At 34.0% G+C, this 70,030-nt stretch overlaps 1 protein-coding gene across 1 annotated transcript; it reads right to left on the bottom strand.

The window, feature by feature from the left end:
• Positions 1–9,401: 9,401 nt before the first annotated feature.
• Positions 9,402–46,302, bottom strand: LOC148938336 (ubiquitin carboxyl-terminal hydrolase 2-like). The gene is made up of 4 exons (XM_089107870.1): positions 46,221–46,302; positions 16,515–16,736; positions 12,254–12,552; positions 9,402–9,617 (listed from the first exon to the last, which is right to left on the bottom strand). The coding sequence occupies exons 1-4, from the start codon at positions 46,263–46,265 to the stop codon at positions 9,521–9,523; spliced, it is 663 nt and encodes a 220-aa protein (XP_088963996.1). The 5' UTR covers positions 46,266–46,302; the 3' UTR covers positions 9,402–9,520.
• Between the last annotated feature and the right edge of the window lie 23,728 nt (positions 46,303–70,030).

Raw genomic sequence — 70,030 nt, 5'->3', positions numbered from 1 at the left:
AGGGACTATCACAACCTTTCTCCCGGGTTCTAGAGGGAGGGGTTATGTTGATCCCCAAGTTTTTGTTATCTTATGGTTGGACTATTACAAAAAAACGGGCAAACAAAAAATTTGGATCGGATGCTTTTGATTAAAAGCGCGGGTGTGTTGTGGGGGGTGGGGGGGGGGGTAGATGCCCTCCGATCCCTTTTGACTCAAAAAAGGTAACTAGAATTTTCAACTTCCAATCAAATGAGCCACCTCTAAAGTTTATACAAGCTCCTCTTTCATAAATCCTTATATGCCCTTGGAGCATAACGTAAAAAAATTTCCCCGGAATCTGGGAGTTTGCGTCGACTCCGGAGTCTTTAGTATCTGATGTTTGAAGTAATTTTAACAAAATGGGTATCTAAAAATTTTTTTCGGTGGGATGTGGAGGAAAAAAGACGTGGGGTATTTTCTATGCTAGAAATTGGAAATAAAACAGAAAATATAGATTCATTGCATGTTATATGTATATAAAATATATACTATATCGAATTAATGAAGATGAAATCCATGATGTGTGCAAGAGTTTGGATCAGTATTAAGATACATGTTGTTGTCCTTAGGTTGTAAAAACAAAATATCGGACGATCGTGGCTCAAAATTGGGAAACGGGTTTATTCACCCACCAACCCCCTCCGCTAATTTGTCAAAATACACTGCTTGTATTTTCAGTGAAAATTTTCTTTCGCCATTTTCACTGAAAAAAAGCCCCCCCCTCCCCTTCAGAGACTGAAAAATTCCCTATGGACCCATCGCCCCTATATTGTCTTTGATTGACTCAGAAAAAGGCACTCTTTTTAGACTTAATGCTTGATGTTTTCTGTTATTAGGCCTTCTTCTTGATGAAAATCTTTTCTTGAGCATCAAACTAATCTAATCAAAATAAAAAATTGAGGGATCATGAAATTTCTAGACATATTTCCTGAGTCGATTATAAGAATTTTTTTTTATTGTTCAATTCATTGTTATTTCTCTTTGTGCCCCACCATATATAGGTGGTGGCGTAGCGTGTTTCGTACGTGAGTAGTTGGCGCCGTAGCCTCTGCCTATTCCCTATATTGATGGCGATGATGAAATGATTTGCATTATGTCAAAAAAGCTTCCGAGATCTGTAACTGGTATTGTTACTGGAGTGTTTTATTGCTCACCTAGTATAGTATCTTTCAAAAAAAACGTCTTCGCTAAAAAGTTGGATTTGTGTGTTGATTTTATTACTTTTAAGTACCCGAGTGTTGTAATTTGCAGTACTTGCGATAATAACGATATAAAAATTGAAAGGTCCCTTGGAAGTCTAGGATTCATAAAATATCGAAGGTTCCGACCACTTAAGGTTATACTAAAGTCAAAATAATGTTCACTACTTTGTCTGAATATTATACTGAACCTCAAGACCTACATCTCCTGGGTGTTAGCTACCACTAACTGAGAAAGTGAGCTCTACTTTCTTCATATAAAGTAAAATCTGTATTTGAGAAGGTTTATTACTGAACTCTTTCGGACAGTGGTCTCTTATAATTTGTAAATTGGATTGGGATGAGGTAGCAATTTTAGAGTCATCAGATGAAAAAGCTAAGCTTTTGAAAGATAAATTAAGAAACAAATATGAAGAATGCTTTCCTGGGAAAACTTGCAAGTGGTGCAACACAGATCGTCCTTACATAACTCAAGAAATTAAAGATTTGATTCAGTATAAAATTCAACTAAGGAAAGAAGGGAAAATAGGAAATGCTAATATGCTCCGCAACAAAGTACGTAAACTGACAAGAACAGCTGCGGCTGAGTATTACCACAAGAAATAGATAACCTTTGTGAATCAAAGCCTAGAAAATGGCATTAGTACATAGAACCAATTTGTGGAAAATCCTCTAGTGGTTTTGATTTGTGTTAAGATTCTGATGATGCGGCTGCTAACCAGTTAAATTGTCCGTTCGCAAAAATAATCCAATCTTGTCGCCTATTGATGTACATAAAAAGCACCAAGATTATCATGAAAGTCCACATAATGTAGTACCTTTACCTACTATTTATTAGTATCAAGTTATGAGTATAATAAAGAAGATTTAAATAACTAGTAAAAATCACAGATATAGTACGATTTAACTAATATAATAAGGTCCTTAAACATAGACTAATACCATAACACAAATTTTAAATTTATTTTCTTACTCTTCAGTTTAAAACAGTTCTGTACAACGGGGTAGGTTACTCCAATCAATAAAAACATATACTAACCTTAATGTCGATGGTGTGAGACAAATCACTTTCAACCCTTCTTCAGAAAAATGTACGAAAGTTTTTTAGAGAATTGGCTAAAAGCTGAAGTTGAAACCCTCCTTGCTCCTCATCAGTATGGTAATATCAACCTCCGATTATCTAGTCAGTCTTTCATATTTTATTTTTAAGCATGTTGATGAGCCTGGCAAATGGTTAAACTTAATATCAAATGATTTTAATAAAGGGTTTCGATTTGATTTATAATAAAATTTTAATGTATATTCTTTTTGTTGATTTGGAGTTTTTTTTCATATTTTTTTAATAAATTGGTTACAAATTTTAAATTATAATAATTATTTATTTTAACCTGAGCCAGTTTTTTTTTTTTTTTTGTTTTTCCTCAATGTAAAGTTTTTGGTACAATACTTTTTATATTTATTATAAATTATATTTATAATTATTGTGAATAACGCGTGAAATATGTTGATGACCTTACCCTTGGAGAGCTTTGTGTAGCAAATGAATGTAGCAAAGCTCAAATTTTAATTGAAAATGTGAAGACTAAAGCTTCCAGTTCAAATATGACAGTAAATCTTCTATTTTAACTAAGACATTTTTAAATTCTTCTGAAGCAAATTTTCTACCAACTATCTCTGATTCTCTTAAAGTTAGGACGATTAAACTCTTAGGAGTTATTATTACCAGTGATTTAAAATGGGAAGCAAACACATCTAGTCTAGCAAAAAGGGGTAATGCTGGGCTGCAAATGCTCAAGCTTATTTCGAAACATGGGGCCTTTCCAGATCACCACCTCCGAATATGTACATCTTTTACTCGCCCAATTCTGGAATATGCAGCTCCTGTATGGCATTTTGGACTGACGGCTGAGCAAAGCGCCAGGGTCGAAAGAGTTCAGAAAAGAGCTCTAATGATAGTATTGAATCAGGCAGAAACGTCAGGCAAAGAGCTGCTGACAAATTTTAAAATGAAAACTCTAAAAAAAAGAAGAGATACACTGTGAATGTAATTTGTAATAACATCTCTGATACACTCTGTCCACACCCCCCTTGTCAGCCCTCACTCCACAACAACACGACTCCCGCGCATGGTTGCAGGATCGCAGTATCTGCTGAGAACCTTCAGCCGGTGCTTATAAGTAATTTTGTAAAAATGTATAACGAAAATCAGGAGGATTGGTCAGTTTTTTTTCATGTATTTGCTTTTTAATGTGACTATACCAAAAAAATTTGGCAGTGCCATGAATATTTTGGTGAAAATAAAAATTAATCTCTATCTTATCTGAATCTCAAACCTTTTCTTATCTATTATATCGCTTGCTAAGGTTTGTTATAAAGCAGAGAAACTAAACCTGAAATTTTATATTTCTTTTAATAAGGTGTTGCTTTATTTGAAGTATTTATCTTATTTCATGTAAATCTTTCATTTTTTTTTTCAAATAAATATTAATGGTCAAGCAGTTTTCAGAAATATTCAATCTCTTGTATATGACCATTTATGCACAAAACCTTTTTAATTCTGGAAATATTCGAAGTTCTTTCTCTCCATCAGTACGATCAACTTCAATCCCGGGTGGCCTCTCATGCTACTTGGAACACTCTGACTAAAGGAGGCCCTAGACTGCCAATCATTTTGATCAAGCAGTTCAGTTGATCCAGTTACGTGTGCTTTAATCAACTTCACTCATCCATCTCGACCAGAGCAGTTCCATCAATCACCTTTCACTCGTGGTTTAAAATTACTCGCGGTTATAATAGTCTGTACATATAATCTTCCAGACCACTGTGTGATCACGGTATAACTCAAGTAATAAAAAGATAAACTATCGTTCCACATTTTTGCTTTCCGAGTTTTGTGGACACGATGTGGCTACCCGTTGCGGATGGCATGCGACTGACGCAATACTCCAGGATACTACGCAATACTACAGGTTTCTTAAGGATACTACAGGTATTGATACCAGATTTGGTAAATGGTATGAAAAAATAAAATTGCTATTTCAAGAGTGTTTGGAGTTTAAAGCGACAAAGCAAAGATATAAGTTGCCAATTAAACCTTGGATTACAAAAGGATTACTAGCCTCGATGGAAAAAAGGCGTATAGAATTTGCGTGACTCAAGGTTCAGCATCTAATAAAGAACATTATAAAGAATTTAATAGAAAGTTAAAAAGTCTTTTAAGAAAAGCAAAAATAGATTACTATTTAAGTATATCTAAAGATTATGAAGGAAGCCTGGCTAAAACTTGACAACGGATTAAGTCAGTAAAAAGCCCAAATAGTGAACCAATAACTCCTAGTAATTTCACGTGTGAGTCGGATAGTGGTGTAGCCAATAAATTGTGTACCCACTTTTTAGAAGTAGGGCTAAAAATATCGACTTATGTTGATTGAATAAATTTTTTTGGTAAATACAAGAATTTTCTTCCTTAACCATTTTATAAAAAATTTTATATAAAAAATGTTTTTTTTCTTTAAATGTTTTATATTTTAAAATTTATGAAAAAATCTACAGCGAGAATGGGCTGTATAATATTTCAAATACTTAAAAAAACTTACACAACGATATATAGAAAGCTGTTTTAACTTTTAAAGACATTTTTTGAGTTTGGAGTGTAACCTAACTGCTTGAAAAGTGATGTGGTTATTCCTCTGAATAAAGGAGGTGATAATTAAGATATGAATAACTACCGTCCGATATTTCTACTTACAGTGATTTCTCTTGTTTTTTAGTAATTTATTTATAGACGACTACTTTATTATTTTGAGAAAAGATGTTTTTTTAACACTAATCAATTTGTTTTTAGAAATCATATTTCTACATAGCTTGCGTGATGATTTTTTACAATATTTGTTAACAATTGCCTAGATTCAGGGTTAAAGTTGGGTTCAATTTTTCTATGTATTATGAATTATGTTTATTGTGTAGATGATAATATTTTTTTTTATAATCTTGAAAATACTGGACTCCGTTTTAAAATTCCGAAATTGATTGTTTCATTTATTGAAGGAAGAATTCAAAGAGTACGGCTGGGCCCTGTCATGTCAGAAGTTATCGTAGTAAAGTGAAGTGTGCCACAGTGGTCTGTGTTGGGTCCCCTTTTATTTCTTGCGTACATTAATGATCTAAATGGATGCCTCAAACAACTGTCAACTCCAAGGTACAATTATGGCCCGGTGCGAGCAATACTTCCAATTTTTGCTGATGATACCCAGTTTACAATGGCTGCGAAAACAGAATCGGATTTGAAAAATGGCATGAAACAAGGAACGGTGATAATCGAGAGGTGGATGCGAGTGAACAAACTGATTGTTAATTAGAAGAAAACAATGTTTATGTTATATGGCAGAAGTGCAAATTACTGTCCATGGATTGAAGAAATTGAGTTAGTAAATTGAAGTATGAAACGGACAATTATTTTAATGTCTCTGTGTTTATTTTTAGATGAAGGCCTAAGTTTTAATGATAATATTGAATTTATAAGTACTAAATTAGCGAAAGATTTTTGAACTCTGCGGAAACTGAAATATTTTTTCCCAAAAAGGTCATTAGAATGTTATATTTTTCTCTTACTCATCCATATTTGCTGTACTGTGTTACAATTTGGTCGTCGACGTTTACGAGCCATGTGTTTCCGCTCCGTGGGTTACAAAATAACGCTGTAAGAGTGTTGAACAATGGTGTGTCCCAGAATTCAGGAAGATGGAGGTATCAACAATTAAACAATTTACCACGTTTTTGTTTGGTTAAATTTTATGTAAATTTTTACATGAATAAATTTTTTTTCTAATTTTTTACCTGTATGTTTTTCGGAACTTTATAATAAAAGGGAACATAGTTATGAAACTAGAAATGTTGAAATAGTTAGAACACCGGTTCCAGTTACTACCAGATCGAAATTTTCTATCAGATATATTGGTCCTGAAGTCTGAAACAGGCTTCCGGCGGCAGTAAAAGGTAAGAAGAACTTTGAGAACTTTCGTGTTTCTTTGCGATGCATTTGTTTTAGCTAGTATTGTAGACATGGATTAAGTGATTGATCTTGAAGTGAATTTATGCTTGAGAGTGTTACAGAAGAAATTTATGTGTTTGTAGATAGAGGTGAGGGTCTGTAAATTAAATTAATAAAAATTAATCATAGAGTATGTGTGTGCTTTTCATTGATGTTCAATATAAAATTTTTGGATATATCTTTTTTTTGCGATGTGTTGTTTAGGGGGGGGGGCGGGGAGGACGAGCCAGAGTTTTAGTCCCCAGAGGACGTGTATTAGTGTCTAAGTAGTTGAAGTGTCCCTTTTTTGGGTCTTCCAAAACACGCTAATATTCGTCAGTACCTATTTTGATATTTTTATTATTATATTCAGATATTTTATTTTAGTAGAATAGTATATTTATATTTCTATGTTGTTTTTTTTTTGTGACACGTTGGTTAATAAAAAAAATTATTTAACAAAAATGGCATATTAAAACAATAAAATTCTTGCTTCATTAAAACTTTATATCAATAAGCATCAAACCTTGACTCAACAGTCATCCAGGTTCATATACGGTCAATCATGTTTGAGTCAATCGATTGACTGAAACTTCAGATCAAAATGATTGACCGTCTAGGGCCTCCTTAACTGCTAAAAATTGTCATGTCTTTACTGACTTCAAAGAAACGCAATTTTGCACATCTAACTTGGCCCAAGCTGGAAATTAATGTTTTGATTGGGATAATATTTTATCAATTGTATCTAAAAATGAAGAGAGTTTTAATTTGTTTTACTAGATTATTAAATGTGTATTGGGAACACATTATCAAACAAAAAAGGACGGCGCAAGAAACCCCCAAAGAAACCATGGGTACCCGCAGACCTTCAAAATTTGATGAATAATATAGACAAACTTTAAAAAAAAGGTAAATCATATATAACTTGGTAAAATTTTATTATATACTTTATATTCAAAATGATTTTATCACTACTTTGAACTTTTATTTTACAGTTTTTATATAAATAATAAATGTTATTTAAAAGATAAAATATATAGTAATTGTAGAAATTATATATTATTATGAAAAAACGAGAACTTTAATCAAGGATGTTTGAGGAAGCATCAGGATGTCCGGCAAAGACATGTGGCATGATTAAAGAAGTACTTCAGTAGCCAATGAAAATGATCCCACTTGAAATAGTAATCGAATAAAGTGAAATACCAAAAAGTACTGATGATGTCTTGGAGGTATTCAGAAACATTTTCGTAGCGGTAGGGAAGATGGTTACTCGAGGACTCTGCCCAATGTTTCATGATCCAATTATTTTTGACTACCTTGATCATTTTTCATGTGAGGTTTCAATGTATTTAGCACCTTTATAATTAATAGAAATGAAACAGGTCATTTACGAAATGAAAATTCATGCTTCTGGTAGTTATGTCATATATTTCAGAGTGATTAAAATTTATTCTCGCACTCATCCATAAGCTACTTTTGTCCCTAATTAATTCTGTATTAAAAGAAGGTTTCTTCCCGTCTTGTTTTAAAGTAGTTAGTGTGACTCAAGTTCGTAAGGATGGACCCAATCCGAATTTCGGCATGATTACGCAACAGAGCGAGCGGTTGCCTATCTAAGCAGCGTAGTCAATCAACCGCTGGGTGAAGGTTACAGGGTGTTAGCAATATTTTTAAATATAATAATTAAAAATTTCGACACAGTGGATCATGATCTAGTTAAATCTATAAAGTCTGAGTTTTATGGCGTAAGAGACCCTAGGTTTAATTTTCTGCGTGCATTCTTAGAAAGACGGTTACAGTATGTTCATATTGACTAACCGTTCGTCAAGGTTTCCTATTACATGTGAAGTTCTACAGGGCTCTGTTGTTCTACCGCTATTATTCTTAATTTTTGTAAATGAACTAAGTCTAACTATGTCTAATATCAAAAACCATTTCAGTGGATTATTCCATGATCCACAAGAACTGACAGTACCGTTGTTTGCTGATGACACGTAGCTTGTTTTCTTGCAAGAACTGAGAAAGGATTACTTGAATTAAGCAAACAATCGTTAGAGACAGTTTCAACTCGGATGCACGTAAATAAATTACAAGTTCATCTGGCTAAGAGTAATTTATTATATTCTCGAGAAGAGCGACATATTATCAACGGATTTCCCGGTTAAAATACAATTATGGCGAGATTGAAAGGAAGTCTTGTGTCAAGTATTTAGATATTACACTTGATGAAAATTTTTCATTTAGGAAACATGTTGGGAACGTGTCAGCAATTTTATCACGAAACATCATAATTTTTAGAAAACTCAAATACTTTGTCCCGCATCGGATTTTAAGGTTGTTGTATTCCTCTATAATACATCTGTACATTTTATATTGTTTTTTTTTTTTTGGTATGCTTAGGGACGTTTCCATCACTAGTGAATCCAATTCTACAAAATAATGCAGTCCTTTTACTCTGCAATAAATATCATAGTGGTTCTGTGAGATTGAAGGATGGAAGACATAAAATTTTACCAGCTGCTGGCTTACGGTATTTTTAAAACCAGTTATTTAAGTACAACAATAACAATCCACCTTTATGCTTCTCAGGCATGTTTCAGGCTAGATCTGATTCTCACAATTATAATACTCGAACAAGCAAGGCGCTCTTTGCTCCAATTGACATCACTACAATGTATATTATTTATCGAGGAATAAAATTATGTAATAACAACGATAAGACAATTAATGACATAAAAAGGTTTGAAGAATTTAGAAATAAAGTTAAGGAAAGAATATAATTTGTCATGTTCATTTTCATTTATATTTTATTTGTAAATTTATGGACTAGCAATGATATGATAATTAATAATATAAAATGGCTTGGAAAATTAGAAATAAATTCAAGTAAAAAATGCACTCTATTGAGTTCTAAGCTATTATTCTTCATTTTGTTTTCTTCTTCTTTTGTTTTTGAGGTGTGGGATGTTGTTTGAGTATATGGATTTTTGGATAGTTTTTTCTTTTCGTTTTTGGTCGTTATGATGACTCCAGTAGCAACTCAATAGGGAATTTGTGCTTATAACTAATGATATAATTTTTTTTTTATTCATGGCATGCCCTTAGGAAAACTTGCCTTTGCAAGTTCATTGACAGGCTAGAAGATTTAGTCAAATGACTTTATTTTTCATGCCTTACATATACGTGTATGTATTTTGTCAAGTTCTATTTTTATTAATAAAATTAACTTATGTACACAAATACAATTCTTTTCACAAGTTGAAATCTCTCAGGGTAATTTTGAGTAAAAAAGAATGTAGGCCTCTTCACTGATAACGTCATCTTCCTGAAGAAGGGACACTTTAGTGTCATCGTATTTATGCCACCTAAAAAGTAGATCGGCTTAGTCACATTCACGTAATCAAAAGAGAGATAAAAATACGGAAGAAACACAGGTGGGGACAAGTTGGCTCAGTTAATGCAATCTGCAAGCTTAAGGAGCCACAGGTGAGACTTACTACGTTAAATGAAGCATCACGAAACATGCATAGTGCAGTTCAGTAATATAAGGACCCTGGCTGCTTGTAATATATTTATACCTGGCGCCCAACAGTCTGACCATTCTTCAAAATTAATTAAAATCCTAAGACGGGTCAACAATGCACTTGATTTGTGCAATGTGGATATCCAAAAGTTCGGAAAAAAATTATTTCCAAAAATAACTTTTCAGGGGGTTGGACATTTCATTACTGAAGGTAAAAATCCTGATAAAATTTTAGACCAATCTGAGTGAAATAATCACAACCCTTGCAAGGCTCGTTGACGCCACAAAAAATGTTTAGTCCGTACTCACTTTCTCTAAAGTTATGGTCTTACACCACAATAATAATCATTTTTTAATATACATACACCGTGGTCTCCGTATAACAAATAAATGTACTTAAATTTAAATTCGGTGGTATTTAAAAAAAAAAAAATCTTTTTTAAACGGGCCGAAATTGTGAATATCCAAACGGTCATAAATTTTTAAAATATTTAATCAACTGAAGTTACCATTATGTTTCCGTGCACCTTCAAATGATATATAGATAGTATTGAAATAAGTAAAATACATTTATATATGTTACTTATTCATATATATATTTTAAATCAACTGTTTGATTTTCATCGAAAAAAAGTAAACAGTTTTCTAGTCTAGATTGAATCAGTCCTGTTTATAGCTGATGACAAGGCTGCACTAACATACCAGCATATAGTAGACCGTCATCCACTGGTATTATTTCCTCCCAAGGAGTATAAAAGACTTGACAATGACATCTGATGTCAAATAATATACATTCAATTGTGTAGTGTTTTTTCATAAAAGGATGCTAAGGGCGTCCTCTATGATAAGAATATACTGGGTGTAAAACATCCAAAAATAAGTAAATTACCTCGAAACTATAAAATATCAAAGAAACATGTAAAAATCAAAATTTCTTTCAATAAGACGACAGGGAAGGGGGAAGGGTATATCCTTAGGCCATTAACTCCTTGCGTACTTTCTTTACATAATGTATTTTATAAATTCAAGATTTTATTTATATTTTTTTTCAAAAATTAAATTAGGATTGAAAAAAAAGTAAAAAAAAAAAAAAAAAAACCATTTAGGATTAAAGATCTATAAAGTAAGAAGCGAGCCGGCTAAAAAGTAACCGAAACTAAAAAAAACCAAATTTTTATAATAAAAAAAATATAAAAATAATTGGATTTTTATTGTCATTTAAAATATGTTAGTTTCATCAATTTTAATCTTATCCGTCAAATTTTACGAGCTGAGAAAATTTGCCTGATTTTAGAAAAAGGGAGAAAAACCCCTTAAAAGTAGTAGAACCTTAATGAAAATCGTACCATCAGATTCAGCATATCAGAGAACCCGACTATCGAGGTTTCAGGCACCTCTCTGAAAAAAATTAGAATTTTTCATTTTTTTTTTGCCAGAATAACGATCAGGGATGCGTGTTTATTAGTTTTTTTCCCAGGGGTTATCGTATCGAACCATTCGTCCTAGAATATCGTGAGTTGGCTCATTCGAACGTAAATTAAAAATTCTAGCCGTCCGATCAAAATTCTGAGCCATATTGTTAAGCTTAGTAGACCGGCCAAATATCCATGCATGCATTGTGAGATATCCATACCCTCCCGGAGCCACTGGTTAAAGAGATTTCATTTACTAGATTTGCCCTTTGTTCAAATTCTGTTTCTTGGGAAGTATGCATATTTGTTTCGGGGGAGGGGGGATTATCTGCTGGCAGAATTTTCCACGGGGATGATTTTCCATGAGAAGAGAAGTTTTTAGGGGGGGGGTGTGAATTTTTCAGGGTAAATTTTACAATGGGGGAATTTTCCTGAATTCAGATTCAGAATTCTTATTATGTATTGCTATCTCAGTGCCGACTCAATTTTACACGTGGAGATGTTAAGGGTATTCGTCCAGGGTATTATTTCATTAGGGTTGAATTGTCTAGAGAATAAATCCTTGCGGAGGAGTGATTTTTCAGGGGAGGAATAGCCAGATTTTCTTGAATTATTAAGAAAAACGATCAGAAATTAAATAAAAACAGCAAGTTTTTTTTCAACTGAAAGTAAGGGGTAACATTAAAACTTAAAAAAAGCAGAAATTTTTGCGTATATGAGGGGCGTTACTCCTCCAAAACACCTCGCTCTTTACGCTAAAGTTTGAATTATTTCCCAAGTGTTAAAGGGCTACTCCTGAAATAATTTGTTAAATTAATTATAAAACGAAGCTTTTTTTTAAATTACAAAAAAACTATAACCTCAAGAGCTTGGTGTTTTGACGGCGTAACCCCCCCCCTTATCTCTTTAATAATTTATTTTCATTTTATGTATTTTTGTTTCTGCTTAATTTCAGTTGAAAAAACTTGTTTTTTATATTTAATTTTAATCAGAAAGAAAGAAATTTGGACAAAATAAAATATTAACACTGTTACTATTGACTTTGGATAACACAAATAAAACTTACACTTTGAGATCAGGATGATAAACTGAAGCGGTATAATGTCCAGACGTGAGAACAGTTCCAATATGATTTATACTTGCCACAAGTTTATATACAATCTTGCTTTTTTCGGGGTACTCTAAAGTTATGGGACATTCCACAAATGTTTCTCGCTTCGTCAAATTGCTGCAAAATCGACTAAGTTGGATAATCCAAATTTTGGAAGTCTCATTTAGATCTAGTTTCTTGATGGAATCATTTTTCTTGCACTTTGGGCAAATCCATTCATTTGGCTCAGCTTCCGTATAAAGAGATAGGCAATCCTGGAAGAATCGATTTTTACTTTAATACTAAAATATTGTAAATGCTGAAAGGGTAAATTGGCAATTATTCATTGCACACGACAACGTAGTTTTGCACAATTAGAACAAATTTAACCAGCTGATTTTAACAGCAAAATTGAAATACTCGTCATAAGAAGTAGTCTTTTGATTGGTATGTAAAAAAAAACACAAAAAAGACAAAATATGACATTTCATTAACGACACATGCCGCTTTACCTGTTAACATAAAACGCATCGTCCAAATTTTTGACTTAACTCAGAATATTCCATTCTGCGATTTAAAAAAATAATACACACACATATATATATATATATATATATATATATATATATATATATATATATATATATATATATATATATATATATATATATATATATATATATATATATATATATATATATATATATATATATATATATATATATATATATATATATATATATATATATATATATATATATATATATATATATATATATATATATATATATATATATATATATATATATATATATATATATATATATGTATATATATATATATATATATATAACATATATGAAAAATTGACTGACGCTCCAAGTTCCAGTGAACTAAAAGGTAAATTTGCTGCTTAGGGGTTGACAAAATATGGATGTTTTGCCGGCTTTGTAAAAGCAAGAAAAAAAATTCGATCTTAATAATTTTGATTTATTAATAGATAAATCACAAACTCAACTGACACTAAAAGATATTACTACTTGCAGCAATAATACTTAAATAATATGAAGAGATGTTCTGTAAAAGAAGGGGGAGATGCGACGTTTAAAAATAATTACGTTTATCAATAACGTAGACATTGATGTTGTGAACCACGTTTAACAATAACAATAACAATAAAAAAACAGTGTAATGTCAACAAGACATAATAAGACAAGGTATAACATGTCGTTAATGACACATGCCCCTTTACCTGTTAAAATAAACCCAAATCGTCCAAATTTTTCACTTAACTCTAAGATATTCCATATTGTAATTGAAAATATATATATATATAACATGTCTGAATATTTCACTGACGCTCCCAGTTCCAGTGATCTAAAGAGTATTTATGGCAACTCTCCTGGTTAGAGGTGCATAAGATGTGGATGTTTCGCACGTTTTGAAAAAGTAAAGGACAAGGATTTGTCATTACTTGAGATTATAATTTTTTCAATTTTAATTAGTTTTAATAATCAACAAATACATCACATACTTAGATAGTCCTATAAAAAGTCTTGCTACATGAAATATAATACTGAAATAATACTAAAACGTTTGGAAAACCAAGAAAAAAAAATATGTAATTTTTCGATATTAATAACTTTTTTTTGAGTTAAATAGACAAATCACAGACTCAACTGGCACTTAAAGATATTACTACTTAGTCATGACACTTAATAGTACTAAAGCATTCTATAAAAGAAGCGGGAGCTGCGACTCTTTAACGTTAACTAGATAAAAAAACGAGTGTATGTCAACAAGACAAGGTAAAACATATCGTTAACGACACATACCACTTTACCTGTTAACATAAACACAAATGATTCAAATTTTTCACTTTAACTCTAAGGTATTCCATATTGTAATTGAAACATATATATATATATATATATATATATATATATATATATATATATATATATATATATATATATATATATATATATATATATATATATATATATATATATATATATATATATATATATATATATATATATATATATATATATATATATATATATATATATATATATATATATATATATATATATATATATATATAGCATGACATAAAAATAGAAAACGATCAAAAATGGGGTGTCTAAAAGCCACACAAAAATACTGAAGAAACAAACAAAGCGAATATTTGATCGTTTTCTTTCTTTATGTTATGGCAGGCCAAAGTGGTTTAAGAAATAATCTTCACATATAACATGTATGAATATTTCAATGGCTCTCCCAGTTCCAATGATCTAAAGAGTATTTATAGAAAATCTCTTGGTTAGGGGTGAAAAAATATGGATGTTTTGCACGTTTTATAAAAATAAAAGACAAAATTTTTTAAATCATCGACGTAAATATTGTTTTTTATCTTATTTACTTTTGGAGCAAGGAAAAACTGCTAGTTTCTGATCTTAATGAATTTCTTGTTATTAAAAGAATAAATCACAAACTCAACTGGCACTAAAGGACATCACTACTTAAAGGTATGCATAGTAGTAAAATAATACTAAAACTTTTTGTAAAAGACGGAGGAGATTCTACTTTTTAATAGTATCTACTTTTTTAATCGACAATAAAAATCACATGCTTGAATAATAATAAAACACTTGGCAAAACTATGAAGAAACATAATGAGATAATTTTGTTTATTTACTTTTCAGACAAAGAAATCCAGACCTAAACAATACTAAAGACACTAAGTTACAAGTAACTTAGTACTAAAGAAAATAAGTTACATTAAACAGTTTTAAAGGATGTAATCACTTCTTTTCTTCAATTAGTGACAACTTTTCAGGGATGCTCAACTACCCTCAAGTACAGTTGCTTTTATTGTATATAGCTGACCGAGCCTTTCTACCATAGAAGTTCCCTTTCACTTCTAGAAGTGACTCACTCAAGACTAGTCACTTTCATTCTTAAATAATAATTTCAACATCTATAAATAAAATTTATCACAAAAAATTCAAAAACGACTTTTTTTCAATTTCGTCTTATAGTATTAATGATTGTCTAAAATTTGGATCAGACTTATTCGATTAGAGATTGTTAGTACTATTATAAAGTTTTAATGAACACAGTGGCCGAGGACCTAGCCATACTCTCAAATACAGCTGCACCCAGTAATCATTTGGGAATCTAACAGAAGTATTGATAGACATGTCCCTCAAAGTGGTGTACTGATCCAAAAATCATCTCTAAGGGATATAACACAAACAGACCCAAGATCAATAGCCCCAAGCTGAGTCTTCTTGAAAAGATGGAGAGTTGCCAGCGTCTTGACTCTGAACAAATGAGTCATCTATATAAGGCGAGAGGTACATTATTTAGTATGTGAATGGCCTAGCTTCTGATTTTGAATAATAAAAGTCCTGACTCAACACTAAAGTAATATAATTCGTAATTCAGTGGAAAAATGAATAGTCCTTATCCCAGAAACAAGCTTAGTTCTCCTCTATGCGAACAAGAGCAGAAGTCAAGCTACAAACTGAATTGGTTGAAAAATAGGGCAAGTCCTGACTGTGTGCGAAAACGAGTCAGTTCAAAGCTGTCGTATTGACACCATACAAATCGAATCAAGCACTGATTTTGTACAATAACAAATTGATAAAATAAATGTGCTAATTTCTGACCCAGGATAAACACGAGCAAAGTCTTGTCGTAAAAACAAGTTATGCGTCCGAAAGCTAGATTACGCTTCACAGAAGAGATACTATACAGAGATACTATACATAGGATACTGTATAGTCAAGGTTACTATATAGATAATCACTTTCACTTTTGTCTTGCCTCGGGTATTCATTTCCCTCAACATCCCTCTCCTCAAAGTATATTAGACAACATATAAAACTAGAAAAATCAAACAAAACTAAAAAGCAATTTATGCTACTAAATTTTCTAGCAGCCAAAATTTCTTTATGGCTCCCACTTTAAAATTTACGGTCCTATTATTTGCCAGCATAAGACAAAAGATATACAGAAGCAAATTAGTTAAAACCATATCAAAATTAGAAATTTTACTAGGTCGAGATGGCTGAACTAGAACGTTACTATTAAAAAATTGTTAAGAAATTTTACGTCTTAATTCTCTCCTAGAACAACATTCTATTAGAAATTTTTCATTTTATTGAGCCTTATAGAAATAATGACAATGCTTCTTGAATAAAATAATAATGTGGACTCTGGGACTTACCTGCAGGCTACATCGAGACACTTCGTTTGGTATTGGGACAATCAAATTTTGAAACATTTGAAATTGGTTGGAAGAGAAGGCACAGGATTTACATGTGAGGGTACACTTCTCTTGACCGTGGAAGATATCACTTATAATACTCCTCTCGTCATCAAAAAACACTATGTCAGAAGCTTCATTTGGGGTTTTGCCTTCATTTTCCTGTTCTTTGATTCGATTCACCTTGATAATAAAGAACGAACTGAGATACGGACAAACCAATTTTGGCATTATTTTTAGTTTTTTTTTCCAGACGTTATGTTAGTTGAACTTCAATGTCAATAATTATATTCTAGATTTAAAATTAATAATGATAGAGAACGTGATAGCCATATTTATAATAATAATATCTCAAGGAATATTCAATTTTTTTCTATATTAACGACTAATATTTAAACTAAATGTACATTTACTTAAAACAGAGCAAACCTCAGCAATGGTTTAAAAAAGTGAAAGAAATAGGGGGTCGGTCGTGCAAGAACCTTGATTTTCTTCTGGATGAACCACCTGAACAGACAGCAAATGAGCTTAATAAACATCTAGCTAGCATTGTGCAAACGTTCCCCCCTCTGTCGGAAAATCAGCTAATCCCTGAAACTCCAAAAGATAAAATCCCGGAAATTTCGCCGAAGCAAATAATAGAAAAAATACAGAAACTGAAAAAAAATAGTATTTGCCCCATTGATATCCCAATTGATCAAATAAAAGCATTCCCTGATAAACTATCAACAACTCCCTTAAGAATTTTTAATGATGATAGTATTTCCAAATGTTAACCCTCGAGCTGAAACCTGGGCTATATTACTCCAGTCCAAAACAAGGGAGGCGTGAACGATTTTACTGGGGTTCGACCAGTCACCGTGACCCCATCTTTTTTAAAAATGTACGAGGTTTTCTTACATAATTGGTTAACGTCGGGGATTTTTGAGCTTATTGACATGAAACAGTTTTGAAATCTAAAGCAGGCATTTATGTCGCACTATCTTGTTAGTCTTCTTGACACCATTCTTAAAAACCTGGGAAACCCTGATACTTGGTTTAATCTCTTATTAATTGATCTCCAGAAAGCGTTCGATCTAATTGACCAGAATCTCCTTGTAAATAAACTGCTGACGGACTTTCAAGTGAGTCCCTTTCTAGTTAAAATTGTTGCCACCTTTTTAACAAATCGTTCTCAAGTGCTTAAATGTATAATTGCTTATTCCGTCTCCATTCCTATCTTTTGCGGGGTCCCTCATGAAACCCTGACGGGTTCAATTTTATTCCCTATACTGATTACGAGCATAATGACTTACCACATAGAGTAATAGAAGCGTGTGGATGATCTGTCTGCACTTAAAGTTTGCCGACGAAGTATTAAAAGTTCAATTATGACATTACTTGACGATGTCACCCAGGAGTCTTCTTTGTCGAAGATGAAAGTTAATGCTAATATATCGTCAGTTATGACGGTTAATTTTTTTAAAATCACCCCCTTCTTTCACAAACCCCATTCCTCCCAAAATCTTTGTCACATGCATTAAACTACTTGGGCTGACAATAACTGCTGACTTGAACTGGGATGCCCATGTTCAAAATATCCTAAAACAAGCTTTCCCTTCGGTTTCCCTTCTAAAACATTTGTTAAAATGTTCTTGCACCCCTAAGGATCTTCTCCAACTTTATTGTTCTTTTATTCCGCCTATAATGGAGTTTGCTTGTCCAATGTGGCATTTTGGTCTTTCTTCAGAGCATATTTATAAGATTGAAAATGTCCCAAAACGAGCACTTAGAATCATAAATGGTGAAGGGAAGGTTCCATATCATTATCTTCTAGGTAAGTTCAAGCTCACCACGTTGGCCGAGAGAAGGAGCCTCCTATTCCTTCATTTCGGTACCAAGACCCAGTCTGTTCCTCGATTACGTTCCATCATCCCCGAACCTTATCTTCCTGCCAGCAACAGACCGTCCCGTATAAAATCCCAAAATGTCCCCAAAACTGACTCCCATCCCTGCTAAACATGAAAGATATCGGAAGAGTTTTGTTCCGAGTTTTGATGATTTATGCAATAGCCAGGAAAATTAGTCTTTAATTTTTATTGTTATCTATATATTTTTTTTTCTTTTTGACTTTTTAACTAAATTTTTGACTCAGCATATTTTTTTTATGTATTCTCATTAATTTTATTGTTCTCTATTTTGTTTTTATTTTTGACTTTTTAATTAAGTGTTGACCTTTTTTATACATTTTTTTTACAATGAATTATGTTTGACGTGAACGTTGCTTTCTTTTGATGATATACATATATATATATATATATATATATATATATATATATATATATATATATATATATATATATATATATATATATATATATATATATATATATATATATATATATATATATATATATATATATATATATATATATGTATATATATATATATACACATATATGTATATATATATATATATATATATATATATATAATATATATATATATATATATATATATATATATATATATATATATATATATATATATATATATATATATACATACATATATTTTGACGTAAAATTCAAATTTGGCAAACATGCTGTGAAAGAAATTTTTAAAAATTCTATTCCATTCCATTCCACATAGAACAAGATAAAATTCCTACACAATAGAAACAGTACTTGTACTTAAAGTTCCTTTTATCAGTAGTTATTTCTTCTGTTAACTAACCACTGTTCTCTTTCTTTAAAGGACTAAAAAAGGGGTTTAATTACATATTCAGTACATTTAATCTGCATTTAAATACTCTGTATTGCAATTGAACTACTGTGCTGTAAAACTTGACTAAAAGTTGACTAAAAAAAGACATTAATTAAAACTGATAATTTTTTAATAACTTTGACATAAATATAACGGGCAGAACTCTGTTCGTTCAGCGTCACTAGTCACCTTTTTTATCCTTATGTACTTATGTTTTGTATTTACTTAGGGATGGTCAGGTTTTACCCACTAATCTGTTTAATATTGATACACACAAGATTATTTTTCCATTTTTTGTAAAAACAAGGCACAGCGTTCCTCTTCTGCGCTCAAGAGTTTCCCGCTTGGCCTTTTTTAGAAGGAGTGAATATGGTACCATAGCTTCTTTAAAAATTATTCTTAGGGCCCTTTTTTGAATAGATTTAATTTTTTCTGATTCATCACGGTAGATGCCAGAATTCCAAACTGCTCAAGCATATTCAAGATGCGGGCGGACAAAGGAAGTATAGATCCTTAAAGAATGGGATGGGGGGACGTTAAATTTATTCAAGAGCTTAAGGAGAGACATGGACGCATTAGCTCTATGGAAAATATTTTTCACGTGGATATCCCACTTTAAATGTTAGGAAATTGTAACCCCAAGTAATTTAAAGGAAGACACGGAAATATCTGGGGGGATAGGGTTGAGGAAAAGGGGCGAGGTTTTACGGAAACAAATTGGCATTATCATAGATTTAGAGGGGTTTACTCTCATGTCTAACTCCGCAACGTCATCGCCGTATTACTGAGAATGCTCATAGGGTTACTTACTAAGTTTCGGTATTAGGTTTCAACAACCGTAAGGTCATCCACAAATTTCAATCTGTTGGGAAATTCCTTAGCGATGCTATTTATACAGACAGACAAAGGAGGTGGACCTTGGGGTACTCCATTGTGTACAGGGAGGTGGCTGGAATATTGACTCTGATATTTGACTACCTGTGATCTATCTGATAAAAAAAGTGGCAACCAATTTAACCAGGAAAGAATCAATGGTGAAATCAGTTACAAGTTTCTCAACTAAAATTTTGTGGTTAACAAGATCAAATGCTTTTTGAAGGTCAATGTAAATTAAATTTAGCCAGCAATTAGGTTTTTCGAGAAAAATTCCCAATTGAGTCAATGAGAAAAACAAGCTAATGGGAAGTAGAGGTGGATTTGATGTTCCCGAATTGTCTCAGGTCAGTAAGAGGTTGGATTTTCCCCTTTAGCCAATCTGCGAGGAATCCTACATATAGTTTAGAGAAAATAGGAGTGAGTGAAAAAGGATGAACACCTTCAAAACCAGGCTTTCCGTCTTTCTTTTTCAAGGGGGTTATGAAACCCTGTTTCCAAATTTGTGGATATTGGCCAGACTCAGTAATCATAGGCAGCGCAATAGCACTGCCTAAGTAAAGAACAAGGTTGGCACAATTTATTATTTTCTTCTTTTTTTTTCTTAGTCTTAGAGCAGGGCACTTCGTATCGAAGGAGGTGTCGTAGACACTTCGAAAAGGGCTCCTTTTATAAGAAATTGGAGTGGCTAGAGCCCTTTTTAATAGTCAAAAGTGATTGGAGGCCAAATAGCTCCCCCCACGCCCATCATTCCCCATAACACATCCAATCGAAATTTTGAGAAAGCCATTTTATTCAGCGTAGTTGATTTCCAGAGAGATAATATGTTTTTGAGGAGGTCACTCCCCAACATCCCTAAGGGTAAGGGTTTTAAGTTATACCTTGGGGGCATATAAGAACGATGTTGGCACAATGTGTTATTTATTATTTTTTTTCCTTTAGACCAGGGCACTTTTTATCAAAGAAGTTGTCGTAGAAATTTCTAAAAGGGCTCATTCAATTGGAAATTATAGTGGCTTGTGCCCTTTTTAATAGTCGAAAGTGTTTGAAAGGCAACTAACACCCCTTCCACGCCCACCATTTCTCGAAACACATCCAATCAAATTTTAAGATAGCCATTTTGTTCAGCATAGTTGATTTCCAGATAGAAATTATGTTTTTGAGGAGGACTCTCCCCCACAGCCCTCAGGGCAAGGGTTGTAAGTTATGCCCTGGGGGTATATAAGGTTTTTATAGAAAGCGTTGTCGTAGAAACTTCAAAAAGGGCTCATTCGATTGAAAATTCAAAGGGCTAGTGCCTTTTTTAATAGGCGAAAGTGATTGGAGGGCAACTAACCCCCCTCTCACGTCCACCTTTTCCTCAAACACATGCAATCAAAATTTTAAGATAGCCATTTTGTTGAACGTAGTTGAAAGTTCTGGAAATTAGGTCTTTTAGTATGACAACCCTCCCCCCTCCAACAGCCCTCCGGGCAAGGGTTGCAAGTTATGCCGTGGGGGCATATAAGGTTTTTATAGAACGCGTTGTCGTAGAAACTTCAAAAAGTGCTCATTTGATTGGAAATTGAAATGGCTGGTAGCCATTTTAATAGTCGAAAGTGATTGGAAGGCAACTAACACCCCTTCCATGCCCACCATTTCCCCAAAAACATCCAATCACAATTTCAAAATAGCCACTTTGTTCCACGCAGTTTAAAGTTCAGGAAATTATACCTTTGATTAGAACACTCCCCCACAGTCTTAAGGGCAAAGGTTATAAGTCATGCCCTGGGGGCATATAAGTTTTTATTTAAATCTTTGTTGTAGAAACTTGAAAGGGCTCATTTGATTGGAAATTCAAAGGGCTAGAGCGCTTTTTAAGTCTCAAAAGTGATTTGAGGGCAACTAACCTCCCTCTCACGCCCACCTTTTCCCCAAACACATCCACTCAAATTTTTGGATAGCCATTTTATTCAACATAGTTGAGTTTTGGAAATTAGGTCTTTAAGGATGACAACCCCTCCATCCCCTAAGCCCTTTGGGCAAGGGTCGTAAGTTATGCCGTGGAGGCATTTAAGGTTGTTTTTTTTTTTATAGAAAACGATGTTGTAAGAACTTCAAAAAGGGCTTATTCAATTGGAAACTGAAAGGGCTAGTGTCCTTTTAATAGTCAAAAGTGATTGAAGGGCAACTAACCCCCCTCTCACACCGAACATTTTCCCATACAAGTCCAATCAAAATGATGATATATCCATTTTGTTCAACGTAGTCGAAAGCTCCGGAAATTAGGTCTTTTAGGATGAAAACCCAAAAGAGCCTTAAGCGCAAAGGGTTGTAAGTTATGCCCTGGGGTCATATAAGGTTTATATAAATTGTTTTTGTAGAAACTTCAAAAAGGGCTCATTTGATTGGAATGAGAAATTGCGCTTTTTAATAGTCGAAAGTGAGTGGAGAGTAATTAACCCCCCTCTCACGCCCACCATTTCCCCAAACACATTCAATCAAAGTTTAGAGATAGCCATTTTGTTCAACGTGGTTGAAAGTTCTAGAAATTATTTATTAAAGTATGACAAACTCCCCAGAGCCCCCAGGGCAAAGTTTGTAAGTTACGTCCTGGGTGCAAATAAGGTTCTTATAAATAGAGTTGTCGTAAAAACTTCGAAAGGTGCTCATTCAATTAAAAATTGAGAGGGCTAGTGCCTTTTTTTAGCCATTTTGTTCAACGTTGCAGAAAGTTCTGGAATTTGGGTATTTTATGATGACAACTCCCCCCCCCCAGCCCTCAGGGCAAAGGTTGTAAGTTATACCCAGGGGGCATATAAGGTTTTTATTGAAAGCATTGTCGTAGAAACGTCAAAAGGGCTCATTCGATTGGAAATTGAAAGGGCTAGTGCCTTTTTTAATAGTTGAAAGTGACTGGAGAGCGACTAACGTCCTTTTCACGCCCACCATTTTCCCAGACACATCCAATCAATATTTTGAGATAGGCAAATTGTTTAATGTAGTTGTAAGTACCGGAAGTTAGGTCTTAGAGGATGACAACCACCCTTACAGCCCTTAGGGTAAGGGTTGTAATTTATGCCCTGGGGGCATATAAGGTGTTTATAGAAAGCATTGTTGTAGAAACTCAAAAAAGGGCTCATTCGATTGGAAATCGAAAGCCCTAGTGTTCTTTTTAATAGTTGAAAGTGATTGGAAGGCTTGACATTTTTATAGTATTAATTAAAAAAACTTATTCCCCCAATAAGTTTTTTAAAAAAGTAAAGAACTTCATTAAACAAAAATGAACAAAAATAGAATCAAATTATTTACCAAGCATACAACTACCACAAATCAGTATCAATAAATAATTGAAACCCATAACAAGGTATTCCCCCTAAGACCTATCGTAGCATGTACTAAAGCCCCCTCTTCCAATATTGGAAAATGGCTTTGCACAGCTTTCAAACCTTTACTGTATTCACAAAATTCCTACATCAGTAATTCGGCAGATTTGGTTAAAAAACTTAATAACACAAGTATTTCAGAAAACACAATAATTAGTAGTTTTGATATTGTTTCCATGTACACGAATATAGATGTGGCTACTTCTGAGCAATTATTAAAAACCAAAATAGAAGAAAATTATCACTTAATCGAAGACTCAGCGACAGGGATTGATGGTGAAGTTTTATTTAATCTTGTTAAAATCTGTAATAAGTTTTCAATGTATTTTCAGTTTCGTGATTCTTTTTATCAACAAATAAATGGGTTACCAATGGGAGCAGCTCTATCCGGCCTACTGGCTAATATTTATCTCGAGAACCTTGAAAATTGGGTATTAAATTCTTATTTTTTAAAACATGTCTATTGTGGCCGTTACATGGATGACGTAATTTCACTTTGGAATTATGGGGAAACTGAACTTCAGGGTTTCCTAGATCATCTTAATACTTATGATAGAAATTTGCAGTTTACCCTAGAAATGGAATTTGAAAATAAACTACCATTTTTAGATGTGCTAATTATCCGTAATGCTAATAATTTTGACTTCACTATCTATAGAAAACCAACACAAAACAATAGATATCTTAATTTTAATTCTAATCACCCCCCACAAGTTAAAAGAGCAGTTGTAACTTCTCTCATTTACCCTGCCCTGAACATTTGCTCCGATTCATACATAAAAGCAGAAATAAATTTTATCAGAGATATTCTTTTTGGCAACGGATACCCCATTCCTTTTGTCAATAATACGATTAACCATAGACTAAAAAGACATTTTCGTAAAATCAACGATATTTCACAATGTGAGGCTCCGGAAAAACCCTCTAATATAATCTATCTTCCGTACATCCCAAGAATCACAACAAAAATAAAAATATTTGCACAAAAAAACAATCTGTATTTAGTTTTCATCAATAATTTTAAAATCACAAATTTCTTAAACTCCGGTAAAGATAAAACCCCAGTTACTCGCCAAAGAGGGGTTTATCAAATACCATGCGATTGTGGCAATTACTACATTGGCAGAACTCATCAGAATCTAGAAAAGCGGATACACCAGCATAAAAAAGACATAGACAAAGCGTTAATTGCTAATAATTCTAATAACTCCCTTTGATTCTGCTTTAGCTAGCCATATATTTGATAATCCCAGCCACACAATACTTTTTGAAAAATCTTCCGGGAATCAATCGAAATTAGGCTCAAAATAAATAAAAATATTTCCTTAAATAGGGACTTAGGAGAATATTCACTGAATTCTTTATACTCAAATTTAATTAAAAATGATCTAACAAAATATTTTATTAAACCAATTGACAATAGTATTGAACCCGTTACAAAAAGGCCTTTAAGACTAGCTGCTAAAAAAGCAAGATTCGCTTTGAAAACTTGTAGTTAATAATTTCATTTTATTTCGTTTGAATGAGTTCATCCTCTCTCATCATTTTATTTATCAGTCCTGGTTGAACTTTGTTGAAGTAAGGATACTGGGGCTGCTTTAAAGGTTTTTTAAAATCATTTTTTAAAAGCATTTTTAGTTTTAAACTTCGTATTTTAATGTAAGTTTGTTTTTATATATATTTTTTTTTTAATGTTGTGCTGAAGACGGCCCTTGGACATAGGGCCGAAATATTCACCGATTTAAATTGCACTGTCTTGGAAGAAAACAAATTTCCTTATTGTTTTTAAGTTGTGTTTGTTTGAACCCAAACAAACAGAAATTAAAATAAGTCAAACTCAAAACGAGCAGAAATTAATATGAGTAGGGTTCTAAACTCCCTGCGTTCTAAAAGCTAGAATATAATTTGTATTTACTGATAAAAATTCAAATGAACAAACTGAAAAAAATGTTTATGGTCAGTTACATGAACAAAAATTGATTCAAATAATTTATCAGGAACGCAAATTTCGCAAATTATTATTGATACTTGAATGAAACCCAAAACCGACAGAAATTAGGATATATCCAAATCAAGACGATACGAAACTATTAGTAGTATGGTTTCTTCAAAGTCGTATGCTTTCTAGAATCTTAGATTTAATTAGTCTTTTACTAAAAAAAATTTTTTTTTTATAATTTGTACTTTATATATATATATATATATATATATATATATATATATATATATATATATATATATATATATATATATATACATATATATACATATATATATATATATATATATATATATATATATATATATATATATATATATATATATATATATATATATATATATATATATATATATATATATATATATATATATATATATATATACATATATATATATATATATATATATATATATATATATATATATATATATATATATATATATATATATATATATATATATATATATATATATATATAGGCGCAAGACAATAAATATTTACGCAAAGTCTAGAGAAATAAATAACATCATAGTGCGTAACGCTCTTTTGATCTTATTTGGTCTTTTGATCTTGATCTTATTATTGTTTTAAAAAATAAAGTTGTGAGACAGAGTCAAACTTTACCGTAAAGAGCGAAGCGTTGAGGAGGGGACAGCCCCTTTCATATACGGAATAATTTCTGTTCGTTTTAAGTTTTAATGTCGCTCCTTACTTTCAGTTTAAAAAACTTGTTTTTTTTTATTTAATTTCTGATCGTTTTTTAGTTAATGCAGCTTTTATTTTGGCTCACCGTCATTGAATAAGTAAACAAAATTTGTATAAAAATTTTACTCTTCTTTTGCTAAATGGCTGTCTTTGCAAATTAACTTACGTAACTAACTTCTATATTCGTATATTTTTCTTCTGGCAAAAAATACAAAGTTGCAGATTTTTGCAGATATTAGCTTGAAACCTATGTAGTAGGGTTTTCTGATACGCTGAATCTGTCGGTGTGATTTTCATTAAAATTCTTTCACTTGTAGAGGATGTTTCCCCCCTTTTTAAAAAATCGAGTAAATTTTCTCAGGCCTGTAGCCTTTGATGAATAATACTAAACTTAATAAAATTTATATATTTAGAATCAGCATTATAAACACATTCTTTTGATACATTTATTGACATCAAAATTCCGTTTTTAAAAGTTTCGATTACTATTGAGCCGTATCGCTTGTTTTTTTATTGTTTTTTTTATTACGTCTATGTTATTACGTATATGAGGGGGTTCTCCCCTTAGTCAATACCACGCTCTTAACGTTATAATTTAAAAAAAATTTGATTCACAAACCCCTGAATCACAAAGGCCGTTTAATTAGAAGATAGAGCTCTTTTTAAAGAAATAAAAAAATTTGTCGATTAACGAGCGTGTTTTTGACTTGGGGGACAACCCCCTCACGTACTTTATAATTTCTGTTCGTTTTAAGTTCTAGTGTTCCTTCTTACTTTCAGTTGAAAAAACTTGTTTTTTTTATTTAATTTCTGATCGTTTTTTAAATAATGCTTGGAAATCTGGCGCCCCCGTCATTGACATGTCCCTTCCCCCAAAGAAACATCCTCCCCGGAGCTTCTCCAGAGTAACCCCCTCCTCTAGCCCCCCCCCCTCCAGAAAAAAATCCTTCCTGAAAATGTCTGTATACTTCCCAATAACCAAAAAATAATGCTGGCAAGTCCGGCGCCCCCTTCATGGCAATTCCCCTTCCCCCATGAAAACTTACTTCATGTACAGATCCTCCAACATAACCCCCGACCCACCCTTTCCTCCCTGATAGAACTGATAGAGGGAGAGGGAGGTTAGTTGCCCTCAAATCACTTTTGAGACTTAAAAAGCGCTCTAGCCCTTTGAATTTCCAATCAAATGAGCCCTTTCAAGTTTCTACAACAAAGATTTCAATAAAAACTTATATGCCCCCAGGGCATGACTTATAACCTTTGCCCTTAAGACTGTGGGGGAGTGTTCTAATCAAAGGTATAATTTCCTGAACATTAAACTGAGTGGTACAAAGTGGCTATTTTGAAATTGTGATTGGATGTTTTTGGGGAAATGGTGGGCATGGAAGGGGTGTTAGTTGCCTTCCAATCACTTTCGACTATTAAAATGGCTACCAGCCATTTCAATTTCCAATCAAATGAGCCCTTTTTGAAGTTTCTACGACAACGCGTTCTATAAAAACCATATATGCCCCCAAGGCATAACTTGCAACCCTTGCCCGGAGGGCTGTTGGAGGGGGGAGGGTTGTCATACTAAAAGACCTAATTTCCAGAACTTTCAACTACGTTCAACAAAATGGCTATCTTAAAATTTTGATTGCATGTGTTTGAGGAAAAGGTGGACGTGAGAAGGGGGTTAGTTGCCCTCCAATCACTTTCGCCTATTAAAAAAGGCACTAGCCCTTTGAATTTCCAATCGAATGAGCCTTTTTTGAAGTTTCTACGAAAGCGCTTTCTATAAAAACCTTATATACCCCCAGGGCATAACTTACAACCCTTGCCCTGAGGGCTGTGGGGGAGAGTCCTCCTCAAAAACATAATTTTTATCTGGAAATCAACTATGCTGAACAAAATGGCTATCTTAAAATTTGATTGGATGTGTTTCGAGAAATGGTGGGCGTGGAAGGGGTGTTAGTTGCCTTTCAAACACTTTCGACTATTAAAAAGGGCACAAGCCACTATAATTTCCAATTGAATGAGCCCTTTTAGAAATTTCTACGACAACTTCTTTGATAAAAAGTGCCCTGGTCTAAAGGAAAAAAATAATAAATAACACATTGTGCCAACATCGTTCTTATATGCCCCCAAGGTATAACTTAAAACCCTTACCCTTAGGGATGTTGGGGAGTGACCTCCTCAAAAACATATTATCTCTCTGGAAATCAACTACGCTGAATAAAATGGCTTTCTCAAAATTTCGATTGGATGTGTTATGGGGAATGATGGGCGTGGGGGGAGCTATTTGGCCTCCAATCACTTTTGACTATTAAAAAGGGCTCTAGCCACTCCAATTTCTTATAAAAGGAGCCCTTTTCGAAGTGTCTACGACAACTCCTTCGATACGAAGTGCCCTGCTCTAAGACCAAGAAAAGAAAAAAATAATAAATTGTGCCAACATTGTTCTTTACTTAGGCAGTGCTATTGCGCTGCCTATGATTACTGAGTCTGGCCAATATCCACAAATTTGGAAACAGGGTTTCATAACCCCCTTGAAAAAGAAAGACGGAAAGCCTGGTTTTGAAGGTGTTCATCCTTTTTCACTCACTCCTATTTTCTCTAAACTATATGTAGGATTCCTCGCAGATTGGCTAAAGGGGAAAATCCAACCTCTTACTGACCTGAGACAATTCGGGAACATCAAATCCACCTCTACTTCCCATTAGCTTGTTTTTCTCATTGACTCAATTGGGAATTTTTCTCGAAAAACCTAATTGCTGGCTAAATTTAATTTACATTGACCTTCAAAAAGCATTTGATCTTGTTAACCACAAAATTTTAGTTGAGAAACTTGTAACTGATTGCACCATTGATTCTTTCCTGGTTAAATTGGTTGCCACTTTTTTTATCAGATAGATCACAGGTAGTCAAATATCAGAGTCAATATTCCAGCCCCCTCCCTGTACACAATGGAGTACCCCAAGGTACTCTCCTAGGTCTTCCTCCTTTTTTTCTGTCTGTATAAATAGCATCGCTAAGGAATTTCCCGACAGATTGAAATTTGTGGATGACCTAACGGTTGTTGAAACCTAATACCGAAACTTAGTAAGTAACCCTATGAGCATTCTCAGTGATACGGCGATGACGCTGCGGAGTTAGACATGAGAGTAAACCCCTGTAAATCTATGATAATGCTAATTTGCTTCCGTAAAACCTCGCCCCTTTTCCTCAACCCTATCCCCCCAGATATTTCTGTGTCTTCCGTTAAATTACTTGGGGTTACAATTTCCTAACATTTAAAGTGGGATATCCACGTGAAAAATATTTTCCATAGAGCTAATGCGTCCATGTCTCTCCTTAAGCTCTTGAATAAATTTAACGTCCCCCCATCCCATTCTTTAAGGATCTATACTTCCTTTGTCCGCCCGCATCTTGAATATGCTCGAGCAGTTTGGAATTCTGGCATCTACCGTGATGAATCAGAAAAAATTAAATCTATTCAAAAAAGAGCCCTAAGAATAATTTTTAAAGAAGCTATGGTACCATATTCACTCCTTCTAAAAAAGACCAAGCTGGAAACTTTTGAGAGCAGGAGAGGAACGCTGTGCCTTGTTTTTACAAAAAATGCAATAATACTCTTGTGTGTATCGATATTAAACAGATTAGTGGGTAAAACCTGACCATCCCTAAGTAAATACAAAACATAAGTACATAAGGATAAAAAAGGTGACTAGTGACGCTGAACGAACAGAGTTCTGCCCGTTATATTTATGTCAAAGTTATTAAAAAATTATCAGTTTTAATTAATGTCTTTTTTTAGTCAACTTTTAGTCAAGTTTTACAGCACAGTAGTTCAATTGCAATACAGAGTATTTAAATGCAGATTAAATGTACTGAATATGTAATTAAACCCCTTTTTTAGTCCTTTAAAGAAAGAGAACAGTGGTTAGTTAACAGAAGAAATAACTACTGATCAAAGGAACTTTAAGTACAAGTACTGTTTCTATTGTGTAGGAATTTTATCTTGTACTATGTGGAATGGAATGGAATAGAATTTTTTAAAATTTCTTTCACAACATGTTTGCCAAATTTGAATTTTACGTCAAAATATATGTATGTATATATATATATATATATATATATATATATATATATATATATATATATATATATATATATATATATATATATATATATATATATATATATATATATATATATACTTACAACCCTTGCCCTGAGGGCTGGGGGGGGGGGGGGAGTGGTCATCCTCAAAGACCAAATTTCCAGAAATTTATGCAACGTTGAACAAAATGGCTAAAAAAAGGCACTAGCCCTCTCAATTTTTAATTGAATGAGCACATTTCGAAGTTTTTACGACAACTCTATTTATAAAAACCTTATATGCCCCCAGGGCATAACTTACAACCTTTGCCCTGGGGGCTCTGGGGAGTTTGTCATCCTTTAATAAATAATTTCTAGAACTTTCAACCACGTTGAACAAACTGGCTATCTCTAAACTTTGATTGAATGTGTTTGGGGAAATGGTGGGCGTGAGAGGGGGGTTAATTACTCTCCACTCACTTTCGACTATTAAAAAGCGCAATTTCTCATTCCAATCAAATGAGCCCTTTTTGAAGTTTCTACAACAACATTTTATATAAACCTTATATGACCCCAGAGCATAACTTACAACCCTTTGCGCTTAAGGCTCTTTTGGGTTTTCATCCTAAAAGACCTAATTTCCGGAGCTTTCGACTACGTTGAACAAAATGGATATATCATCATTTTGATTGGACTTGTATGGGAAAATGTTCGGTGTGAGAGGGGGGTTAGTTGCCCTTCAATCACTTTTGACTATTAAAAGGACACTAGCCCTTTCAGTTTCCAATTGAATAAGCCCTTTTTGAAGTTCTTACAGTCCTTAAATAGTGACTTAGGAGAATATTCACTGATTTCTTTATACTCAAATTTAATTAAAAATGATATAGCAAAATATTTTATTGAACCAATTGACAATAGTATTGAACCCGTTACAAAAAGGCCTTTAAGACTAGCTGCTAAAAAAGCAAGATTCGCTTTGAAAACTTGCAGTTAATAATTTCATTTTATTTCGTTTGAATGAGTTCATCCTCTCTCATCATTTTATTTATTAGTCCTGGTTGAATTTCGTTGAAGTAAGGATACTGGGGCTGTTTTAAAGGTTTTTTAAAAGCATTTTTTAAAAGCATTTTTAGTTTTAAACTTCGTATTTTAATGTAAGTTTGTTTATATATATATTTTTTCTTTAATGTTGTGCTGAAGACGGCCCTTGGACATAGGGCCGAAATATTCACCGATTTAAATTGCACTGTCTTGGAAGAAAACAAATTTCCTTATTGTTTTTAAGTTGTGTTTGTTTGAACCCAAACAAACAGAAATTAAAATAAGTCAAACTCAAAACGAGCAGAAATTAATATGAGTAGGGTTCTAAACTCCCTGCGTTCTAAAAGCTAGAATATAATTTGTATTTACTGATAAAAATTCAAATGAACAAACTGAAAAAAATGTGTACGGTCAGTTTAATGAACAAAATAGAATCAAATAATTTACCAAGAATACAACTATCACAAATTAGTATCAATACATAAATAAAACTCAAACAGACAGAAATTAAAATAAATCAAACTCAAGACGAGCAGAAATTAATCTGAGTAGGGTTCTAAACCCTACACTTTCTAAAAGCCAGAATATAATGTGTATTTTATTAAAAAAAATTTTTTTTTTATAATTTGTACTTTATATATATATATATATATATATATATATATATATATATATATATATATATATATATATATATATATATACATATATATACATATATATATATATATATATATATATATATATATATATATATATATATATATATATATATATATATATATATATATATATATATATATATATATATCATATACATATATACATATATATATATATATATATATATATATATATATAATATATATATATATATATATATATATATATATATGGCGCAAGACAATAAATATTTACGCAAAGTCTAGAGAAATAAATAACATCATAGTGCGTAACGCTCTTTTGATCTTATTTGGTCTTTTGATCTTGATCTTATTATTGTTTTAAAAAATAAAGTCGTGAGACAGAGTCAAACTTTACCGTAAAGAGCGAGGCGTTGAGGAGGGAACCGCCCCTTTCATATACGGAATAATTTCTGTTCGTTTTAAGCTATAATGTCGCTCCTTACTTTCAGTTTAAAAGACTTGTTTTTTTTTATTTAATTTCTGATCTTTTTTTAGTTAATGCAGCTTTTATTTTGGCTCAACGTCATTGAATAAGTAAACAAAATTTGCATACAAATTTTACTTTTCTTTTGCTAAATGGATGTCTTTGCAAATTAACTTACGTAACTAACTTCTATATTCGTATATTTTTCTTCTGGCAAAAAATACAAAGTTGCAGATTTTTGCAGATATGAGCTTGAAACCTATGTAATAGGGTTTTCTAATACGCCGAATCTGACGGTGTGATTTTCATTAAAATTCTTTCACTTGTAGGGTATGTTTCCCCCCTCTTTAAAAAATCGAGTAAAACTTCTCAGGCCTGTAGCCTTTGATGAGTAATACTAAACTTAATAAAATTTATATATTTAGAATGAGCATTATAAACACATTCTTTTGATACATTTATTGACATCAAAATTCCGTTTTTAAAAGTTTCGATTACTATTGAGCCGTATCGCTTGTTTTTTTATTGTTATTTTTATTACGTCTATGTTATTACGTATATGAGGGGGTTGTCCCCGTAGTCAATACCACGCTCTTAACGTTATAAGTTAAAAAAAATTTTATTCACAAACCCCTGAATCACAAAGGCCGTTTAATTAGAATAGATAGCTCTTTTGAAAGCACTAAAAAAAATTGTAGCTTAAAGAGCGAGGTATTGACTTGGGGGAGAACCCCCTCACGTACTTTATAATTTCTGTTCGTTTTAAGTTCTAGTGTTCCTTCTTACTTTCAGTTGAAAAAACTTGTTTTTTTTATTTAATTTCTGATCGTTTTTTAAATAATGCTTGGAAATCTGGCGCCCCCTTCATAGAAATGTCCCTTACCCCAAAGAAACATCCTCCACGGATATTCTCCAGAGTAACCCCCTCCTCTAGCCCCCCCCCTCCAGAAAAAAATCCTTCCTGAAAATGTCTGTATACTTCCCAATAACCAATAAATAATGCTGGCAAGTCCGGCGCCCCCTTCATGGCAATTTCCCTTCCCCCATGAAAACTTACTTCATGTACAGATCCTCCAACATAACCCCCGACCCACCCTTTCCTCCCACTACCAGAAAAAAAACCTCCTGAAAACTTATGTATACTTCCCAATAACCAATACTATATGTTATCATTGGGTAAAGTTAATTGTAGTAGTACTGAAAGTCTCAACTTAATACCCCCAATCGTTCTAGAATATTGCAGAGGTGTCTTATTAGCAAGCATACTCACAGTGCCTTTTGAATAAGTTTTAAAGCATAATGGGTCAATTACATAATCGTGGGGGATTGGAATACCCAATATGCCTTGAAACATTGTTTCAAGCTGTTCTACTATCTTAAACAAAATGGCTGTCTCAAAATATTGACTTTTTGTGTTTGGAAAATGAATGGGCTTGGCAGGAGGGCAGTTTGGCCTCCAATCTATTTTTACTCTTAAGACGGGAAAGGGGGTACTAGAACTTTTAATTTTGAATCGAATTAGCTTCTTTAATGTTTGGATGGTATTTCTAGCAATTATAGACTAAGACTACCAATGACATTGTTTGTATATGTCATTTTAAAAACCTACATAAATACAGGTTTTTTCGTTTAACTGAAAGCTCCTCCTAAACATTCCTTAAAAGTTCCACCTTAATACCCTTAGCGTCATGAGTTACCATAACTGTACTCAGTACAGTGTACTGATAGTATTAAGAGCATAGACATAGTGCCTTCTGGATAGCTCAAAACCCACCAAAACTTGACATTAAAGGTCTAACTCAGTAAAGTCAGCCGTATTTGAGACATTTCTTTGTCATCTTTTTGAAAATCCATATCCTCATATTTTGTTTAGATTAAGTTCTACCTTCGACTAAATAATTTTTTTGAAGTTTCACCCTAATACTTTTAGCTCGAGTAGTAGCGATAGTTGTAGTAGTAATAGCGATACTATGGGGATACCACCTTTGGTTTCTTCAAAATCCCCTCCAACACATGCCGAAAGCTTCAACTTAATACCATCAACCGTTTCTGAAGCATTTCTGATACGTCCTTTTGACAACCTGCGTGCGCATAGTGTGTTTCGATTCAGTTCCATACAGTTTCAGTATATTCCAAATTTTTCGTCATTATACCCTTAGTTTAATGGGAACAATAGTAGTAGTAGTAGTAGTAGTAGAATTAATAATAGTAGGCTTATTTTTAGTAGTAGTAGTAGTATTAGTACCAGAAGCAGCAGTATGGGTAAAAGTAGTAACATTAGGATGCATATATTTCCTTTTGGTTAGGTGCACATCCCCCACAACAAGCCCAGTTAGTTTCAACTTTAAACACCAAACTCTTCCTAATATATTGCTGTTACTCCCTTTTGAGAACCTGCATACAGATGACATATCGTGATTGAGTTCAACTTCACCTCTCAAAATTACTTTGAAATCTTACCTTCGCACCATTACGCATAGTTGCGATAGCAGTCAAGGTATTAGTATTAGCAGCATTTATAATGAAATTGAATATGAATTTTTTATCTCAATGCTCTTCGCCTTACAATTAGTTCCAATAGAAGTAATAGTAGTAGTAAACGTAGCAGTGATAGTAGTATTAGTATTGGCGTTCATTTATTGCCTTTTGGTCAGGTGATTTTCCAATTTAAACATTCTCTGAAAGTTCCAACTTGATACCCAAATCAATTCTTGAGATAAGTTTGTTTGACAATGTACTTGCACATAGTCTTTTTATTTAGTTCAAATTTCCCATCATTAGTTTGAAATGAATAGTGCATTAGTGGTAATGGTAGCGGCAGTAGTGGTGATAGTTGTAGCAGTAGTGGTAACATACAAATTTTTTCATTTTGATAGTCTTCCTTATGATTTCCTTAAAGTTCCAAATTAATATACTCAGTCATTCCTGAGTTAAGCCCTTTTGAAAATGTATATAGAGAACGTGTTCTGATTTAGTCCAACACTCTACTCAAGATTCTCTGAAAGGTTCACCTGAATGCCCTTTGTCTATTAGGAAAGTTAAGTTCAAAGTGCATACCTTTCTCAATAACATATACTATATGTAAACAATGAACGAATTGCCCTGAGAACTTTGGGAGGTTGACATCCCCATAGACATAATTACTGAACCCGTCAATAATGCTGAACAAAATAGCTCTCTTAAAACTTTGATCCGATGTGTTTAGGGAATGATAGGCTTTGGGGGCGATGGTTGCCCTCACTTCAAATTTGACTCTTAAAAAGGGAACTAAGACTTCCGACTTCCAACCAAACAAGCCCCATCCGATCCGAAGTTTATTGAGCCACCCTTTCCATAATAACCTTATAAGCCCGGGACAAAGCTTACAACCCTTGCCCCTGGGTTCAAGGGGGTAGGGCCGTGCCCAACCTGAAGACACTTTTATACGATATTTGGACTATTGTGAACAAAATGACTAGCTCACAATTCTGATCGGATGCGTTGGGAAAAAATGACGTCAGGGAGGGGGGCGGGCTAGTTGTCCTCAAGTATTTTGACTCTTAAAAGGGACCTAGAATTATACATTTACAATCAAAGAAAACTCCTCTAAAATTTACAAGACCAATCTTTCCATATGAACTTTATATGCCCCCGGGGCATAATAACAACCCTTACCCCTACATATGGCGGGATTGTGTCAACCCCATTGGGCTTTTTATGTGATCTTTGATCTATTTTTTGAGCAAATGGCTATCTCAAAATTTCTATCACATACATTTCGGAAAAATATGAGACGTTTCAAGGGGTATCTGCCCTTTGATCACTGGAACCTCTGAAGGAACTTCGGTGAGCCCTCTCAAAAATTTTATAATCCATAGTACTGATGTTGTGTGATTAGAAAGGGCTGCCAAGGACACAATTGATGCCCTGGACAGTAAAAAATACTCTATTTTAAGCTTCAATAACATGAAAATAAAAAGGCTAAATGTCACGACAAAAAAAATATCTAATTTCGGGAGCTAGCTTTTCAAGGAGAGGTTGTTAATATTCTGGTAATTCATCTTATTCTCACTTCAAATATGCTTTGCTTAGGAAACTGTTGCAAAAGTGCTCTATTTTACATTTGTGATATAATTATAGAGAATTTTTTTTTAAATCGGACTTCATATTCAGGAGGGCCTGATCCCAATAAAACAAATAACAAGTGGTGTGTGGCGTTACCCCTGAAATGAATAAATAATGTTTGACAAGAACACAATTGAACAACCATGATTTGAAACAAATTAGATTAACCAAAGGAACAAATTAAATTCACTCAAGCACTCAGTTACTTTTTCAATACCCCTATCCTTTTTTTACGTCTCAACGATTCTTGATATTTAGACTATTCTAAACAAATTTTGTGCCAACAAGTTTAGCTAGAGTGGTACTCCTTTAAATATGGTTATCCGTAAAAAATATATCTTAATTATTGTCTTTTAAAAGTGTTTGTTCTCTCGTTGTCTGCTTCTTAAAAAAAGAAATTTTTTTCGCATGCTAACCAATGGTCTGCATTGAGCAGGTATCTATCTCCTGGTTCGCTGCCTTCGGCAAGGAATGGAATGCGAGGATGGGGGTAAATCGTCCACCGCTTCCCGTGTTGTTCCCCGGGATTTCTCCTGGTACCCATTTAGAGCTGGATCGACTCTGACTCGGCTTACATAGTCACACCTTTGACCCCTGTTCTAAACCAAAACACCAAAGAAACCTAAATTTAACTGCGTGCTTCAATTTACTAATTCATTTGTTCGCATTTCAGTTCCTTTCTTCCGGGGAAGTTTCTATTGCTATTGAAACTGCAAATGAGATGAAGGATTCGGTATCATACACGGGAGAAGCTCTTATCATGGTTGCAGCAAGAGCTGCAACCTAGTAATGAGCGAAACACAGCCCATAATAACCAAAAGTTAAAAAGCGCGTTTAAAAAAACCAATCTTGTGAAAAAAAATTGCCATGTAGTATTGATTCAGGAATGGTTACTTTTATTTCAGTTTGTCTTAGTAGTAAAATTCTATTGAGAAAAGAAATTTATGGTGATTTCACGAACAAGCCTGAAAACCCTCTAAAATAGCGTCAGATCAAAATGAAAATTGTAAAATTGGAATCAGCTTGGTTAAAAACCTTGAAAAGGGTAATTATAGTCCCCCTCTATGAACAACAAGGAAAATCACTTTTTTGCATGGGTAGCACTGATCTGTCTCCCGTGTTTTCTTCTTCTTTTTTTTTCAAACAGTTCGTGGTAACGAACTGTAAGTAAGGAGCGACCCGGCTCAATGGTAACCGAAACTCTAGAAAACGGGTTTTTGATACCAATAGATATATCAAAAGAATCAGATTTCAATGCTGATTTCAAATATATAACTTTCATTAAGTTTAGTGCTACATATCAAAAGTTACGCGCATGAGAAAATTTGGCTGATTTTCAAAAAAAGGGGGAAAGACCCCCTAAAAGCTATAGAACCTTAATGAAAATCACACCATCATATTCAGCTTATCAGAGAACCCTACTGTAGAGTTTTCAAGCTCCTATCTACAAAAATGTGGAATTTTGCATTTTTTGCCAGAAGAAAGATCACGGTTGCGTGTTTATTTGTTTTTTGTTTTTTTCTTTTCTTTTCCCCAGGGGTGATCGTATCGACCCAGTGGTCCTAAAATATCGTGAGAGGGCTCATTGGAACTTAAATTAAAAGTTCTAGTTCCCTTTTTAAGTGACCAAAAAAATGGAGGGCAGCTAGGCCCCCTCCCGCGCTTATTTTTTCCCAAAGTCACCCGATCAAAATTTTGAGAAAGCCATTTTGTTCAGCATAGTCGAAAATATGATAAATATGTCTTTTAGTGTGACTTAATTTCCCGAAGTTCCCAGAGGGAGGGCTAAAAGTTATGAACTTTACCCAATGTTAACATATAGTATTGGTTATTGGGAAGTATACAGAAGTTTTCAGGAGGTTTTTTTTCTGGTAGTGGGAGGGATGGGTGGGTCGGTGGTTATTATGGAGGATCTGTTCATGAAGGAAGTTTTCATGGGGGAAGGGAAATTGCCATGAAGGGGGCGCCGGAATTGCAAGCATTATTTATTGGTTATTGGGAAGTATACAACCATTTTCAGGAAGGATTTTTTCTGGGGGGGGGGGGGGGGTAGAGGAGGGGGTTACTCTGGAGAATATTTCCGTGGAGGACATTTCTATGAAGGGGGCGCCGGATTTCCAAGCATTAGAAATTAAATCGATCATTAGACGATAAGAAATTAAATAAAAAAAACAAGTTTTTTCAACTGAAATGTAAGAAGGAATATTAGAACTTGAAACGAACAAAAATTATAACGTATGTGAGGGGGTTCTCCCCCAAGTCAATACCTCGCTCTTTACGCTACAGTTTTTTTTTTTTTAGTGCTTTCAAAAGAGCTATCTATTCTAATTAAACGGTCTTTGTGGTTCAGAGGTTTGTGAATTAAATTTTTTTTAACTTTTAACGTAAAGAGCGTGGTATTGACTAAGGGGAGAACCCCTTCATATACGTAATAACATATACTTAATAAAAAAAACAATAAAAAAACAAGCGATACGGCTCAATAGTAATCGAAACTTTTCAAAACGGAATTTTGATGTCAATAAATGTATCAAAAGAATGTGTTTATAATGCTGATCCTAAATATATAAATTTTATTAAGTTTAGTATTACTCATCAAAGGCTACAGGCCTGAGAAATTTTACTCGATTTTTTAAAGAGGGGGAAACATCCCCTACAAGTGAAAGAATTTTAATGAAAATCACACAGTCAGAATTCAGCGTATCAGAAAACCCTATTACATAGGTTTCAAGATTTTTGCATATCTGCAAAAATATGCAACTTTGTATTTTTTGCCAGAAGAAAAATATACGAATATAGAAGTTAGTTACTTAAGTTAATTTGTTAAGACATCCATTTAGCAAAAGAAAAGTAAAATTTTTATGCAAATAAAAGCTGCATTAACTAAAAAACGATCAGAAATTAAATAAAAAAAATAAGTTTTTTAAACTGAAAGCAAGGAGTGACATTAAAACTTAAAACGAACAGAAACTATTCCTTATATGAAAGGGCCTGTCCCCTCCTCAACGCCTCACTCTTTACGCTAAAGTTTGACTCTGTCTCACAACTTTGTTTTTTAAAAGAATAAAACACTTTAGCGTAAAGAGCAAGGCGTTGAGGAGGGGACAGCCCCTTTCATATACGGAATAATTTCTGTTCGTTTTAAGTTTTAATGTCGCTTCTTACTTTTAGTTAAAAAAACTTGTTTATTTTTATTTAATAACACACAAGAACCAAGTCATTTCTATCTCTTGGCTCAACTTACTGTTTACTTTTGTTTATATTTAGCATTTAGTTTTTCCTTCCCTTTTTCGAGCGATAAGGATGGCTTGTCAAAGGTACTTGCCATTTTGAAAACCGGTAGTTACATTGTGTCTTCATTTAATTTTGTTTCAACATATACTTCCTAGTAAGTTTTAACTTGATACACTATTAGTGTATCTTCGCAATAGTAGTAGTAGCAGTCAGTAACCCTGATAATTTCAACTTAATGCTTTTAGCATTCCTAGTCCGCCCTTTCCACAACCAGATTGCAACTAGTACCTTTTCATTTAGTTTAAAAAAGCCTAGCCCTCAAGCAGTAGTAATTGTAGTTAAGAGCATTAGTAGTTATAGCCGGGATCGTATCCAAGATATTTTTTTCGGGAGGGGGGAGGGGGTTACAAGTTTTTTTCTCGTGAGAGGGGGGGGAGGTAACAGAAAAAAAAATTTAATGTACTCACGTGGTATAGCGACCACACCAAATGAGTGAAGTTAGGTTAATCCTAATAAAATATAGCAAAATATGATGAAAATATAATACTTTAGTAACAAAATTATGGAAAATACAACAGGAAATTATAGAAAGAAGGCCGCCCAGAACATATGGAGTAATACCTAACCAGCTCTATATATTAAATATTCAATACAAATATACATTCATTGTAGATTATCTCGGTTCCATTGCAGCTGAACCCCGTGTAACTGAACCCCAAGCATCGGAGGCCCCGTAAAACTGAACTACCCTTGGAACTGACCCCCCGTGTAACTGAACCACCGTGCAACTGAACCCCCTTGCAACTGAACCCCCATGGACCTGAGCCCTCGTGCAACTAAACCCCATTTAACTGAGCCCTCGTGCAACTAAACCCCATTTAACTGAACCCTTGTGCAACTCAATTCCCGTACAACTTAACCCTGTGTAACTGAACCCCTTTGTAACTCTACCACCGTTCAACTGAACCCTCGTGTAACTGAACCCTCTGGTAGCTGAACTCTCGTGTAGCTGAACAACCGTACTAAGTTTTTCAGTATTCTGCGAGCCAATTTCCTTGAGTAAAACACAAGTTAGAATATTTTCATGTTCAAACTTATTGGAATTGTTTGTTTTTTAAAGTCATGATATAAATGCCTGTCAAGATTTTTCATAAAAAAACTATTTTGTTGTACCAAAAACAAATTAAATCGGACGCACAAACCATTAAGCTCAGATTTATTTCTCCTGTGTTGTGTCTTTTAAGATGGTTCCCGTTGCCCTTCAGCTGTCTATGTGTCTCGGCCGGATCTCCTCCCCCCGACTATCCCCCCTCGCCCGGTACCTCCTGGTCATCTGCACATACCATCCTCGGAAGAAGACCTTCCTGGACACTACCCCCTCGGGGCTGGGGGGTTTCCAATTACATTTGACTTAAAAAAGGACGGTACTTGATCATTATATTGGCCTTTCTAAAAATTCATGTTTGGTTAATGATAATGAAATCAAACAAAACAGGATGAATATATAATAGTTTAGAAACAAATTTTGGCTTTACATTTGCAAATTAGGGGGGACTGGGGGTGAAGCATAACATATATTAAATACGTAACCTCCCATCGGTACCTCCCCCCCTAACCCCCACAAACCGACAGTTTAAATATCGTTTACGCAATGAAAACCACGCTTTGCATTACATTACTCTATAACGGTCTCTTGATTTAAGCCGACTGGTGGGTTTTTCGTGACTGGTTTCCTTGTAAAGGCCCATATATATAACACACCAGTACCCGAATATAATACTCATTTTTGTCGGAAATTAATTTTACCCCCACCCCTATATATACCAATTAAGGGTAGGTAAATTTTTACCAAATCATATTATTGAGTTAGGAATAAAGTGAATACACCATTCAATGCCTTTTTTAATGATGATTACTAATATAATAATCATTTCTATCGGAAATGAATTTCAGCCCCCCCTAACCTAACCTAATCCCCACCCCACTATGTGCAAATATATATCCTAAATTGACATATACAGGGGGAGTGGCTAAAATTCATTTCCGATAGAAATGATTGTTATAATCGTAATCAGCATAAAAAAAGGCATCAAATGGTATATTCACTTTATTTGAAACTCAATAATATGATTTGGTAAAAATTTACATCAGAAATGATGTAAATAATAAAATTCATTTCCAACAAAAATGATTATTATATTTGGAAAGAGCATAAAAAAACTATTCATAAGTCAATAATATGAACTGCGAAGTAATTAACATAATTTTTAGATAGTATAATTCTTTGATATCATTTAGAGAGGAATAAATTGTCACAAATGCAAATTTAAACGTAAAAAAAGAAAATTTTAAAATGCTACTCCTTTAATTTTTCCTTCTGGAGAGTTTACAGTTACAAATCTAAAGTGTTACCAATATCGGTCAGTATCTACCAAATAATATTATTGAGTTAGGAATAAAGTGAATACACCATTCGATGCCTTTCTTTATGCTGATTACGAAAATAATAAGCATTTCCATCGGAAATGAATTTCAGCCCCCCCCCATATCTATGCGATACCAAACCAAACACGGAATTGGCATATATAGGGGGGGGGGCTGAAATTCATTTCCGATGGAAATGCTTATTATATTCGTAATCAGCATAAAAAAGGCATCGAATGGTGTATTCACTTTAGCCCTAACTCAATAATATGATTTGGTAGGTATTGACCCCCCTCCCTATATAGGCGAGACCTCACCTCACCCTGAAGTTGCATATATAGGGGGGGGGCTGAAATTCATTTCCGATAGAAATGCTTATTATATTCGTAATCAGCATAAAAAAAGGCATCGAATGGTGTATTCACTTTAGACCAAACTCAATAATATGATTTGGTATTTTTTGACCCCCCCCCCTATATAGGCTATACCTAACATAACCCTGAATTAGCATATATAGGGGGGGCGCTGAAATTCATTTCCGTTATTGGGAAGTATACAACCATTTTCAGGATTCCGTGGAGGACATTTCTATGAAGGGGGCGCCGGATTTCCAAGCATTAGAAATTAAATCGATCATTAGACGATCAGAAATTAAATAAAAAAAACAAGTTTTTTCAACTGAAATGCAAGAAGGAATATTAGAACTTAAAACGAACAGAAATTATAACGTATGTGAGGGGGTTCTCCCCCAAGTCAATAATTCGCGCTTTACGCTACAGTTTTTTTTTATTGCTTTCAAAAGAGCTATCTATTCTAATTAAACGGCCTTTGTGATTCAGGGGTTTGTGAATCAAATTTTTTTTTAACTTTTAACGTAAAGAGCGTGGTATTGACTAAGGGGAGAACCACTTCATATACGTAATAACATATACGTTATATTTGGAAAGTAACGTAAAGAGCGTGGTATTTAACGCTCTTTAACGTAAAGAGCGTGGTATTGACTAAGGGGAGAACCACTTCATATACGTAATAACATATACGTTATATTTGGAAAAATTTACATCAGAAATGATGTAAATAATAAAATTCATTTCCAACAAAAATGATTATTATATTTGGAAAGAGCATAAAAAAAACTATTCATAAGTCAATAATATGAACTGCGAAGTAATTAACATAATTTTTAGATAGTATAATTCTTTGATATCATTTAGAGGGGAATAAATTGTCACAAATGCAAATTTAAACGTAAAAAAAAGAAATTTTAAAATGCTACTCCTTTAATTTTTCCTTCTGGAGAGTTTACAGTTACAAATCTAAAGTGTTACCAATATCGGTCAGTATCTACCAAATAATATTATTGAGTTAGGAATAAAGTGAATACACCATTCGATGCCTTTCTTTATGCTGATTACGAAAATAATAAACATTTCTATTGTAAAGTAATTTCAGCCCCCCCCCCTAGATAGGCTATACCTAACCAAACCCTGATTTGGCATATATAGGGGGGGGGGGAGGAGGCTGAAATTCATTTCCGATGGAAGTGCTTATTATATTCGTAATCAGCATAAAAAAAAGGCATCGAATGGTGTATTCACTTAAGCCCTAACTCAATAATATGATTTGGTAGGTATTGACCCCCCTCCCTCTCTATATAGGCTATACCAAACCAAACCCTGCATTGGCATATATAGGGGGGGGGCTGAAATTCATTTCCGATAGAAATGCTTATTATATTCGTAATCAGCATAAAAAAAGGCATCGAATGGTGTATTCACTTTAGTCCTAACTCAATAATATGATTTGGTAGATATTGACCCCCCCCCCTATATAGGCTATACCTAACATAACCCTGAATTAGCATATATAGGGGGGGGCTGAAATTCATTTCCGATAGAAATGCTTATTATATTCGTAATCAACCGTACTAAGTTTTTCAGTATTCTGCGAGCCAATTTCCTTGAGTAAAACGAAAGTTAGAATATTTTCATGTTCAAACTTATTGGAATTGTTTGTTTTTTAAAGTCATGATATAAATGCCTGTCAAGATTTTTCATAAAAAAAATGTTTTGTTTTACCAAAAACAAATTAAGTCGGACGTCACAAAACATTAAGCCCAGATTTATTTCTCTTTTTTTGTGTCTTTTAATAGGGTTCCCTTTGCCCTTAAGCTGTCTCCGTGTCTAGGCCTGTTCCCCGCCCGCCGACTATCCCCCCTCTCCCTGTAAATCCTGTTCAGCTGCACATACCCTCCTCTGAAGAATACCTACCTGGACAATACCCCCTCGTGGCTGGGTGGTTTCCAATTACTTTTGACTTAAAAAAGGACGGTACTTGGGCATTATATGGGCCTTTCTAAAAAGTCATGTTTGGTTAATGCTAATGAAATCAAATAAAACAGGACGAATATATAATAGTTTAGAAACAAATTTTGGCTTTACATTTGCAAATTAGGGGGGACTGGGGGTGAAGCATAACATATATTAAATACGTAACCTAACCTAGGTACCTCCCCCCCCCCTAAACCCCAATAAACGACAGTTTAAATATCGTTTACGCAAGGAAAACCACGCTGTGCATTACCTTACTCTATAACGGTCTCTTGATTTAAGCCGACTGGTGGGTTTTTCGTGACTGGTTTCCTTGTAAAGGCCCATATATACAACACACCAGTACCCGAATATAATACTCATTTTTGTCGGAAATTAATTTTACCCCCACCCCTATATATACCAATTAAGGGTAGGTAAATTTTTACCAAATCATATTATTGAGTTAGGAATAAAGTGAATACACCATTCAATGCCTTTTTTAATGATGATTACGAATATAATAATCATTTCTATCGGAAATGAATTTCAGCCCCCCCGAACCTAACCTAATCCCCACCCCAATATGTGCAAATATATATCCTAAATTGACATATACAGGGGGAGTGGCTAAAATTCATTTCCGATAGAAATGATTGTTATAATCGTAATCAGGATAAAAAAAGGCATCAAATGGTATATTCACTTTATTTGAAACTCAATAATATGATTTGGTAAAAATTTACATCAGAAATGATGTAAATAATGAAATTCATTTTCGATAGAAATGCTTATTATATTCGTAATCAGAATAAAAAAGGGCATCGACTGGTGTATTCACTTAAGCCCTAACTCAATAATATGATTTGGTCGGTTTTGACCCCCCCCCTCCATATATAGGCTATACCTAACCTAACCCTGCATTGGCATATATAGGGGGGGCTGAAATTCATTTCCGATAGAAATGCTTATTATATTAGTAATCACCATAAAAAAGGCATCGAATGGTGTATTCACTTTAGTCCTAACTCAATAATATGATTTGGTAGATATTGACCCCCCCCCCCTGTATAGGCTATACCTAACCTAGCCCTGAATTAGCATATATAGGGAGGGCGCTGAAATTCATTTCCGATAGAAATGCTTATTATAGATAGAAATGATGTAAATAATAAAATTCATTTCCAACAAAAATGATTACTATATTTGGAAAGAGCATAAAAAAAACTATTCATAAGTCAATAATATGAACTGCGAAGTAATTAACATAATTTTTAGATAGTATAATTCTTTGATATCATTTAGAGGGGAATAAATTGTCACAAATGCAAATTTAAACGTAAAAAAAATAAATTTTAAAATGCTACTCCGTTAATTTTTCCTTCTGAAATTTCCTTCTGGAATTTCCTTCTGAAATTCATTTCCGATAGAAATGCTTATTATATTCGTAATCAGCATAAAAAAAGGCATCGAATGGTGTATTCACTTTAGTCCTAACTCAATAATATGATTTTTTAGATATTGACCTAGGGGGGGGGGGGGTTGAAATTCATTTCCGATATAAATGCTTATTATATTCGTAAACAGCATAAAAAAGGCATCGAATGGTGTATTCACTTTATTCCTAACTCAATAATATGATTTGGTAGATATTGACCCACCAATTAAGTATTACCAATATCAGTCCTTTCACATGAATCAAAACTGCGTTTATTCCCATTTCAATGCTTCAAAATATAAAACAAAACCGAAACTCACATCTAAAAAAATCAAATCATTCCATATAGACTGACTTTCTTCATCCAAAATCGTGAAGCATGCTATTACAGAATTCACTTTGGAAACAGTCCAGAATCTGAAGCGCACGTGAAACTAGACAAGACTAACCGGTTTATCGATTTCAGGGGAATACCTTTGTTTTGTCTTGCTGCGTCTTCTAAGAGTGAACTGCAGTCGCGTAATTTCGTCTAAATCCTGGCCGGGGGGGGGGGGGAGCCAATTTGGTACTCCTGTGTGAAACGTGCTCTCGTATATACTGCTAGTTTGGTTAATGCTAATTAAATAAAATAAATTGGCTGAATATATAATAGTTTAGAAAGAAATTTGGGCTATATATTTGCATATTAGGAACTATAATTGCATATATAATATGCATATTATATTATGCATATTAGGAACTATAATTTTTTATTTTTTTTACTAGATAGTTTTTCTCTAAACGCACTTTTAAACTTTTGTTTACTATGGGCTGTGGTTCGCTCTTCAATAGGTTGCAGCGGTTTGGGAAAATAGCAATTGATTTGGGAAAATTGGCGGTACTCCTGTATTAAACGTACTCTTTTATATACTGCGATGGAAACCAGTCACGAGAAACCCGTTTTTGACGGGTTAAGACACCGCTATAGAGTAGTGCAATGCATAGCGTGGTTTTTATTGCGTATACGTTATTTAAACTGTTGATTTCGGGGTTTAAGGGGGCGGGAAGGTAGCCTACCTAGTTTAGGTTAGGTTACGTAATAATATATGATATGCTTTACCCCCCAACACCCCTCCACCCCACCCCTAATATGCAAATATATAGCCCAAATTTCTTTCTAAACTATTATATATTCATCCAATTTATTTTATTTAATTAGCATTAACCAAACTAGCAGTATATAAGAGAGCACGTTTCATACAGGAGTACCAAATTGGCTCCCCCCCTGCCAGGATTTAGACGAAATTACGCGACTGCAGTTCACTCTTAGAAGACGCAGCAAGACAAAACAAAGGTATTCCCCTGAAATCGATAAACCGGTTAGTCTTGTCTAGTTATGAAAACACGTGCGCTTCAGATTCTGGACTGTTTCCAAAGTGAATTCTGTAATAGCATGCTTCACGATTTTGGATGAAGAAAGTCAGTCTATATGGAATGATTTGATTTTTTTAGATGTGAGTTTCGGTTTTGTTTTATATTTTGAAGCATTGAAATGGGAATAAACGCAGTTTTGATTCATGTGAAAGGACTGATATTGGTAATACTTAATTGGTGGGTCAATATCTACCAAATCATATTATTGAGTTAGGAATAAAGTGAATACACTATTCGATGCCTTTTTTTATGCTGATTACTAATATAATAAGCATTTCTATCGGAAATTAATTTCAACCCCCCCCCCTAGGTCAATATCTAAAAAATCATATTATTGAGTTAGGAATAAAGTGAATACACCATTCGATGCCTTTTTTTATGCTGATTACGAATATAATAAGCATTTCTATCGGAAATGAATTTCAGAAGGAAATTCCAGAAGGAAATTTCAGAAGGAAAAATTAACGGAGTAGCATTTTAAAATTTATTTTTTTTACGTTTAAATTTGCATTTGTGACAATTTATTCCCCTCTAAATGATATCAAAGAATTATACTATCTAAAAATTATGTTAATTACTTCGCAGTTCATATTATTGACTTATGAATAGTTTTTTATATGCTCTTTCCAAATATAATAATCATTTTTGTTGGAAATGAATTTTATTATTTACATCATTTCTGATGTAAATTTTTACCAAATCATATTATTGAGTTTCAAATAAAGTGAATATACCATCGGAAATGAATTTCAACCCCCCCCCCCCCCTAGGTCAATATCTAAAAAATCATATTATTGAGTTAGGACTAAAGTGAATACACCATTCGATGCCTTTTTTTATGCTGATTACGAATATAATAAGCATTTCTATCGGAAATGAATTTCAGAAGGAAATTCCAGAAGGAAATTTCAGAAGGAAATTCCAGAAGGAAAAATTAACGGAGTAGCATTTTAAAATTTATTTTTTTTTACGTTTAAATTTGCATTTGTGACAATTTATTCCTCTCTAAATGATATCAAAGAATTATACTATCTAAAAATTATGTTAATTACTTCGCAGTTCATATTATTGACTTATGAATAGTTTTTTATATGCTCTTTCCAAATATAATAATCATTTTTGTTGGAAATGAATTTTATTATTTACATCATTTCTGATGTAAATTTTTACCAAATCATATTATTGAGTTTCAAATAAAGTGAATATACCATTTGATGCCTTTTTTTATGCTGATTACGATTAAAACAATCATGTCTATTGGAAATGAATTTTAGCCACTCCCCCTATATATGTCAATTTAGGATATATATTTGCACATATTGGGGTGGGGATTAGGTTAGGTTAGGGGGGGGGGCTGAAATTCATTTCCGATAGAAATGATTATTATATTCGTAATCATCATTAAAAAAGGCATTGAATGGTGTATTCACTTTATTCCTAACTCAATAATATGATTTGGTAAAAATTTACATACCCTTAATTGGTATATATAGGGGTGGGGGTAAAATTAATTTCCGACAAAAATGAGTATTATATTCGGGTACTGGTGTGTTGTATATATGGGCCTTTACAATGAAACCAGTCACGAAAAACCCCCCAGACGGCTTAATTCCAGAGACCGTTTTAGAGTATGGCAATGAACCGCGTGGTTTTCATTGCGTAAACTATATTTAAACTTTCGTTTTGTGGGGTTTAGGGGGGAGGTACCTAGGTTAGGTTACGTATTTAATATATTTTATGCTTCACCCCCAGTCCCCCCTAATTTGCAAATGTAAAGCCAAAATTTGTTTCTAAATAATTATATATTCATCCTGTTTTATTTGATTCCATTAATATTAACCAAACTAGAATTTCTAGAAAGGCCAATATAATGCCCCAAGTACCGTCCTTTTTTAATTCAAATGTAATTGGAAACCCGCCAGTCACTAGGGGTATTTTCCATGAAGGTATTCTTCCTAGGAGGGTATTTTCAGCTGAAAAGTATTTACAGGGAGAGGGGGGATATTCGGCGGGATGGGCAAAGGCCGAGACCCATAGACAGCTTAAGGGCGAAGGGAACCCTATTAAAAGACACAAAAAAGGAGAAATAAATCTGGGCTTAATGGTTTGTGCGTCCGATTTAATTTGTTTTTGGTACAACAAAATAGTTTTTTCTATGAAAAATCTTGACAGGTATTTATATCATGACTTTAAAAAACAAACAATTACAATAAGTTTGAACATGAAAATATTCTAACTTGTGTTTTACTCAAGGAAATTGGCTCGCAGAATACTGAAAAACTTAGTACGGTTGTTCAGCTACACGAGAGTTCAGCTACAAGAGGGTTCAGTTACACGAGGGTTCAGTTGAACGGTGGTAGAGTTACAAAGGGGTTCAGTTACACAGGGTTAAGTTGTACGGGAATTGAGTTGCACCCGGGTTCAGTTAAATGGGGTTTAGTTGCACGAGGGCTCAGTTAAATGGGGTTTAGTTGCACGAGGGCTCAGTTCCATGGGTATTCAGTTGCAAGGGGGTTCAGTTGCACGGTGGTTCAGTTACACGGGGGTTCAGTTCCAAGGGTAGTTCAGTTTTACGGGGCCTCCGATGCTTGGGGTTCAGTTACACGGGGTTCAGCTGCAATGGAACCGAGATAATCTACAATGAATGTATATTTGTATTGAATATTTAATATATAGAGCTGGTTAGGTATTGCTCCATATGTTCTGGGCGGCCTGCTTTCTATAATTTCCTGTTGTATTTTCCATAATTTTGTTACTAAAGTATTATATTTTCATCATATTTTGGTATATTTTATTAGGATTAACCTAACTTCACTTATTTGGTGTGGTCGCTATACCACGTGAGTACCTTAAATTTTTTTTCTGTTACCTCCCCCCCCCCGCGCACGAGAAAAAAAACTTTTGTTACCCCCTCCGCCCTCCCGAAAAAAAAAACTTGGATACGATCCCGGCGATAACTACTAATGCTCTTAACTACAATTACTACTGCTTGAGGGCTAGGCTTTTTGAAACTAAATGAAAAGGTACTAGTTGCAATCTGGTTGTGGAAAGGGCGGACTAGGAATGCTAAAAGCATTAAGTTGAAATTATCAGGGTTACTGACTGCTACTACTACTATTGCGAAGATACACTAATAGGGTATCAAGTTAAAACTTACTAGGAAGTATATGTTGAAACAAAATTAAATGAAGACACAATGTAACTACCGGTTTTCAAAATGGCAAGTACCTTTGACAAGCCATCCTTATCGCTCGAAAAAGGGAAGGAAAAAATAAATGCTAAATATAAACAAAAGTAAACAGTAAGTTGAGCCAAGAGATAGAAATGACTTGGTTCTTGTGTGTTATTAAATAAAAAAAAATAAGTTTTTTTAACTGAAAGTAAGGAGTGACATTAAAACTTAAAACGAACAGAAATTGTTCCGTATATGAAAGGGGCTGTCCCATCCCCAACGCCTCGCTCTTTGTGCTAAAGTTTTTTAGTTCTATAAAAAACAAATTTGTTAGACAGAGTCTAACTTTAGCGTACAGAGAGAGGCATTGAGAAAGGCACCGCCTCTTTTATATACGGACTAATTTTTGTTTGTTTTAAGTTTTAATGTCACTCCTTGCTTTCAGTTTAAAAAACCTTTGTTTTTCATTTAATTTCTGATCGTTTTTTAGTTAATGCAGCTTTTATTTTCATAAAAATTTTAATTTTCTTTTGCTAAATGTATGTATTTACAAATTAAATTAAGTAACTAAATTCTATATTCTTATATTTTTATTCTGGCAAAAAATAAAAAGTTTCATATTTTTGAAGATATGATCTTGAAACCTATGTAAGAAGGTTTTCTTATTCGCTGAATTCTGACTGTATGATTTTCATTGAAACTCTTTAACTGGTAGGGGGTGTTTCCCCCCCCCCTCTTTAAAAAATCGGGTAAAATTTCTCATGCCTGGAATATTTGATGAGTAATACTAAACTTAATGAAACTTATACATTTTATATGAGCATTCTAAACACATTTTTTTGATACATTTATTGACATCAAAATTCCGTTTTTAAAAGTTTCGATTACTATTGAGTTGTATCGCTTGTTTTTTATTGTTTTTTTTATTACGTATATGTTATTACTTATAAGAAGGGGTTCTACCCGTAATCAATAACACACTCATTAAGTTTAAAGTTAAAAAAAAAATGTATTCAAAAAAAAAAGAAAAACAAAGGCCGTTTAATTATAATAGATATCTCTTTTGAAAGAACAAAAAAAAAACTGTAGCGTAAAGAGCGAGGTATTGACTTGGGGGAGAACCCCCTAACATACGTTATAATTTCTGTTTGTTTTAAGTTCTAATATTCCTTCTTACATTTCAGTTGAAAAAACTTGTCTTTTTTATTTAATTTCTGATCGTCTAATGATCGATTTAATTTCTAATGCTTGGAAATCCGGCGCCCCCTTCAGAGAAATGTCCTCCACGGAAATATTCTCCAGAGTAACCCCCTCCTCTACCCCCCCCCCCCAGAAAAAATCCTTCCTGAAAATGGTTGTATACTTCCCAATAACCAATAAATAATGCTGGGAAGTCCGGCGCCCCCTTCATGGCAATTTCCCTTCCCCCATGAAAACTTCCATCATGAACAGATCCTCCATAATAACCACCGACCCACCCTTCCCTCCCACAACCAGAAAAAAAACTCCAGAAAAAATCTGTATAATTACCAATAAACAAAACAAAATGTTAACAATGGGTAAAGTTCATAACTTTTAGCCCTCCCTCTGGGAACTTCGGGAAATTAAGTCACACTAAAAGACATATTTATCATATTTTCGACCATGCTGAACAAAATGGCTATCTCAAAATTTTGATCGGGTGACTTTGGGGAAAAAATAAGCGTGGGAGGGGGCCTAGTTGCCCTCCATTTTTTTGGTCACTTAAAAAGGGAACTAGAACTTTTAATTTATGTTCCAATGACCCCTCCCACGATATTCTAGGACCACTGGGTCTATACGATCACCCCTGGGGAAAAAAAAAGAAAAAAACAAAAAACAAATAAACACGCAACCGTGATCTTTCTTCTGGCAAAAAATGTAAAATTCCACATTTTTGTAGATAGGAGCTTGAAAACTATACAGTAGGGTTCTCTGATACGCTTAATATTATGGTGTGATTTTGATTAAGGTTCTATAGCTTTTAGGGGGTCTTTCCCCCTTTTTTTGAAAATCAGCCAAATTGTCTCATGCGCGTAACTTTTGATTTGTAGCACTAAACTTAAAGAAAGTTATATATTTGAAATCAGCATTGAAATCTGATTCTTTTGATATATCTATTGGTATCAAAAACCCGTTTTCTAGAGTTTCGGTTACCATTGAGCCGGGTCGCTCCTTACTTACAGTTCGTTACCACGAACTGTTTGAAAAAAAAAGAAGAAGAAAACACGGGAGACAGATCAGTGCTACCCATGCAAAAAAGTGATTTTCCTTGTTGTTCAAAGAGGTGGACTATAATTACCCTTTTCAAGGTTTTTAACCAAGCTGATTCCAATTTTACAATTTTCATTTTGATCTGACGCTATTTTAGAGGGTTTTCAGGCTTGTTCGTGAAATCACCATAAATTTCTTTTCTCAATAGAATTTTACTACTAAGACAAACTGAAATAAAAGTAACCATTCCTGAATCAATACTACATGGCAATTTTTTTTCACAAGATTGGTTTTTTTAAACGCGCTTTTTAACTTTTGGTTATTATGGGCTGTGTTTCGCTCATTACTAGGTTGCAGCTATTGCTGCAACCATGATAAGAGCTTCTCCCGTGTATGATAACGAATCCTTCATCTCATTTGCAGTTTCAATAGCAATAGAAACTTCCCCGGAAGAAAGGAACTGAAATGCGAACATATGAATTAGTAAATTGAAGCACGCAGTTAAATTTAGGTTTCTTTGGTGTTTTGGTTTAGAACAGGGGTCAAAGGTGTGACTATGTAAGCCGAGTCAGAGTCGATCCAGCTCTAAATGGGTACCAGGAGAAATCCGGGGGAACAACACGGGAAGCGGTGGACGATTTACCCCCATCCTCGCATTCCATTCCTTGCCGAAGGCAGCGAACCAGGAGATAGATACCTGCTCAATGCAGACCATTGGTTAGCATGCGAAAAAAATTTCTTTTTTTAAGAAGCAGACAACGAGAGAACAAACACTTTTAAAAGACAATAATTAAGATATATTTTTTACGGATAACCATATTTAAAGGAGTACCACTCTAGCTAAACTTGTTGGCACAAAATTTGTTTAGAATAGTCTAAATATCAAGAATCGTTGAGACGTAAAAAAAGTATAGGGGTATTGAAAAAGTAACTGAGTGCTTGAGTGAATTTAATTTGTTCCTTTGGTTAATCTAATTTGTTTCAAATCATGGTTGTTCAATTGTGTTCTTGTCAAACATTATTTATTCATTTCAGGGGTAACGCCACACACCACTTGTTATTTGTTTTATTGGGATCAGGCCCTCCTGAATATGAAGTCCGATTTAAAAAAAAATTCTCTATAATTATATCACAAATGTAAAATAGAGCACTTTTGCAACAGTTTCCTAAGCAAAGCATATTTGAAGTGAGAATAAGATGAATTACCAGAATATTAACAACCTCTCCTTGAAAAGCTAGCTCCCGAAATTAGATATTTTTTTTGTCGTGACATTTAGCCTTTTTATTTTCATGTTATTGAAGCTTAAAATAGAGTATTTTTTACTGTCCAGGGCATCAATTGTGTCCTTGGCAGCCCTTTCTAATCACACAACATCAGTACTATGGATTATAAAATTTTTGAGAGGGCTCACCGAAGTTCCTTCAGAGGTTCCAGTGATCAAAGGGCAGATACCCCTTGAAACGTCTCATATTTTTCCGAAATGTATTTGATAGAAATTTTGAGATAGCCATTTTCTCAAAAAATAGATCAAAGATCACATAAAAAGCCCAATGGGGTTGACACAATCCCGCCATATGTAGGGGTAAGGGTTGTTATTATGCCCCGGGGGCATATAAAGTTCATATGGAAAGATTGGTCTTGTAAATTTTAGAGGAGTTTTCTTTGATTGTCAATGTCTAATTCTAGTTCCCTTTTAAGAGTCAAAATACTTGAGGACAACTAGCCCTCCCCCCTCCCTGACGTCATTTTTTCCCAACGCATCCGATCAGAATTGTGAGCTAGTCATTTTGTTCACAATAGTCCAAATATCGTATAAAAGTGTCTTCAGGTTGGGCACGGCCCTACCCCCTTGAACCCAGGGGCAAGGGTTGTAAGCTTTGTCCCGGGCTTATAAGGTTATTATGGAAAGGGTGGCTCAATAAACTTCGGATCGGATGGGGCTTGTTTGGTTGGAAGTCGGAAGTCTTAGTTCCCTTTTTAAGAGTCAAATTTGAAGTGAGGGCAACCATCGCCCCCAAAGCCTATCATTCCCTACACACATCGGATCAAAGTTTTAAGAGAGCTATTTTGTTCAGCATTATTGACGGGTTCAGTAATTATGTCTATGGGGATGTCAACCTCCCAAAGTTCTCAGGGCAATTCGTTCATTGTTTACATATAGTATATGTTATTGAGAAAGGTATGCACTTTGAACTTAACTTTCCTAATAGACAAAGGGCATTCAGGTGAACCTTTCAGAGAATCTTGAGTAGAGTGTTGGACTAAATCAGAACACGTTCTCTATATACATTTTCAAAAGGGCTTAACTCAGGAATGACTGAGTATATTAATTTGGAACTTTAAGGAAATCATAAGGAAGACTATCAAAATGAAAAAATTTGTATGTTACCACTACTGCTACAACTATCACCACTACTGCCGCTACCATTACCACTAATGCACTATTCATTTCAAACTAATGATGGGAAATTTGAACTAAATAAAAAGACTATGTGCAAGTACATTGTCAAACAAACTTATCTCAAGAATTGATTTGGGTATCAAGTTGGAACTTTCAGAGAATGTTTAAATTGGAAAATCACCTGACCAAAAGGCAATAAATGAACGCCAATACTAATACTACTATCACTGCTACGTTTACTACTACTATTACTTCTATTGGAACTAATTGTAAGGCGAAGAGCATTGAGATAAAAAATTCATATTCAATTTCATTATAAATGCTGCTAATACTAATACCTTGACTGCTATCGCAACTATGCGTAATGGTGCGAAGGTAAGATTTCAAAGTAATTTTGAGAGGTGAAGTTGAACTCAATCACGATATGTCATCTGTATGCAGGTTCTCAAAAGGGAGTAACAGCAATATATTAGGAAGAGTTTGGTGTTTAAAGTTGAAACTAACTGGGCTTGTTGTGGGGGATGTGCACCTAACCAAAAGGAAATATATGCATCCTAATGTTACTACTTTTACCCATACTGCTGCTTCTGGTACTAATACTACTACTACTACTAAACATAAGCCTACTATTATTAATTCTACTACTACTACTACTACTACTATTGGTCCCATTAAACTAAGGGTATAATGACGAAAAATTTGGAATATACTGAAACTGTATGGAACTGAATCGAAACACACTATGCGCACGCAGGTTGTCAAAAGGACGTATCAGAAATGCTTCAGAAACGGTTGACGGTATTAAGTTGAAGCTTTCGGCATGTGTTGGAGGGGATTTTGAAGAAACCAAAGGTGGTATCCCCATAGTATCGCTATTACTACTACAACTATCGCTACTACTCGAGCTAAAAGTATTAGGGTGAAACTTCAAAAAAATTATTTAGTCGAAGGTAGAACTTAATCTAAACAAAATATGAGGATATGGATTTTCAAAAAGATGACAAAGAAATGTCTCAAATACGGCTGACTTTACTGAGTTAGACCTTTAATGTCAAGTTTTGGTGGGTTTTGAGCTATCCAGAAGGCACTATGTCTATGCTCTTAATACTATCAGTACACTGTACTGAGTACAGTTATGGTAACTCATGACGCTAAGGGTATTAAGGTGGAACTTTTAAGGAATGTTTAGGAGGAGCTTTCAGTTAAACGAAAAAACCTGTATTTATGTAGGTTTTTAAAATGACATATACAAACAATGTCATTGGTAGTCTTAGTCTATAATTGCTAGAAATACCATCCAAACATTAAAGAAGCTAATTCGATTCAAAATTAAAAGTTCTAGTACCCCCTTTCCCGTCTTAAGAGTAAAAATAGATTGGAGGCCAAACTGCCCTCCTGCCAAGCCCATTCATTTTCCAAACACAAAAAGTCAATATTTTGAGACAGCCATTTTGTTTAAGATAGTAGAACAGCTTGAAACAATGTTTCAAGGCATATTGGGTATTCCAATCCCCCACGATTATGTAATTGACCCATTATGCTTTAAAACTTATTCAAAAGGCACTGTGAGTATGCTTGCTAATAAGACACCTCTGCAATATTCTAGAACGATTGGGGGTATTAAGTTGAGACTTTCAGTACTACTACAATTACTACTTCTGCTCTTACAATTTAAATAAACCAAATTAGTGTAAGTGTATCCTGGTAATCAAAGAGCATAGATAGAATGTTTTTGGAGTGATTTTTAGTTGATTTTCCAAGTCAAATATAGGAGGTATAAAACTAAATTACACAATATTGTTTGTGTCCAAATTAGAAATCGTTGAAGAAATTTCTTCAACATACAAATAGCATGCCAAACTATGGATTCTTATGGGAAAAAAAGGAAAAGATATTTAATATTGTTTTTTTCATGAAAAAGACTATGTCAATAAAAAACGAACAGAAATTAATTTTTTTAAAACTTCCATAAAACAAGTCTGTCAAAGAAAAGTAAAGAGCTCCATTAAGCCAAAAATGAACAGAAATGAATTCAAATAATGATTCAAGCGTAACACTATGATAGATTATAATAAATGAATAAATGGAACCCCAAACCAACGGAAATTACAATAAATAACCGAGTCAAATTTATAAATAACCGAAGAAAAATTAAAAGTAGTAAGGCTGACGACCCCTATGCCTTCTCAAGACTAGAACATAATTTTATATACTAAAATGAAATACATTTTAAATATGTGCGCTTTTTATTTTTTTAAAATAAAAAAAATTATCAAAACTTTAAGGAATGAATGTTAGTATCAAACAGTTCGTGGTAACGAACTGTAAGTAAGGAACAACCTGGCTTAATAGTAACCGAAACTCTAAAAAAAGGAATTTGATACCAATAGATATATCAAAAGAATCTGAGTTTTATTCTGATTTCAAATTTATAAGTTTCAATAAGTTTAATCTTACCCATCACAGGTTATAAATCTGAAAAAATGGCTAATTCTTGAAAAAAGGAGAACCACCCCCTAAGAGTCATAGAACCTTAATAAAAAGCACATCATCAAATTTAGTGCAACAGAGAACCCTATTGTAGAAGTTTCAAGTGCTTATCTAAAAAACGTTGAGTTTTGTATTTTCTGCCAGAAGAAAGATCACGGATGCGTGCTTATTTATTTTTATTTTTTCTCAGGGGTGATACTATCGACCCAGTGGTCCTAGAATATCATGAAGATGGATAATTCGAACGGAAATTAAAAGTTATAGTGCCCTTTTTAGGTGACCTAAAATTGGAGGGCAATTAGGCCCCTCCCATGTCCCTGTTTTTTCAAAGTCGTCCAATCAAAACATTGAGATAGACGTTTTGTTCAGCATAATTGAAAGACCGAATAACTATGCCTTTGGGGATATCATGACCCTCCCACAGTCCCAGTGGAAAGGTCCCTAAGTTACAAAATTTGCCCATTGTGTACGTATAGTATTAGTTATTAAGGAGTATGTAACGAGGCTGATTTTGTAACGAGGCTGATTTTGGTGATAATTATTCTCTTTCTTTTTTTTTGTCCTTCCCAGCTGCAAATGACTGACGCAATAAATAGCTTTAGGTGTGGCTAGCTGTTTGCAAGTATGAAATCAATCAGTTCGTGGTAACGAACTGTAAGTAAGGAGCGACCCGGCTCAATGGTGACCGAAACTCTAGAAAACGGGTTTTTGATACCAATAGATACATCAAAAGAATCAGATTTCAATGCTGATTTCAAATATATAACTTTCATTAAGTTTGGTGCTACTCATCAAAAGATATGCGACTGAAAAAATTTGGCTGATTTTCAAAAATAGTAGGAAAGACCCTCTAAAAACTATAGAACCTTAATGAAAATCACACCATCATATTCAGCGTATCAGAGAACCCTACTGTAGAGGTTTCAAGCTCCTATCTACAAAAATGTAGAATTTTGCATTTTTTGCCAGAAGAAAGATCACGGATGCGTGTTTATTTTATTTTATTTTATTTTTTTTTTTACCAGGGGTGATCGTATTGACCAAGTGGTTTTAGAATATCGTGGGATGGCTCATTGGAACGGAAATTAAAAGTTCTAGTGCCCTTTTTAAGTGACCAAAAAAATGGAGGGCAACTAGGCCCCCTCCCACGCTTATTTTTTTTCCCAAAGTCACCCGATCAAAATTTTGAGATAGCCATTTTGTTCAGAATGGTCGAAAATATGATAAATATGTCTTTTAGGATGACTTAATGCTCCGAAGTCCCCAGGGGGAGGGCTAAAAGTTATGAACTTTACCCAATGATAACATATAGTATTGGTTATTGGGAAGTATACATAAGTTTTCAGGAGGTTTTTTTTATGGTCGTGGGAGGAAAGGGTGGGTCGGGGGTTATGTTGGAGGATCTGTACATGAAGTAAGTTTTCATGGGGGAAGGGGAATTGCCATGAAGGGGGCGCCGGACTTGCCAGCATTATTTATTGGTTACTGGGAAGTATACAGACATTTTCAGGAAGGATTTTTTTTCTGGAGGGGGGGGCTAGAGGAGGGAGTTACTCTGGAGAATATCCGTGGAGGATGTTTCTTGGGGGTAAGGGATATGTCTATGACGGGCGCGCCAGATTTCCAAGCATTATTTAAAAAACGATCAGAAATTAAATAAAAAAAACAAGTTTTTTCAACTGAAAGTAAGAAGGAACACTAGAACTTAAAACGAACAGAAATTATAAAGTATGTGAGGTGGTTCTCCCCCAAGTCAATACCTCGCTCTTTACGCTACAGTTTTTTTTAGTGCTTTCAAAAGAGCTATCTATTCTAATTAAACGGCCTTTGTGATTCAGGGGTTTGTGAATCAAATTTTTTTTAACTTCTAACGTTAAGAGCGTGGTATTGACTAAGGGGAGAACCCCCTCATATACGTAATAACATAGACGTAATAAAAAAAACAATAAAAAAACAAGCGATACGGCTCAATAGTAATCGAAACTTTTAAAAACGGAATTTTGATGTCAATAAATGTATCAAAAGAATGTGTTCATAATGCTCATTCTAAATATATAAATTTTATTAAGTTTAGTATTACTCATCGAATGCTACGAGCCTGAGAAATTTACCCGATTTTTTAAAGAGGGGGGAAACATCCTCTACAAATGAAAGAATTTTAATGAAAATCACACCGTCAGATTCAGCGTATCAGAAATCCCTATTACATAGGTTTCAAGCTCATATCTGCAAAAATCTGCAACTTTGTATTTTTTGCCAGAAGAAAAATATACGAATATAGAAGTTAGTTACGTAAGTTAATTTGTAAAGACATCCATTTAGCAAAAGAAAAGTAAAATTTGTATGCAAATTTTGTTTACTTATTCAATGACGGTTAGCCAAAATAAAAGCTGCATTAACTAAAAAACGATCAGAAATTAAATTAAAAAAAACAAGTTTTTTAAACTGAAAGTAAGGAGCGACATTAAAACTTAAAACGAACAGAAATTATTCCGTATATGAAAGGGGGTGTCCCCTCCTCAACGCCTCACTCTTTACGCTAAAGTTTGACTCTGTCTCACAACTTTATTTTTTAAAACAATAATAAGATCAAGATCAAAAGACCAAATAAGATCAAAAGAGCGTTACGCACTATGATGTCATTTATTTCTCTAGACTTTGCGTAAATATTTATTGTCTTGCGCCTTATATATATATATATATATATATATATATATATATATATATATATATATATATATATATATATATATATATATATATATATATATATATATATATATATATATATATATATATATATATATATATATATATATATATATATATATATATATATATATATATATATATATCAGTCTTCAGTATGCTCTTGACCGAGTAAGACCTCGTTCGTGGGTGTCGTGGCTGTATCAGATGCCAGTGGCGATTTGTGAATTTTTGCTGCTGCAAGTGAATCAGTTTTGACTGGTTGTACCTAACGGAAAAGTCATTGCTGTTTTGCCGATGTTCCTGTAATTTGGATAGCTGTTTCTGTAGCTGTGAGGGGTGTTAGCCGTGCCCTTTTAACGGTGGCTGAGCGAACTGCACGTTCGGATTGGCGTGGATAAAAAATTCAATCCTTTCTGAGGTAAGCCAAGCCCAATTTTGGTTTTCTTTTTGCGTGGTTGAAATGGGACGAAAAAGGAGGCGTGATAATCCCACAAATGACATGCCAAGTTTCCTAAACTTGTCGGCTAGTTCAACTTCGTCTCAAAATGTGACATTATCGAGTCTTGGTGAAAAAATTAACACGTTAATAAGTCTTGTCAAGGGCAATGGTGATAAACTGGACTCACTTTAAAATAAAATTAAGTCGCTTGGTGATCGTGTTACGTAACTAGAGTTTTCAAATTCAGACTTTCAGAAAAGAAACGTGTAAAGCGACCAGCGTATATCATCGATCGAAAATCAGAAGGATTTGCTTAATGAACAGTACAAAATAATGACAGATGAAATTAGTAACCAAAGGTCCGCTATTAACAAGACAGTATGCCGGCTTGCAAAGATGGAGTTTGAAAAACTTCAGAGCAACATTATTGTGTGGACTGTACCAACTGATAATCAACAAAATGCTACGGAAATTTGCACGAGTATCATTACAGAAGGACTTGAGCTATCCCCGGTACCACGCCTCAAAGTGCTTCAGGTTAATAACCTAAAAAAGTTTATTAAAGTTGAGGTTGCTGATAAAGATGAGAAAATGAGAATTCTGAAGTGCGCTAAAAAGCTAAGGGGCAAGACAATTGCTGGGTTTCACGATATTTACATGAGTGATGACGCTCCTCCTGAAATCAGAAAGATGAGAAATGACCTCCTGCGTAAGAAAATTAAACTCCGTGAAATCGGTATTGAAGCCTGGGTATCGAAAAGCTTTCCACCAACGCTGAATTTTAACCGACTTAATGGTTCACTGGCGAAATACTCACATGAAGATTCTATTCCTGAATTAGATCAGTTTGCCCGCAGTAAATTGCGCAATAATGATAGTTCAGAGCGTATGCGAGGAGAAAGAAGTGGCGGACGGTTTGACGCACCTGGTGAAGTGATGGCTGATTAGTGATAACTATTGATTGTTATTGCTCTTAATTGAATTTATTTTCTCTTTTTTTTAGTCTATTTTCTTCTTATTTTATTTTTTCCGTATTTTTTTTTTCTTTATTTGAATTATTAATTATATTATTATTTATGATTTTTTTTTTTCAAGTTAATTATTATTTTCGTTATTTTCATAATAACGAAAGTGAATTGCGCAGTAAATTGTACAATAAATATAGTCCAGAGCGTATGCGAGGAGAAAGAAGTGGCGGACGGTTTGACGCACCTGGTGAAGTGATGGCTGATTAGTGATAACTATTGATTGTTATTGCTCTTAATTTAATTTTTTTTCTCTTTTTTTTGTCTATTTTATTTTCTTTTTATTTTATTTTTTCCGTATTTTTTTTTTTTTTTTTTCTTTATTTGCATTATTAATTTATATTATTATTTATGATTTTTTTTCAGTTAAATATTATTTTCGTTATTTTCCTATAAAGATTTTTTTTTTTCGTGTGTTATGAAATGTGTGTTAATAAATGTGATGATTTGAAATAGCTACGATACCCACTAGTATTAGGGAATGTAATGGGCGAAACTGCGAATGCAGAAACCCAATACGTGTTTTTGTTTTTGTTTCTTTGTTGTATGTGTTTTGGTGAAAATTACCAATGCCCGTTAACTGTGACCGGAATTTGGTTCGATAATATAGTTCTATTTTGGAAAAGAATATTGACATTATTTATGAATGACCAGATTGTTGGGATTAAATTGTACTTTTTTTTTTTTTTATGTGTTGTTTTTGTAAACTAATGCCGTGGAAAATTTATTTTTTTTATTTGTTACCTATTTAGCACGCAAGGTTTCTTGCAAGAATTGGTTATAATGAATGAATAACCTCCATGTACACCTGATTTTAAGGAGTTGGAAAGTAAAAAAGTAAGTTTTGAAAGATATAATGAAATTTTGAGTGAGAACGTTGATCCTGGTGGATGCTGTCGGCTGGCATGTGAGGATTCAAGGTATGTGTTTTTGAGTGATGTCCCTTCGGAGAGCCGGGGGGATGAGAAGCAGATCAGTATTTTCCATATAAATTGCCAAGGGTTGAATTCCAGCTTTGATTTTATTAATGATATATCTAGTCTCTCTGTATTTCAGGTAATAGGCCTTACGGAAACCTGGCTTAACAAGCATAATTCTGAATTGCTGCGGATTCCTGGATACTCTTTATTCACCAAAAATCGGGAGCTTCGTCAACATGGGGGATTGGCAGCGTATGTTCGCTCGGATATTAAGGTAACGGTAAAAAGTGATATGTCGGTTTATAAAGAAATGGTATTTGAGTCGTGTGTGTTACAGTTGTAGATTTATAAAATACAATGTTTTTTTATTGTTGCATAACGCCCACCTTCGAGTGCGTTTGATGAATTTGTGGACCTCCTTGAGCAGCAGCTAGAGAAGATTCCAGTGGAGACCCCTTGTTTTTTGATGGGTGATTTAAACGTTGACCTAATTGATCCTTGTCAAAAGACTAATCTTCTATTAGATATGATGATTTCTTATGGCCTGATTCCGTCAATTAATGTAAGTACTCGAGTAACTGCGTCAACTGCGAAGTGCCTTGATAACATTTTAACAAATGTACCGTTTTCTAATCCGTGTGTCCTGGTTAGTGATACCTCGGACCACTTTGGTGTTTTTGGCTCATATTCAACATCGACGCAGACTTCTCCTTCGGTAAATGGCAGGTTTAATAAGATTACACAAGTACTGGATCCTAGTGCCCTCCGTGATTGTAAAAACAAAATAATGGATGTTAATTGGGATGAAGAGCTAGCTCTACCTGATCATGCTGATGCGAAGTTTGTGAAATTCTATAATAAACTGCTTAATCTGCTGAATAGTTGCACTAAAGAGGTACGGAAAAGAGCTCGCAGAGAAATGCCTAAGAAGCCGTGGGTGACAAAAGGATTGCTCAGATCAATAAATCGAAGGGATTTGCTGTTTAAAAAGAAAATGTTACAACCTAGTGATATTAATGAAAGGATATACAAAAACTACAGAAATGCATTAAATAGACTTTTGCGAAAAGCAAAGGAAGCTCATTATAAGAAAAAGTTTGGTGATGCAGCTGGAAACCCCAATAAAACATGGCGGATAATTAAACAGCTCATAAATCCTCCCCACACAGTCGCCCCGGATCAGATTATTGGTCGAGTAGGTGCAGAATTAAGTGACCCGTCTGATATAGCCCAAGAATTTGTTGACCACTTCGCTACAGTTGGACATAATGGGGCTGAGGGAGTAAGAATAGTGGATGGCGACCGCCCTTTCCAACATTACCTTGGAAATAGCGAAACAGAATTTTCAGTTTACCTGAAACCGGTGACCGAGAGTGAAGTAAAAGAAATAATTTTCGACATGAAAAATAGTGCAGCTGGTAGTGACATTTTGTCTCTACGGATAATTAAATATCTGTGGCCAGCTATATCGCATGTATTAGTTAACCTAATAAATCTTTGTTTTAAACAGGGAGTATTTCCATCTTGTTTCAAGTTGTCACGAATTACACCGGTTCATAAGGGGGGTGATCACAGTGAGGTAAGTAACTATCGCCCGATTTCCGTTTTACCGGTCATGTCAAGACTTGTGGAAAAGTGCTTTTCCCGGAGGTTGTACCATTATTTAGAGTGCCATTCAATACTAACATCCACCCAGTTTGGATTCAGAAATGGACGCACGACCGAACAAGCTGTGGCTTATCTCTGTGGTGTTGTGAATACTGCCCTGGACCTTGGTTTTAAAGTGTCTACCATCTTCTTGGACATTATAAAAGCTTTCGACACTGTAGACCATGGTATATTGCTTGAAAAATGTGAATTTTATGGGATTAGAGGGCCTGCTCTTGATTTCCTACGTAGTTTTTTGTCTAATAGGCAGCAGTATGTGCGAATAAATGGATCTACTTCTTCCGTTGTAGATATGAAATGTGGTGTGCCACAAGGGTCCGTTCTTGGCCCCTTGCTCTTTTTGATATTTGTAAATGATCTTGTACTGTCCCTGAAGGATGCGAAAACTAAAATGAGCGACATGTTTCACAGTGACAGTGACGTTACAGTACCTCTATTTGCCGATGATACTTCATTGATTTGCATTGCAAAAACAGAACGCCTTTTAGTTGAATTAATGACACAGTGTTTAGATCAAGTGTCTAGCTGGCTAAGAGTTAATAAAATAAAAGTAAACCCATCTAAGAGCAGTTTTGTAATATTTTCGCGTACATCTAATTACTACCCATGGATCCAAGAAGTGAGTTACCTGGAAGGTAAAGTTAAGCGTGATCAGTGTGTTAGATATTTGGGTATTATGCTAGATGAAACACTATCTTTTAGGAAACATGTTGAAAAGGTGTCAGGAATCCTGTGCCGTAATCTGGGAATACTGCGTAAATTGAAACATGTATTACCCCCTTCTGTTCTTCGCACTTTGTATTTTTCTATTATACATCCACATATATTGTATTGCTCATCTATTTGGCTGAGTACGTTTCCATCAATTACTAATCGAGTTCGAGTGATCCAAAATAACGGAATCCGTGTGTTGACTGGTAAATCAAATCTTGTATCTGTTAGAGCTACCTATATTGATGTAAAAGTATTACCTGCTGCAGGCCTTAGAGATTTTTATAGCCTTCAATTTATGTTCAAATATAATAATGAATTATTACCGTCTTGCTTTTCAGGAATGCTAAAAGCTAGATCTTCGATTCATGATCATGAAACTCGCCAAAGGGAAAATTTACATGCCCCGCTCGTGGTGTCTGCCAGGTCGACATTCTCGCCTATTTATAGGGGATTAAAGTTGTGGAATGGGGTTAATAAAGAGTTAAGAGAAATAGGGGATCTGAAGGAATTTAAAAATAAAATAAAAGGAATGTTATATGAGAAATATTATTTTTAAATTTTTTTTTTTTTTTTTTTTATTTTTTTTCATTTGTTTTTTTTTTTTTTTTTTTTTTTATGTACCTGGAGGACAAGTATAGTGATTTTGTGATTGGTGGTAGGAACCGCGTGCGAAGGGGAATGATTTTTCTTTTATTTTATTTTTTTAGGCCTAGGTTGTATATTTCTGTTGTGAATATGAAATTTTGATATATGCCTACCCTTAGGACAACCTGACCCCAGGTTCTTGGGTCGGTAGTGAGTAAAATGTATTGTCCTTGTGTGTGTTAATAAATTACTATTACTTATATATATATATATATATATATATATATATATATATATATATATATATATATATATATATATATATATATATATATATATATATATATATATATATATATATATATATATATATAGGCGCAAGACAATAGATATTTACGCAAAGTCTAGAGAAATAAATAACATCATAGTGCGTAACGGTCTTTTGATCTTATTCAGAAAAGTACTTACGCTACAGAGAAGACAGAGAAAAGTAGAGTATGCTATTGGAAAATTCTCGAAATCTTAGCCTAAAATAACTAATGGATAATTTTAGCCAAAATAACTAATGGATAAAAAAAAGGAATTGGGCCCGTTCCGACTACCACATAAAACCCCTCCTTCAATCTTTGTTTTAAAGTTAACCTATATATTTGATTGTTTTAATTCAACAATCTTTGATTAAAGCATATTTCACTGTTAACTAATGTGTTTCTACTATTATTTCCATATTGGCTCTAATATTATTATCTTCGATGTGACTTTAGCATGTTTAAACCCAAATAGCAGTCTTGAATAGACTACCAAAATAACCTTTAAGAATAATTATCCCGGTTTAAACATGCAAACTACCTAAGGCCTTCATGGTTAAATTATGGCTAAATTAGATACAAAAGTTTAAAGCCGTAAACTAGGTTTGTTTAATGCGTGCATTTGATGGAAACACTGGATAAACGAATTTTTTTAAAATGTAAGTTTGATCTATGAAGAATTTTTTTTTTATATTATTTAAAGTAAAAATAGGTGAGACATATAATTCGGTACTGTTGCATTATGCGGGCACCGCGATGGACACCCATTATTTTCTTTTTAGACCAGGGCACTTCTTATAGAAAGAAATGTCATAGGAACTTCAAAAGAGCTCATGAAGGGGACCCAGCTCCCCCTCCCCCACTGCAATCACTTCCTCAAACACCTCCAATCAAAATTTTGAAATATTAATTTTTTCAGTGTATTTTTAAGGTCCAGAAATTTTTAATTCGATACTGACAAGCCCCCCCCCCCCCAACACCCTCAGAGCAAGGGTTGTAAGTTATGCCCTAGGGGGATATAAGATTTTTTTAAGGAAAGGGTGGTCATATAGACCTCAAAGGGGGCTCATTTGATTGGTAATCAGAAGTTCTACTGGCCTTTTTAACAGTCAAAAGTGATTGGAGGTCATGCAGCCCCTCCCCATACACCAAGCCCCTCCAAACACATTCAATCATAATTTTTGAAATGTCCATTTGGTCAGTGTAGTTGAAATTATGTCTTTGAGGATACCCCCCATATAGCCCTCACGTCAAGGATTGTAAGTTATGCCCTGGCGTCGAATAAGGTTTTTATAGAAATGGTGGTCATATAAACTTCAAAGATGGCTCATTGGATTGGTAATCAGAAGTTGTAGTGGTCTTTATAAGAGTCAAAGTGATCAGCAGGCAAATAGCCCCCCCCCCACGCACACACACGTTGTATTTTCCAGAAACGCACCTGATAGAAATTTTAAGATGGCAGTTTGTTGTCGTAAAATCTTCGAAAAGGGCTCAGTGGGTTGGTAATTGAAAGGACTAGTGCCTTCTTTAATAGTCAAAAGTGATTGGAGTGCACCCCCCCCCCACGCCCTTCATTTCCCCAAACACTTCCAGTCAAAATTTCGAGATAGTTTTTTTTAAGTAGTTTAAAAGTCCATAAATTATGTCTTTGAGGATGAGCCTCCTCACAGTCCTCAGGGCAAGGGTTGTAAGCTGTGCCCCAAGGGCATTTAAGGTTTTTAGGGAAACGGTGGTCGTATAAATTTCGTAGGGGGCTCATTGGATTGTAAATCGGAAGTTGAAGAGCCATTTTTAGTAGTCAAATTTATCAGAGGACAGCTATACCCCCATCCCCCTCCGCGTCATTTTTCCCCCCAATGCATCCGGTAGAAATTTTAAAATAGCCATTTGTTCAAAAATAGTCCAAAGATCTCATAACACGGCCTTTGGGGTTGACACAATCCCCCAAAGTATGGGATAAGGATTTTCAGTTATGCCCCGGGGTATGTAAGGTTTTTATGAAGAAGCGGTCTTGTTAACTCTAGAGGAAGCTCATTTGGTTGGAAATGCATACTTCTAATTCTATTTTAAGAGTAAAGAGTGATGGAAAGAAATTAGCCCCCCTCTCCCTGATATCCTCTTTTTCACAAACACAATCAATCGAAATTGTGAGACAGCCATTTTGTAGCCAATAGTCCAAGAGAATATAACAATATCATCTAATCAAATATAAGAAATATTTAGGTAGACGTTGAACTGAATCAAAACATACTATGAGCATGTGAACTTTCAAAAAGGTGACAAAGCAATATCTCAAGAACAATTTATTATATTAAGTTAGATCTTTAAGAGTAAGTTGTTGGGATTTTGAAGTAGCCAGAAGAAACTATGTGTATACTTTTAGTACTTCAACTACATTTGCTGTAACTAATGACGCTTAGAGTATTAAGGTCAAACTTCTAGGAAGTGTTTAGGGGGCGTTTCAATTAAACAAAAATACTGTAGCCTATACATGCAGGTTTTCAAAAAGGCATATAAGTAATATCATAGGCAGCACCACTCTATAATAGCTAGAAATATGGTTGAAACATTTAAAGAAGCTAATTAGATTCAAAATTAAAAGTTCTAGGGTCCTTTCTAAGAGTAAAAAGAGATTGGAGGGCAATCAGCCCGTCTCTCGAGCCGATTTATGTCCCAAACACATTTAGTCAAAATTTTGAGACAACTATTTTGTTCAGGATGGTAGAACGGTCCAGCAGCTATGTCTTTAGGGATATTGGGCATGTCAACCCCCCACAATCATGTCAAACTATGGATTCTTATAGAAAAAAAAGCCGAAAAGATATAAAATATTATTTTTTTTCATGAAAATGACTTAGTCAATAAAAAACGAACAGAAATTCACCTAAAAAACTTTTCCCACAAAACAAGCTCTCCAAAGAACAGTAGAGCTCCACTAAGTCAAAAATGGACAGAAATGAAGTCAAGTAATCATCCAAGTGTAAAACTACCACAAATCACTATCAATAAATAAATGAAACTCAAAATGAACAGAAATTAGAATAAATAGCGGAGTCAAACTCGAAACGAGCTAAAATTAGCATTAGTAGGCCTGATAACCCCCATGCCTTCTCAAGACGAGAACACAATTTGCACTTTGCTGAAAACAAAACATGTTTAAATGTTTTCACTATTTTTTACTTAAATAAGTAAAAAAAACTTTTTTACTCACTTTTTTTTACCAATTTTTATTTTAAGGAATAAATATCAGTATAGGTAAATTAAACTGACAATCCACGGTCATTTTTTATTATTATTTTTTTTTTCCATTAAAGCCTGAGTTATGTTCTGGTCTTGAGAAGGCATGGGGGTTGTCAGCTCTATTCATGTTAACTTTTTCTCTTTTTGAGTTGACTCGGCTATTTATTATAATTTCTGTCCGTTTTGAGTTTAATTTAATCGTTGATAGTGATTTGTGGTAGTTTTACGCTTGGAAGATTATTTGACTTTATTTCTTCCCATTTTTGGCTTAATAGAGCTCTGTACTTTTCTTTGAAAACTTATTCTGTGGAAAGTTTTTTTTTAATTAATACAAATATAATACATCGTCATTCAGCCAGGGGGGGGGGCAGGCGCCACCGCTATATACCGTATCAAGAAAACCAGTCACGAAAGTCGTCAAACGGGTTATTTGCAAGAGACCACTTGCAAATGATTGCAAAGCCGTGGTTTCTCAATGAGTTACAATATTTAAACCATTGTCTTTGGGGGTTTCGGGGGGGAAAGGTACATAGTTTAGGTTAGATTATATAATATATGCTATGTTCTATCCTTCACCCCTCCCTTCTAATGTGCAAATATATAGCCCAATTTCGTTTCTATTATATATTCATCCTATTTTATATCATTACCATTAACCCAACTTGACTTCTTTCGTGCTGCTCGCATAATGCACCAGTACCTATAATTCTTTATTACTTACATTTGA

This window comes from Artemia sp. Qi Xiang Cuo, unplaced genomic scaffold (assembly GCF_049724085.1).
Source record: "Artemia sp. Qi Xiang Cuo unplaced genomic scaffold, ASM4972408v1 HiC_scaffold_3386, whole genome shotgun sequence".
Classification (NCBI taxonomy): Eukaryota; Metazoa; Arthropoda; class Branchiopoda; order Anostraca; family Artemiidae; genus Artemia; species Artemia sp. Qi Xiang Cuo.
This window is presented reverse-complemented; position numbering and strand designations above follow the sequence as displayed.

Bases quoted from the DNA above. Each gene is read 5' to 3' on its own strand.
- LOC148938336 (XM_089107870.1), bottom strand. From the start codon at position 46,265: ATGGGAATAAACGCAGTTTTGATTCATGTGAAAGGACTGATATTG. The intron at 16,737-46,220 runs GTAATACTTAAT...TTTATTATCAAG, and splicing joins ATGTGAAAGGACTGATATTG to GTGAATCGAATCAAAGAACA. The intron at 12,553-16,514 runs GTAAGTCCCAGA...CGATTCTTCCAG, and splicing joins TGTCTCGATGTAGCCTGCAG to GATTGCCTATCTCTTTATAC.